This window comes from Castor canadensis, chromosome 3, assembly GCF_047511655.1.
Source record: "Castor canadensis chromosome 3, mCasCan1.hap1v2, whole genome shotgun sequence".
In the NCBI taxonomy this organism is placed as follows: Eukaryota; Metazoa; Chordata; class Mammalia; order Rodentia; family Castoridae; genus Castor; species Castor canadensis.
In genome coordinates, this window is record NC_133388.1 from 150,928,970 (window position 1) to 151,001,058 (window position 72,089).

The window sequence follows — 72,089 nt, forward strand, 5'->3', positions numbered from 1 at the left end:
ATTTTTAGTTTTTTGAGGAACCTCCATACTGTTTTCCACAGTGGTTGTACTAATTTACATTCTCACCTGTAGTATATGAAGATTCCTTTTCCCCACATCCTCACCAACACGTTTTGCTGTTTGTATTCTTGGTGGTAGCCATTCTAACAGGAGTGAAATGGAATCTTTTTTTTTTAATTTTAATGTGGTTTTGATTTGCATTTCCTTTATGGCCAGGGATGTTGAGCATTTCTTCATGTATTTTTTGGCCATTTGGACTTCTTCCTTTGAAAAAGCTCTGTTCAGTTCATTTGCCTATTTCTACATTGGGTCATTGATTTTTGAGGGGGGTTTAGTTTTTTGAGTTCCCTATACATTCTGGTTATTAATCCCTTGTCAGATGTATAGCAAAGATTTTCTCCCATTCTGTTGGCAGCCTCTTCAATTTAGACACCATTTCTTTTGCTGTGGAGAAGCTTTTTAATTTCAGGTAGTCCCATTTGTCAGTTCTTTCTTTTAGTTGCTGAGCTATTTGAATTTCATTGAAAACATCATTGCCTATGCCTATTAATTCCAATGTATTCCCGGCTGTTTTCAGCACTAGCTTCTAAATTGCAGGTTTTATATTAAGGTCCTTAGTCCACTTTGAGTTGATACTTGTACAGGTTGAAAGACATTAATCTAGTTTCAGTTTTCTGCATGTAAATATCCAGCTTTCCCAGGCTGTTGAAGAGGCTATCTTTTCTCCATCATATGATTTTTGGCACCTTCATCAAAAATCAAGTGGATGTAACTGTGTGGCTTCATATATGGGTCTTCTATTCTGTTCCACTGGTCTCTTCATGTCTGTTTTTAGCAAGTACCATGTTGTTTTTATGGCTCCGTAGTACAGTTTGAAGTTGGGTATTTTGATACCTCCCACATTGCTCTTTTTGCTGAGTATTAACTTGGCTATTCACGTTCTTTTGTACTTCCAGATGAACTTTAGAGTTGATTTTTCAATCTCTGTAATGAATGTCATTGAATTTTGATGGGAATTGCATGGAACATATATATTGCTTTTGGTAATATAGCTATTTTCACAATACTGATTCTACCAATCCATGAGCATCTTTCTATCATCTGTAATCTTCTTTGATTTCTTTCTTCAATGGTTTATTGTTTTCCTTGTAGCGGTCTTTCACATCATGTGTTAAATTTATTCTTAGGTATTTTTTGAAGCTACGTTTTACTATATTCTTTCTCAGTCTGTTCATTGTTGGGTAAATAGAAAGGCTACTGATTTACGTAAATTAATTTTGTATCTCACTACTTTATTGAAGCTGTCTGTGGTGTCTAGTTTTTCAGGTATATGATCATGTCATCTGCAAATAGGAATAGCTTGACTACTTCCTTTCCAATTTGTATATTTCTTCTTCCTGTCTTATGCTCTAGCTGGGAATTCCAAAACTATGTTGAATAAAAGTGGAGAGAGGAAACACCCTTGTCTTGTTCTGACTAGGGGAAATGGTTTCAGTTTTTCCCCATTTAGTATTATGTTGGTTCTTTGCTTGTCAGATAGAGCCTTTATTATGTTTAGTTACATAATAAAACTTCTATTCCTAGTTTCATCAGCACTTTTTTCATTAAAGGATGTTGAATTTTCTCAAAGGCTTTTCCTGCATCCACTGAGAACTTCATGTGGTCTTTGCTTTGCTTCTACTAATACTGGCAGTGTAATTTAAAAAATTTTGTTCTTGAAAATATTCTTGGGTATTCTAGATTTTGCTGTTTCTGCATGAATTTCAGAGTCTATTACCTTCTGAAAAAGAAAACCTGTTATCTTCTGCTACTCTGATTGACATTTCATTGAATTTACTGATTAATTTGGGTGAAACTGACATTTTGCAAAATGTTTTGCTTAATAAATACTAATTGCATAAATAATGGCCTTCATTTGTACACACATGCATTACACACTTTGACCATATTCTAACTATCACCTTCTCCTCTCTCTCTCTCTCACCCTTTTCTTCACCCATATTTTTAATAGTCCCTTGAAATTTCATTACTTTTCCCTAAATTCCACATATGAGAGAAATATTTGTCTTCTGAGTTTGGCTTATTTCACGTGACATGATTATTTCCAGTTCTATCTTTTTCCCAAACATAAAAAAAAATTACATACTTCTTTGTAATTGAATAAAACTCCATTTTTGTACATATACTAAGTTTTCTTTATCCATTCATCCATGGATAGGCTCCTAGACTGATTCCATAACTTGTCTTTAGTGTTGCAATAAACATAGGTGTGCATATATCTCTATTGTAAACTGACTTTAATTCTTTTGGCTGTGTAACCAGCAGTGGTATATATAAGTCATAGGGTAGTTCTATTTTTAAGTTTTTGAAGAACCTCCAAGATGATTTCTACAATGGTTACAATAACATACATTTCCACCAAGAGAGTATCAGAGTTCATTTTTCTCCACATACTATTGAACAAATTTTTCTTGCACATAACTATTCTGAATGGGGTGAAACTGAAGTTCAATGTAGTTTTGATTTGCATTTCCCTGGTGGTTAAAATTTTGAACAGTTTTTTTCATACACTTGCCAGCCATTTATGCTTCTTCATTTGAAAATTCTGTTTAGTCCATTTGCTTATTTATTGACTGGATTATTTGTTCTTTTTGTGTAATGTTTTAGTTCTTTATGTATTCTAGTTATTAATTCCTAATTGGATGAACAGCAGGCAATGATTTTTTCTCTTATTCTGTAGACTTTCTCTTCACTCTATTAATTGTTTTTGCTAAGTGGAAGTTTTTTTAATTTTATGCAAACCATTTGTGAATTCTTGCTATTATTTCCTGAGCTATTAGAGTCCTATTCAGAAAGCCATTGCCTATGTCTAGATCTTAAAGTGTTTTCCTTGTGTGTTCCTCTCACACTTTCAAAGTTGCAAATCTTAAAATGATCTATTTTGAGATGATTTTTATACAGGGTGAAAGGTAGGGATCTAGTTTTAATCTTGGTTATCCAGTTTTTCCAGCACCTCTTGTTAAAAGGCTGTTTTTCTCCAGTGTATGTTTTTGGTACTTTTGTTGAAATCAGATGACTGTAGCTATGAGGGCTTATTTCTGGGTCTTCCATTCATTGGTCAGTGTGTCCATATTTGCAGCAATGCCATGAGTGTTTTGTTACTTTGACATTATGGGATAGTTTAAATTCTGGTATTTTGATGGCTTCAGCTTTACTCTTTTTGCTCAGAACTGTTTTGGCTATTCAGAATCTTTTGTGTTTATACATGAAATTTAGGATTGATTTTTCTATTTCTATGAAGAAAGACATTAAAATTTTAAGGTGGATTGTATCAAATCTGCAGATTGCTTTCAATAATATGAACATATTAGCAATATTATTCTGATGATTCATGAACATGAGAAGTTTTTGTATCTTCTAATATATTCTTCAATTTTTTTTCCTTCACTGTTTAATAGTGTCATCGGAGATGTCTTTAACCTCTTTGCTTAGGATTTCTTCTAGACACATTTTAGCTTATTTTAGAGGGAATTGTTCTATCAACTTCATTCTCAATGAGTTTGTTATTGGTGAATCAGAAAAGCTACTGGGTATTATATGTTGATTTTGTATAATGTTGACTCTTACAATTTATACACATAATATCATTCATTTATGTCTTTAAGTTATTTCAATTGTATTTTGTGGTTTTCAGTGTAGAGGTTTTATCATTACAATGTTAGACATATTGCTAAGTATTTGATGTTATTTGGTACTTATGGTATTTTTAAAATGTGAGTTAATTTTCAAAAAAAGTCAGTAAGCACAGGATTATACTGATAATACACCTTGTTTCTTCAAATAGATTCAATAACCAGGAAGAAATCATATGCAGCAAAATCATATGTGCTCTGTGCACATCGCTCTTGAAGCAAGAATATAGCAATTGTGCACAGTGAAACCTGCATCAGGCTAATAATAATATGGCAAAAAAACATCCATCTCAGTATTGAACTTGCCTATGTAATATTTTTATACTGAAGAGAATCAAAGAATTAACTCTTTGCAAATAGTATGCTTTAATTCTTAATTTCTTCACATAGGAATATATTTTCAAAAAACTTGAAGTATAGAAATTTCATATTTTTTACTGTCATCATTCAGAATGGAACTTAATTCTTAACTGAAATTTTTACTTTGAATTTTTCAATAACACTAGTGGCAAAAGAATCTTAATTTTTTTAATTTTATTGTTTTTATGTTTACTTTCTTAATCTTAACTTTTTCTAGGAATACAAAATTGGATATTTGTAAAAACCCATATTAAAGAGCATAACTTTGTTCAAATAAATCTAAGCAAACCAATAATAAAAAGTGAACTTTCTTAACTTGTAAAACAATATCTGTACCAAACACTGCTCTTAAAAATCCTGATTCCCTGCAAAATTAACATCAAAACCTGATACCTATTATTACTACTCTTGACAACTTATGAGTCAGAATAATAATTTAAGAAAAATGTCAGAAGATAGGATTGTTAAAGAATGAATAGTTCAATCAGGATTTGCAAATAATGGAATATATACATTAAAAGTCTAAGAGAACCATCAATCACATTCTTAGAATATGTAAGAGGTTATCAAGGTTTCTGGTTATAAGATCTGCTAATTTGATTCTATAACCCAGAATCATAGAAACCACGGTAAAATATGTATGATTTACAATAACCATAAAAATAAGGTACATAATACTCATACCAAAATATATAAAATAATTAATGAGAAATGTATTGAACTATTGTAAAATATTTAAAAAATCTAAATAAATAAAACAACATGATTTTATGATTAAAAATCTACAAATACATTATAGATTTGATTTAGTCATGAACAAGGTAACAGCAGGAATTTTCAAGAGACTTGACAAATGAATTCTAAAGTAATAAAGTGGTCCAGAAAAACTAAGACATTTCTAAAGGATAAAAACTCTATGGGGGAACTTGCCCTTGGTATATTATTGTCTTATGATAAAATTGTAGTGATTAAGACAGCATGCTACTGATTCAGGAAGGAACAAATAGATCAATCTAAGAAAACTGAAAACTCAGACCAGACTACTGAACAGGTATAAACCCAGTCTTTAGAAAAGCTAGCAAGGCAAATAAGTTGAAGTACCCCACAAATAATCAGACAATTTGTTATTAAGTAGGAAAAACAAAATTGTATGATACCTTACATTCTTAAAAAATATCAGTTCTAGATGGATTAAAATGTTAAACATGAAATTCTTACTAGACATTTTAAATTCTAAATACAGAATATTTCATTTATCATGTTAAAGTAGTGAGGATTTAGAAATAACTGATGTATAATATCTACAGAGGGGAAATGCCTAAATTTTAATCCTTTATACATTTTTTAAAATTTCTTTTATTCATATGTGCATACAATGTTTGGGTCATTTCTCCACCCTTCCCCCCCATCCTCCTCCCTCTCCCCCAGCCCCCTTCCTCTACCCCCCATCCCCTTGCTTCCAAGCAGAAACTGTTTTGTCCTTATCTCTAATATTGTTGAAGAGAGAGTATAAATATTATTAAGGAGGACCAGGGGTTTTTGCTAGCTGAGATAAGGATAGCTATACAGGGAGATTCCTTGCATTGCTTCCATGTACATAAGTATTACATTCTAAGCTAATTCTTATCAAACTAACCTTTTCTCTAGTTCCTGGTCCCCTTCTCTTATTGGCCTCTGTTGCTTTAAAGATTCTGCATTAGTTCCTTTGCATTGAGGACAATTGCTATCTTGCTTTTTGCTTTTTGGGTTTCTTACCTATCCTCATATACCCTTTGTGTGCTCTCGTCTTATCATGTGATCAAAGTCCAATCCCCTTGTGTTTGCTCTTGAACTAATGTCCGCATATGAGGGAGAACATATGATTTTTGGTCTTCTGGGTCTGGCTAACCTCGCTCAGAATCATGTTCTCCAGTTCCATCCATTTACTTACGAATGCTAAGATTTCATTCTTCTTTATGGCTGCGTAAAATTCCATTGTGTATAAATTCCACATTTTCTTAATCCATTCATCAATAGTGGGGCATCTTGGCTGTTTCCATAACTTGGTTATTGTGAATAGTGCTGCAATAAACATGGGTGTGCAGGTGCTTCTGGAGTAACCTGTGTTGCATTCCTTTGGGTATATCCCCAGGACTGGTATTGCTGGATTATACAGCAGATCTATGTTTAGGTATTTAAGAAGTCTCCAAATTTTTTTCCAGAGAGGTTGTACTAGTTTACATTCCCACCAGCAGTGTATAAAGATTCCTTTATCCCCACATCCTTGCCAACACCTGTTGTTCCTGGTGTTGCTAATGATGGCTATTCTAACAGGGGTGAGGTGGAATCTTAGTGTGGTTTTGATTTGCATTTCCTTTATGGCTAAAGATGGTGAGCGTTTTTTCATGTGTTTTTTTTTTTTTGGCCATTTAAATTTCTTCTTTTGAGAAAGTTCTGTTTAGTTCACTTGCCCATTTCTTTTTTGGTTCATTAATTTTGGGAGAGTTTAGTTTTTTGAGTTCCTTGTATATTCTGGTTATCTGTCCTTTGTCTGATGTGTAGCTGGCAAATATTTTCTCCCACTCTGTGGGTGGTCTCTTCAGTTTAGAGACCATTTCTTTTGTTGAGCAGAAGCTTTTTAGTTTTATGAAGTCCCATTTGTCTATGTAGTAGTTGAGCTGCTGGGGTTCCATTGAGGAAGTCCTTTCCTATACCTATTACTTCCAAAGTATTTCCTACTCTTTCCTGTACCAACTTTAGAGTTTGGGGTCTGATATTAAGGTCCTTAATCCATTTTGAGTTAATATTATTACAGGGTAATAAATATGGATCTAGTTTCAGTTTTTTGCAGACTGCTAACCAGTTTTCCCAGCAGTTTTTGTTGAATAGGCTGCTATTTCTCCATCGTATATTTTTAGCTCCTTTGTCAAAGATAAGTTGGTTATAGTTGTGTGGCTTCATATCTGGGTCCTCTATTCTGTTCCACTGGTCTTCATGTCTGTTTTTGTGTCAGTACCATGCTGTTTTTATTGTTATTACTTTGTAATATAGTTGGAAGTCAGGTATTGTGATACCTCCTGCATTGTTCTTTTTTTTGAGTATTGCCTTGGCCATTCTTTGTCTTTTGTGTTTCCAGTGGAATTTTAGGGTATATTTTTCATTCTCTTTGATGAATGTCATTGGGATTTTGATGGGAATTGCATTAAACATGTAGATTACTTCTGGTAGTATAGCCATTTTTACTATGTTGATTCTACCAATCACTGAGCATGGGAGATCCCCAACTTCTACAGTCTTCCTTGATCTCTTTCTTCAGGGTTTTATAATTTTCCTTGTAGAGGTTGTTCACATCCTTTGTTAAGTTTACTTCTAGGTATTTAAATTTTTTTGAGGCTATTGTAAATGGAATTGTTTTCATTCATTCTTTCTCAGTTTGTTCATTATGAGTGTATAGAAAAGCTAATGATTTTTTTGTGTTGATTTTATATCCTGCTACCTTGCTATAGCTGTTGATGGTGTCTAGGAGTTTTTAGGTAGAGTATTTTGGGTCTTTACAGTATAGAATCATATCATCTGCAAATAGGGATATTTTGACAGTTTCTTTACTTATTTGTATTTTTTTTTATTCCTTCTTCTTGCCTAATTGCTCTGGCTAGGAATTCCAGTACTATGTTGAATAGCAGTGACAATAGTGGGCATCCTTTTCTCCTTCCTGATCTTAGAAGGAATGGTTTCAGTTTTTCATTATTAAGTATAATGCTGGCTGTAGGTTTGTCATATATAGCCTTTACAATGTTGAGGTACATTCCGTCTCTTCCTAGTTTTCTTATAGCTTTTATCATGAAATGGTGTTAGATCTTATCAAAGGCTTTTTCTGCATCTATTGAGATGATCAAGTGGTTTTTATGTTTGCTTCTGTTAATGTGGTTTATTACATTTATTGATTTTCGGATGTTGAACCACCCCTGCATCCCTGGGATGAAGCCTACTTGGTTGTGGTGAATAATCTTTTTGATGTGTTGTTGAATTCAGTTTGCCATTATTTTATTGAGGATTTTTGCATCAATGTTCATTAAGGAGATTGGCCTATAGTTCTCGTTTTTGGAGGTGTCTTTGTCTGGTTTTGGGATGAGTGTAATACTGGCTTCACAAAATGTGTTTTGCAGTTTTCTTTCCCTTTCTATTTCTTGGAACAGTTTAAAGAGGGTTGGTGTTAGTTCTTCTTTAAAGGTCTGATAGAATTCAGCAGAGAATCCATCAGGTCCTGGAATTTTCTTTTTTTGAGAGACTCTTTATTGCTGCTTCAATTTCATTTTGTGTTATGAATCTATTCAATTAATGTCCCCTTGGTTTAGTTTTGGATGATCATAAGTATATAGAAATCTGTCCATTTCTTCAAGATTTTCAAATTTATTAGAATATAGGTTCTCAAAGTAGTCTCTGATGATTTCCTGGACTTCCATGTTATTTGTTGTTATCTCACCTTTTGCATTTCTGATCTTACTGATTTGGGTTTTTTCTCTCCTCATTTCCATCAGGTTTGCCAGGAGTCTGTCAATCTTGCATTTTTTTTTTCAAAGACCCAATTTTTGTTGCATTAATTCTTTCTATGTTTTTTTTGTTTCTGTTCATGGATTTCAGCTCTTATTTTTATTATTTCTCTCCTTCTGTTTGTTTTGGAATTTGCTTGTTCTTGTTTTTATAGGAGTTTGAGATGCAACATTAGGTCACTGACTTGAGATCTTTCAGTCTTTTTTAATATATGCTCTCATGGCTATAAACTTTCCTCTCAGGACTGCCTTTACTGTGTTCCATAGGTTCCAGTAGGTTGTGTTTTCATTTTCATTAACTTTCAGGAAACTTTTAATTTCCTCTTTTATTTCATCAATGACCCATTGGTCATTGAGCAATGTGTTGTTCAGTTTCCAGCTGCTTGCAGGTTTTTTGTTATTATTTTTGTTGTTGAGTTCTAATTTCAATGCATTATGATCAGATAGAATGCATGGTATTATTTCTATTTTCTTATATTTGCTGAGGCTTGCTTTCTGCCCTAGGATATGGTCAGTTTTGGAGAAGGTTCCATGGGCTGCTGGGAAAAATATATATTGTGTAGAAGTTGGATGAAATGTTCTGTAGACATCAACTAGATCCATTTGCTCTATGGTATGTTTTAAATCTAGGATTTCTTTATTGATTTTTTTGTTTGGATGATCTCCGTATTGGTGATAGGGGGGTATTAAAGTCTCCCACTACCACTGTGTTGGAGTTTATGTATGTTTTTAGGTCCTTCGGGGTATTTTGGTGAAATTTGGTGCATTGACGTTGTGTGCATATAGGTTGATAATTGTTATTTCCTCTTGGTCTATTTCCCCTTTTATCAGTATAGAATGTCCTTCTTTATCTCGTTTGATCAATGTAGGTTTGAAGTCTACTTTGTCTGAAATAAATATTGCTGCTCCTGCCTGTTTTGGGGGACCATGGCTTTGTAAATCTGTTTTCCAGCCTTTCACCCTAAGCCTATGTTTATTTTTATGAATGAGATGGGTCTCCTGTAAGCAACAAATTCTTGGATCTTCTTTTTTAATCCAGTTTGTCAAATGGTCTTTTGATGGGGGAATTAAGTCCATTAACATTCAGTGTTAGTACTGATAGGTATGTGGTGATTATTAGTTGTTTAAGGGTTTGATTGTGTGTAGCTAAATTGATGTTACTTTCTACTTTCTTTTCTTTTCTTCTTTTGTGGCTTGGTACTGCCTGCCCTTTCATTGTTATGTTGACTTTCACTTTCTGTGTGCAGAATCCCTTGAAGAATCTTTTGTAGTGGTGGCTTTGTGGTCATATATTGTTTTAGTTTCTGCTTACCATGGAAGACTTTTATTTCTCCATCTATTTTGAATGATAGTTTTTCTGGGTAGAGTATCCTAGGGTTGAAGTTATTTTCATTCAGTGCCCAGAAGACCTCACCCTATGCTCTTCTTGCTTTTAATGTTTCCTTTGAGAAGTCTGCTGTGATTTCTGTTTACCTTTGTATGTTATTTGTTTTTTCTCTCTTACAGCCTTCAATATTCTTTCTGTGCTTGTTGTTTTAATGATAATACATTGTGGGGTAGTTCAATTTGGTCAAGTCTGTTTGGTGTCCTGGAGGCTTCCTGTACCTCAATGGACATAATTTTCTCTAGATTTGGGAAATTTTCTGTTATTATTTTGTTTAATATATTACAAATTCTTTTTGTTTGCACCTCTTCTCCTTCTTCAATGCCCGTGATTCTCAGGTTTGGTCTTTTGATGGAGTTGTTGAATTCTTGCATGTTCCTTTCACGGGTCTTCAGGTATCTAACTCAGCTCTTCAGTTTTTCCTTTATCATTTCATCTTCGAGTTCTGAGATTCTGTCTTCTGTCTGTTCTAGTCTGCTGGAGTGGCCTTCCATTTTGTTTTGCATTTCTGTTTTGTTCTTTTTTCTGAGGTTTTCCATATCCTGGGTCACTTCCTCTTTAATATTGTCTACTTTCATCCTTAGTTCCTTTATCTCACTATTTATGTTGGTCTTTCTTTCACTTTGGTGTATTTGTACAGTGCTTCTATAGTTTCTTTTATTTATTCTTGTGCTTTCTCAAATTCTCTACTTTTGTTGTCTTAGAATTTCTTGAGTGTCTCCTGTACATTTTGGTTGACTATCTTCCTTATCATCTATATGGAATTTTCACTGATTACTTGTAGGATTTCTTCTTTCAGAGTGTTCTTATGGGCTTCATTGGGTTCTTGGGCATAGTTTATCTTTGTTTTGTTGGAGTCTGGATCTGGGCATCTGTTTTTTCCATTTCCCTCTGGTTCCTGTACTAATTTATTATTGGGGGGGAAATGGTTTTCATTTTTTTCCTGTTTTCCCATAATTCCACTTGCTGCCATTACTGTCCCTGTACTGTGTGTAATTTAGTGTTTTCTACCTTGTAATAGTAAAAATGATGATATCTAGAACAGAAGGGTAAGAGGAGAAAGAAAGCTAAGAAGTAAAGAAAAATGAAAAAGAATACAGAGCCAAAGAAATAAACAGGGAGAGATCGTGTACTAATCAACAGTGAGCTAAACAGGCATTAGAGAGAAAAAGATATAAAGAAAAAAAAAGAAGAGAGAAAAAGAAAGAGAAAGAAAGTAAAAAATTCCCAGGTTCAAATGCAATAAAGTTTCAGTCTTAATAGTTTTGGTGTTATTCCTTCAGCATCCAGTCCTGGTGTTGGTGTTTGAGTACTAGTTCTGTTGTTGTCTCATCAAAGGAAAAAAATAATAATAAAAAGAAAAGAAAAAAAAGAAAAAGAAAAAAATTTTTTAAAATAGACTAGGTATATAAAACTATAAAAGAATAAAAATTTCAGGTCCAGAAACCACACTCTTTAGTCTTAGTAGTTGTGGTGTTGCTCTTTCAGCATCCAGTCCTTGTGTTGGTATTTAATCAGTAGCACTGTGGTTGTCTCACCAGGTGTTTGGGTCAAGAGACAGCTTTGTGAGCCTCTATCTGCTCTGTTTGAGGCTGAGGTTCACCTGCCACCTACTGTCAGCCAGCTGCTGCTGCAGGATTTATTTATTGCAGTTCACAGGAGTGAGCCATCACACTCCTGTGTGTGCACCTTAGATGTGCAAGTCTAAATAAAGTCAACTAAGTTATTTGACTCCTAAGTTTATCTCTATAGAAACTATAAAATGGCCTTGTGCAGCAACTTTTATAACAGGAAAAAATTTGGAAATGATCCAAATGTCAATCAAGACAGAAAGGATCAATAATTTTTTTATTCTTAGAGTGACATACTATATAAAAATTAAACTGAGCCAATGTTATAAGCAGCAACATATAACACATAAGTGTAGTGTTGAACAAAAATAAAGAATTTTGAAAACAACCAATATAAAATGAGTACATTTATAAACTATTTATAAATAAGTAAATCCAAAAGTACACTTTTAGGTAAACTTACAAGTGTAGTATACCTATAGAAAAACAATGTAATGATTAGGACAGGAGAGCTTGTTATTTCCAGGACAAAGAAAAAATTAAGATTTTTGAATAATTTTCTATTTATATAATTTGCTGTTAGATACACAGTGTTCACTAAAATTTAACTCTTTCAACTGTAAATATGTTATAAATAGTCATATTTTACTAATTTTCTAAACTAACAAAAAAAAAGGAATGGAAAGAAAGGAAGGAAAAAGCAAACAAGCAAAATAGCTTGTTGATGGTAAAGATCTTGTCATACTTTTAATCTTTATCCTTAGTCCTAATATTATGCCAGATAAGGTATCATTATATATTTTAAAACAGAGTGAATGAAAACAAATGAGACAGAAGTGAACTATGTATAGGAAATAGACTCGGTTAGCAAACTTGTAGGAGCTTAGTTCCTGAATTAAAGGACTGAGTGAAAGATACTTGTAATGGATTAGGGGAGGTAAAAAGTGAGGAATGTAATCAGAGATTTAATTCCAAAAAAATCTGATTACTACTAAATGACTTAACTGTGACTCTGTCTTCTCTTACTTGATAGATTGGGATAAAAATGAACTTTCTTACCTTACAGTTCATGAAAAACAAATAAGCAAGTATTTGTATTTATAAAGGTCTTAGAATGGCCAGAATAAAATATATATATATGTGTATATATATGGATATATATATATGTGCTCTGCAATATAATATGTATGCATATGTATATATACATAGTACATATATTTTCTGGAAGCTGCTAATGTTTTTGGCTGTGTTGCCAAAATCCAGGCATAAGAGTTGATGATTTGGGGGATTCTTAGAGGCAACAATTTAAATTTAGTAAATGTCAGATAGTCTGCACATGCAATCATGTATTTTCGTTTTATTTATTTTATTTTATTTTAATATGAAATAAACTGAATAGTTTTCTTTAAAAACACCCAAGAAAAATTTAATGAGTCAGACTTACCAGCAGAACATACTGTCATTCACTCTGTTTCATGTTTCTCATTCATTGAAATGTCATCATCCATTAATAAAAAAAAGTACATAGTAGTCATCATTGTAGCAGTAAAGGAATCCCCAGATCTCACATGCTGTGTGTTAAAACTTCATCACTTAGTGCTGTTTGTAAGTTGGAAGTTTACAAGTAAAAGTCCTCTTACATATCCTGTCAACCCCCAAAAAAATCTTTAAGAAAGCAATTCTCCTAATCTTTAATAATTTCAGGAAAGGCCCCTTAAATTAACAGAACATTTATCTTGGTATTTAATATTCAGAAATATTTACATCTGCTAAAGAATATGCATATAAAAAGTAGCAAACATTTATTAGGAATTTACTGTATACCAGATACTTCACTGTACTTTTTTCATGCTAATGTCACTTAATATTTAAAATAACTCTATTATTGTCCCCATTTAACAGATGCAAAGCTAAGATCACAAGCTTAGAAGATAGTGGTAGAAAAGAACTTATCTTTTTTACTTCAATGCTTATATTTCTAACAACCAACTGGGACACATAGAAGAGAAAATATTTCACCAAATCAAGTCTATCTTGCTAGAAAACTTACTAGGAAACTCGAACAAAGAGACTGGAATAGTGTTATACGTGTAGGGGTCTCAGTGATTGCTCACTGGAGTTTGGAAAGGCCGGAATGGAAACTTACCTTAATTCTAATGTTACATATACATATAGAGGTTTCCTTTCCTATTCTAAAATGTTATTGTTACATTTAAATGTATAGTTCTACTTTCAATGGCTCTCAAAATATTTACTCTGGGGCAGTATTTTTAAAAAAGAATCATTTTCACTGAAAGGAATGTCACATGAGATTCACTATTAAAATTATTTGACTTTTGAGACAAGGTCTTGCTTTGGTACTCCAGGCTGGCCTAAAACTCAAGAACCTCCTGCATCTGCACCCTAAGTGCTAGCTTTAGAGATGTGTACCATGATGCTCAGGTCACTATTTAGATAAATGTTTCCTATGCAGCATAGTATCTTTCAATTAAAGGTCTGGCTATTCCCTTGGTAACCAAGATCAAATTTTGCAGACTAACTCCAAAAGCCAAAGATATCCTAAATCCACTTTTTTGGTTAAGAGAGGTAAAGAGTGAGGAATGTAATCACACTGGTTCTTGGGATGTCTGGAAGAACATCCCTTTCCGGGTATAGGAATCATTGATTATTTTAATAGCAGAGTGGCAGATCAAGTAAAATGGGAAATTCTGAGATAAAAGTGTTGTTTCAAGACAGAGTAAAGAATTACCGCTTCATAAGACAAACTGGAAAAAGAATCAATCATATCAGATAAGTTGTTATGTTTCTAAGGATAGTGGAAGGAAACTGCACGAAGTCACAAAAGTCAGCAAATGATAGTCACTATGCATTTGCTAGAGACAGAATAAAGGATGTATTAGAGCAAAGTAACTTTCCAGAACAGTGGTTGAAACTGAGATAAGAATGTAAGGGTAGTACACACAAAAAAAGTCAAATCCCACAGAGATATGGCACAGTAGCAGAATCTCACCTAGACAGAAAGTAGATTTAAGGAACATATATTGAAGATAAAACAAAGCCTGAAAACTGTCTATACCTATCTACCTGCAGGAAAGCCACTGTAGCTGGTTGTTTTTTCTTATCATCTGATAGATACTTCCTGTGGCTGCTATCTATTCTTTCCTAAGTAAAGTAGAAAGCATTTTCATACTTCCTCAAAGACTTTGATAAGGTTTCTCAGAACTCCTCTCTGTAAACACCCTTCCCCCTTTCAGAAACATCTAAACTAGATTTCACAGATTTGACATCAAGACAAAAAATGGTGTAAGACAAATATCCAGCATCCACATACTGGTGGGAACTCACAGTGATGGAAAGTACCATCAAACACCCTGCAATGTCCTGCCCTCTTGTTGGAAGGTTGATATTACCCAGTTACTCAACAGGCCTAAGGCAAGCACACCTATGAGAAGGATCCTGTCCCAGGTGTAAATTTAGCATACTTTCTCCTTTGTTTTGTGGCATTTTATTTGCATAGTTTATCATGCGGCTTCAATTTTAAGATACTAGTTTAAAGGTAGAACTATCACTTCCAAAGTAAGTCAAAATGTTATCTGCAAGAAATGAGACATTTTATCTTGTGAAGGATTATTAATTAGGAGTCTGAATTACACTGGACTATGCCAAAGTTTTAGTAGTTCCATGTGCAAAAGGAATGGCTGCTGTAATGGGAGAGTCAGAGTAATGGCAGCAGCCCTGGGAGACAGGAGGTCTCCAAATCATGACCTGTTTTCTGCATGAAATGCTATTAAACACCAACTAGCTCTTCAGGCATCGAGCAGGTCATTAAGGAAATAATGCATGAAAAATACATATATTTCAATTTGAAACTAAAAATGTCTACACTAATATAATTAAAATTTAAGATGGAATAAAAATAAAATGAAAAGTTGAAAACATAACATTGAATTAAAGGACTATGAATAAATAACTAGAAACAATTCCATTGTCAGTAAAAGAAATAAACCTAGTAGGAGAGGTCAAAAATGAAAACATAAAATTAAGAATCAATGACATAATGCAACAACATGTATATTTTAAAGGAATAAAATTTATAAAGAAATACATTAAATTAAAAAGGAGTAATAAAATTCATAACAAAAATTAAGAGTAATATATACACAGTCATTAAGTGTAAATTTACTTATGTAAGTGTACATATTTTAATGAATAAAATAAGTAAATATTATGATAAAAATATTTAGATGTCTAGAAGATAGATTAAAAAGATAGACTGTAGAAAAGAGTAAAACCAGCAGAAGAAATCAATTAAAATAGCATATGTCATACTATAAAAAAGTATAGGAAAATGAGGTAATGTGTACATTAGCTAGCTTGATTCAATCATTCCAAAGTGTATACATGTATCAGAACATATGTCACACCCCATAAATACATACAATTATGATTTATCAATTGAAAGATTTTTAAATTGAAAATAAAGCTTGATTTGATCAGTATTTTTAAGATTAAAATAAAAAATTAATAATAAATACCTCTTTATTATAGGCTTAATATAAATTCATTTCAATAGGCAATACATGAATCTGCTATTACCTTTCATCTCATGCTTTCTTGCAACAGCATAAAGAAAAAATAATGTTACCAAAAGCATAGAATTAGTTGAGTTTGTTGTTGTTTAAAATGTATTACGACTTTTAAGGTGTATTATTCTTTCTATTCAAAGTAACCTGCTTTTTTCTGCTAAAATATGAAATTTTCAGAGATATCTAGACAGAATATGAATCCTTTATTTTAAAAATTAAATAATATAGATGAAGATAACAATACAGTGAAACAGACCTGAGATGCAGAACCACACAATGAAATACTGTTAATACGACAGAGGGTGAAGGAAAGAAGAAAATGGCAAGTTGGTTAAGTTATTAGTTTTCTAAGTTGGAAACAGCTTGAGCTGTGTGTTCCTAAGGTTTAAAAAAGCAGTGGTTATAGAACAGAAAACCTTTAACTTGTTTGCCTTTCCCTTTTAACAATCTGCAGATGCAGTGGGACTGGCAGCCTTACAGCACTTGTCAAGTCAAAGTTCTGTCCCTTCAGCTGGCCCAACCATGTGTGAAAACGTCAGCTCAGTAGCATTGTCTTATGATACACATGAGCACACACATGACACAAGAGACTCATAGGGAAGGAAAAATTACATTTAAAAAAAAGTTTGTGAATCTGTGAATAAGGACATTTTAAATAAGTTTCTTTATCTCTCTAGCTGTTTTTCTACTTAGATGGTAGGAGAATGCAATAGAAGGGAGGAGAAAGGAAAGGGGGAGGGAGCAGCTATTAATCCCATGCTTTGTCTATTTCTTAAAATATTAAATAAAGAGGGAAACCACCATGCACCATGGTATCCTGTTCTCTGAACTAGAGCCATATTCTTAATTTTACTTTCTCTGTCCGTATCCTTTAACCTGGTTCTAGCTGTCTTTTAGACAGTTTTCTTATTGAAGTTTAAACAAATGACCCTAAAATAAGTTATTACTGCAGTCTCCATCAATAATATTATGTGGAATTAGTCTCAAAGTCAAAGAATCCCAATGTTCCGTATTTTGTAGAGATAACCACTGCAGAAGAATACAGAATATTTTCCAAATCTCCTTTCCTGACCAAGCTTTTCATGCCTTTACCTCTCTTTTGTTATTAAGGGTAGATTACCTACCAATAATACGTTATTAAGAAAATCAAACAAAGAGTAGAAATGCTTTCTGCCAAAACCTTTATGATTTTGTCTGCTACCTCCTGCTGCACTTATTGATGCTCCCTGTTTTCTGCTGGTTTTCTCATTATTATCCAGGTCATCCTCTATAGGGACCGAAGGAGGAAGGAGGGGTGACCAGAGACAGGAGCATTTATAGGGGGAAAAAGTAGAGCATAATATAAGTAGGCCAAGTAACAGTGGGTGGTATGCCAGAAAGGTTATTATGAACAAAACATCAGCACTGAGACATAGTAATATTTTGCAGTCTCCTTCTTCCCCAATCAAAAAGCTACAGAATTAAATATGCAAAGTAAGTCAAATATTGTTACTCTAGTAGTTCTGTGAATTCAGACTGAAAACGAAAACTAACATGACGTTCAGCTTAAACTCCAGATCATAAATTACCCATATTTTTTTTCTAAAACCTGAAATTTGACAGCCTTTCAAATTTGACAGTGCATGTACATAATTATAACTAATCAAAGTGGAATCACATAAGAAGATTTTGTCTTAGTATGCACTATCTTATGGTGTAAAATCAGATTTCAATTTGGTGTTACTAGAGGTAATAGTCATTTTTTGTGATAATACCAATCTACCTACATAAATAAAAGAAATATCGATGTGAGCTATTGAATAGAAAAACCTGTTTGGAGATGTGCTCTCTAGCTGAACATGCAACCTCTATTAATTGAATCATTGCAACCCTGCATCTTGATCTTAAGCAATCAACTAATATTCATTTCCTCCCTAGTGTGTATTATATACTACTTAGCAGTATCAGAAATTTAAGACCTGCTGCTAGCTCCTAAACGGAATATACATGATGATCAAACAAACAGTTTTAAAACGTTTTACATATGATTAAACAACATTCAGATTCAAAGTTTGACAGCTAGTGACTGCAAAGGGGTGGGGAATGATAGCACAATTTTACTCAATTCTGTTTTTATTCTAGAATTTAACTGAGGTATCAATGCACATAAAATATATGCCTGTCATGGTTTATTTCTCCCTCATTTACAAAATACTTACCTGGGATACCAACAACATCTTAACACTCTTTTTCTATTACCTGCTTCCTCTTTTGACTCTTGCCTAGATAAATACCCCAGCCTCTCTTCTGGCTAGCTAATCCTTTTTAGGAATCAGTAGCCACACATTGTGGTCATTATACAGTCCAGTGGAGGGGGACTGAGGTAAGAAAATGAGCATTAAGTGAAGGAGACTGCAGGTATAGAAATGTACTGAGTGATTCTACTGCCAATTCCACCTTAAGCAAACAATAAATAACAGAATGCTACTGCTACTTTAATTTACTCCTCCTTTTCAACAAAAATCATTGAATTCAATTTTAAAATGTAAATCATAAATTATTTAATGCAATTAAGGTTTTGTCTAGAATTAGGAGCCATTATTTTAAGGCAAAACATGTCTGTGTACAGAATATTAGAAGAAAAGACTTTGTCAAGTACAACTGTATATATATACTACTTTAACTTAATTTACTGTATTATTATTATCTTGTTTTTGTAATCACATTACTTTGAAGGCTTTCTCTAGTATAAACTGTGATGCTACCCGATGCAATGAACAAGAACTCTGGTTCAAATATTTCTATTAGTGACACCCTCATGATGATTCTAAATTGAGGTTTAACATGTAGTCTTACTACTCTTAGCATCTCTTGGCCACTTACTAGAGATTTACCTGGTTTGAGGTAAATACTTTGGAATGAGAACATTGTGAGGTAAGGCAAGATTAAGCCTCATCCTTTGCTTGAAAGGGGCCCAAGAAATGTTACTAGTTTTTTTTTTTTTTTTTAGTGTTAGCAATTCACTTTTTATTTATTTTTTTTTTTTCATTTTTCTTTTATTATTCATATGTGCATACAAGGCTTGGTTCATTTCTCCCCCCTGCCCCCACCCCCTCCCTTACCACCCACTCCACCCCCTCCCGCTCCCCCCCCTCAATACCCAGCAGAAACTATTTTGCCCTTATCTCTAATTTTGTTGTAGAGAGAGTATAAGCAATAATAGGAAGGAACAAGGGGTTTTGCTGGTTGAGATAAGGATAGCTATACAGGGCATTGACTCACATTGATTTCCTGTGCGTGGGTGTTACCTTCTAGGTTAATTCTTTTTGATCTAACCTTTTCTCTAGTACCTGTTCCCCTTTTCCTATTGGCCTCAGTTGCTTTAAGGTATCTGCTTTAGTTTCTCTGCATTAAGGGCAACAAATGCTAGCTAGTTTTTTAGGTGTCTTACCTATCCTCATCCCTCCCTTGTGTGCTCTTGCTTTTATCATGTGCTCATAGTCCAATCCCCTTGTTGTGTTTGCCCTTGATCTAATGTCCACATATGAGGGAGAACATACGATTTTTGGTCTTTTGGGCCAGGCTAACCTCACTCAGAATGATGTTCTCCAGTTCCATCCATTTACCAGCGAATGATAACATTTCGTTCTTCTTCATGGCTGCATAAAATTCCATTGTGTATAGATACCACATTTTCTTAAACCATTCGTCTGTGCTGGGGCATCTTGGCTGTTTCCATAACTTGGCTATTGTGAATAGTGCCGCAATAAACATGGATGTGCAGGTGCCTCTGGAGTAACAGTCTTTTGGGTATATCCCCAAGAGTGGTATTGCTGGATCAAATGGTAGATCGATGTCCAGCTTTTTAAGTAGCCTCCAAATTTTTTTCCAGAGTGGTTGTACTAGTCTACATTCCCACCAACAGTGTAAGAGGGTTCCTTTTTCCCCGCATCCTCGCCAACACCTGTTGTTGGTGGTGTTGCTGATGATGGCTATTCTAACAGGGGTGAAGTGGACTCTTAGTGTGGTTTTAATTTGCATTTCCTTTATTGCTAGAGATGGTGAGCATTTTTTCATGTGTTTTCTGGCCATTTGAATTTCGTCTTTTGAGAAAGTTCTGTTTAGTTCACATGCCCATTTCTTTATTGGTTCATTAGTTTTGGGAGAATTTAGTTTTTTAAGTTCCCTGTATATTCTGGTTATCAGTCCTTTGTCTGATGTATAGTTGGCAAATATTTTCTCCCATTCTGTGGGTGTTCTCTTCAGTTTAGAGACCATTTCTTTTGATGAACAGAAGCTTTTTAGTTTTATGAGGTCGCATTTATCTATGCTATCTCTTAGTTGCTGTGCTGCTGGGGTTTCATTGAGAAAGTTCTTACCTATACCTACTAACTCCAGAGTATTTCCTACTCTTTCTTGTATCAACTTAAGAGTTTGGGGTCTGATATTAAGATCCTTGATCCATTTTGAGTTAATCTTGGTATAGGGTGATATACATGGATCTAGTTTCAGTTTTTTGCAGACTGCTAACCAGTTTTCCCAGCAGTTTTTGTTGAAGAGGCTGCTATTTCTCCATCGTATATTTTTAGCTCCTTTGTCAAAGATAAGTTGTTCATAGTTGTGTGGCTTCATATCTGGATCCTCTATTTTGTTCCACTGGTCTTCATGTCTGTTTTTGTGCCAGTACCATGCTGTTTTTATTGTTATTGCTTTGTAATATAGTTTGAAGTCAGGTATTGTGATACCTCCTGCATAGTTCTTTTGGCTGAGTATTGCCTTGGCTATTCGTGGCCTCTTGTGTTTCCATATAAATTTAACAGTAGATTTTTCAATCACTTTAATGAATGTCATTGGAATTTTGATGGGAATTGCATTAAACATGTAGATTACTTTGGGGAGTGTCAACATTTCAAACACCTTTCTATCAATGTTAACATCAAATGTGCCAATACACTTACTTAAAAATAACTTTAAATGATACTATTTTGGATACTATTTTTATGTTTCAGTATAAATCAGTACCCAGGATCTCAAGTTCCTATATAATTAAAATAATTTTCCATATCAACTAGTTACTAATTCATTTTATGGATAGAGAAGATTTATCTTTATCTTAAACAAGGCATCATAAGACATTTATTGGTTTCCAACTAATCAAAAAGATTCCCTTCTTCTCATGAAGAACATAAGTTCAAATATGCATTTTTATAAATTAGTTACCTTTTGTAATTACTTTCAGATGGTCTAGCACATATTCTTAAATGCATAGCTTTAAAGTGAATAATATTTTTTCTTTTATTATGTTCATTTTTATAATTACAATTGTAAGATTTTAAAATCATGATATAGAATACTCTTCCATAGTAAATATACTTGTAGCAAACTTAGACTACAAAGGAAGTTGCTTAAATGATTTAAAAATCTACCACAAAATAATCATACATTATGGTGAAATGTTTGAATCTTTCATGTGCCAAGATCAGGAACAAAACAAAGATTTTCCCTCTTAACTAATGAAATAAAATAAGAAAATAGAATAAAAAAGTATATAGACTGGAAAGGAATAAGTAAAACTGTCTTTGTTCAAAGATGACAGGATTCTCTATGAAGAAAATAAAAAAAAAATCAACCAAAAAAACCTCCAGAAACTATTGTGGTTATAGTAAATTTGCAGGATATAAGATTAATATAAAAAGTCAAGCACTTTCCTACATACTAGCAATGAAAAAGTAGAATTTGAAACTAAAAACACATTAACATTCTCATTAGCATACCTCCAAATTAAAAATAATAGGTATTGATCTAACAAAATATGTATAAGATCTATAAAGGAAGAATATAAAACTTATGAAAGATATCTAAGATAAGCCAAATAAATAAATAAATAAATAATCCATGTTCGCGGAGAGAAGGACACAATATTATGAAAATATCAATTTTACCTCAGCTTGATCTATACAGTCAATGTAAATCCAATCAAAATCTCAGCAAGTTATTTTGTGGATATCAACAAACTGTTGATAAGGTTTACACAGAGATGCAAGACCCAAAATAGCCAACTCAATGAAAGAGTTGAAGAGAGAACTGTGTTCTTCTCTTTTTTGACATATTAACACCATTCTTTAACACTTACCTATAAATCTACAGTAATCAAGACAGTGTGGTATTGACAAAAGAACAGTAAACACGTCAGTGGAAAAAAATGGAGAGCCCAGAAAGGGACCCACTTGTATATAGTCAACTGATTTTTGATCAACGAACAAGGCAATGCAAAGAAGAAAAGATAGTCATTCATTCTTTACAAAAATTAACTCAAATGAGTTATAGACTTAAATGTAAAATGCTAAGTTTATAACTCCTAGATGATAACTTAAGGGAAAACCTAAGGGATCTTGAATATGGTGATAATATTTTAGATATAATACCAAAAGTATAATTCAGAAAAGAAATATTAGTATGTTGGAGTTCATTAAAACTCAAAACTTGTCTAGAGAATGAAAAATACAGGTCACAGGCAGAGAAAATTCTTTGCTAAAGTCCCGTTTTATAAGGACCATTAACTATATAAAGAACTATTAAAATCAACAACAAAAGATAACAGCCAACATTAAAATGAGCAAAAGACTTGTACAGAATCCTCACTAAAGAAGATATACAGATGGTAAGTAAGAATGTAAAACAATTTTCCATATCATATGTTATCAACCAATTTCAAATTATGTGTATAGATAGGCATATACTGATTAGAATAACCAAAATCTAAAACTCTGGCAATACCAAATGTTAAGTGGGAAGCAACAGAAGCTCTCATTCATTGGTGGTGGGAATGTAGACTGGTACAGCTACTTTGGAAGACCATATGGCAGTTCCATTCAAACTAAATCTATTCTTACTATATAATCCATCAATTGCACTATTTGGTACTTACCCAAAGAAATGCAAAACTTATGCACATTGATGCTCATACCAACTTTACTCATAATTGCCAGAATTTAGGAGTAATCAAATGACTTTCATTAGCTGAATGGATAAACTGTGGTACAACAAGAAAATGGAATATTCTTTCAGTGTTTAAAAGAAATGAGTTTCCAAGCCATGAGAAGACATAAAGGAAATTTAAATGCATTACTAAGTGAAAGAAGCCAACATGAAAAGAATACATACTGTATGATTCAAACTCTATGACATCCTGGAAAAGGTGAAACAATGGAGAGAACAAAATGATTAGTGGTTGCCAGGTGATGGTGAGGGTGGGTTAAATACAATTGGTACAGAGATGTTTTAGGACAGCAAACCTATTTAGTATAGTACTATATTACTAGACACAGGACATCATGTATTTGTCCAAACTCAAAGAATATATAATACAAAGAGTGACTCCCAATATAAGTTATGGACTTTGAGTAATAATGGTATATATCCATGTTGACTGAATGATTACAATAAAGGTATAATTTTGGTGTAGAATGTTGACATAAGAGGAGGCTATATGTACACGAGAACAAAGGATACACAGGAACTTTCTGTACTTTCCAATAAATTTTGCTGTGAACCTAAAATTGCTTGAAAATAAAGTTTATTAAAAATTTGAAAGTCTTTTGTAGTTAAAAAAAAGTAGAACACAAAGAGTTTAAGTTCCCCAATAACCACATACTTATGTGACTGCAACACACAGTTTTTTAATAATAAAAAGATCTACTGAGCTGATGGAATGGATCAACTGGTAGGTCACGTTCCTAGCAAGCATCAGCTCTGAGTTCAAACCTCAGCACCACCAGAAAAATAAAAAGAATCCTGCTGTATTGCCCAAAAAATAGATACACAGGTGAATGAAGAGGCCAAATCCATGCATTTATACCAAAATCCTTTGTGGCAAAGTTGCCAAGAACACCCAATGGGATAAGGAGAATGAAATTGGAACTCTTATATTATACTATATGTAAATTTAATACAAATGTATTACAGAATTAAATAAAAGGCCAGAAAGCATAAAAATACTAGAAGAAAACATGGCAGCAAAGCTTCATGACATTGGTCTGGGCAATAACATTCTGGATATGATCCCTAAAAATATAGGCAACACAATCAAAGATAGAGAAATGAGATTAATTTCCACTAAAAAAATTGCTTGCACAGCAAGGGAAACTATCAATAGAGTGAAGATACAACCTACAAAATTGAAAAACATAATTACAAACTATATGTCTGATAATGGTTTAGCATCCATTATATATAAAAATTCAAACAGTCCAATAGCAGATGACAAATTACTTGATTTTAAGATGAACAAAGTATCTTTTTTGTTTTTTTGGTTTTTTTTATTTTATTATTCATATGTGCATACAAGGCTTGGGTCATTTCTCCCCCCTGCCCCCACCATCTCCCTTACCACCGACTCTGGCCCCTCCCTCTCCGCCCACCCCCTCAATACCCAGCAGAAACTATTTTGCCCTTATCTCTACTTTTGTTGTAGAGAGAGTATAAGCCATAATAGGAAGGGACAAGGGTTTTTGCTAGTTGAGATAAGGATAGCTATACAGGGAGTTGACTCACATTAATTTCCTGTGCATGTGTGTTACCTTCTAGGTTAATTCTTTTTGATCTCACCTTTTCTCTAGTTCCTGGTCTCCTTTTCCTATTGGCCTCAGTTCTTTTAAGGTATCTGCTTTAGTTTCTCTGCGTTAAGGGCAACAAATGCTAGCTAATTTTTTAAGTGTCTTACCTATCCTCACCCCTCCCTTGTGTGCTCTCGCTTTTATCATGTGCTCAAAGTCCAATCCCATTGTTGTGTTTGCCCTTGATCTAATGTCCACATATGAGGGAGAACATACGATTTTTGGTCTTTTGGGCCAGGCTAACCTCACTCAGAATGACATTCTCCAATTCCATCCATTTACCAGCGAATGATAACATTTCATTCTTCATGGCTGCATAAAATTCCATTGTGTATAGATACCACATTTTCTTAATCCATTCGTCAGTGGTGGGGCATCTTGGCTATTTCCATAACTTAGCTATTGTGAATAGTGCCGCAATAAACATGGGTGTGCAGGTGCCTCTGGAGTAATCTGTGTCACAGTCTTTTGGGTATATCTCCAAGAGTGGTATTGCTGGATCAAATGGTAGATCAATGTCTAGCTTTTTAAGTAGCCTACAAATTTTTTTCCAGAGTGGTTGTACTGGTTTACATTCCCACCAACAGTGTAAGAGCGTTCCTTTTTCCCTGCATCCTCGCCAACACCTGTTGTTGGTGGTGTTGCTGATGATGGCTATTCTAACAGGGGTGAGGTGGAAAATTAGTGTGGTTTTAATTTGCATTTCCTTTATGGCTAGAGATGGTGAGCATTTTTTCATGTGTTTTTTGGCCATTTGAATTTCTTCTTTTATGAAAGTTCTGTTCAGTTTACTTGCCCATTTCTTTATTGGTTCATTAGTTTTGGGAGAATTTAGTTTTTTAATGAACAAAGTATCTGACTAGATATTTGTCAAAAGACAGCATACAAATGGCCAACAGGTATCTAAACTAATAATCAATATCACTAACCACCAGGAGAAATACAAATAAAATCCACAAAAAGTTACACTTTACACATATAAGCAGTTGACAAAAGCTCGTAAAGTGTTCGCAAGGATGTATATAAAAGGGAACTCTTGAGCACTTCGGTAATTAGCACATCCCTTAATCATAGGACTATAATATATGGTGGCAATCCCATTATTGGAAATATACCCAAAACACATGAAATAAGTATGTCAAAGAGATACAATGCACTAGCACATTGATTAGGGCATTATTCATAATAGCCAAGATATGGAGTGCACTTAAATACCCACAAATGGGCAAATGATAAAGAAAATGTGGTAAATGTACACAAGTGAACAGTACTTAGCCTTTAAAAAGAAGGAAATCATATTATTTGTGAAACACAGATGAATCTGGAGGACTTTATATAAAGTGATAAAAGCCAGGCACAAAAAAATGCTGACTATTCTCAATCATATGAGACATGTGAAAAAGTTGATCTCATAAGAAGTAGTGAAAAGAATGGTGGTTACTCTGGAGGTGTTTGGGGGAGTGGGGTGAGGGAGATGTTGGTCAAAAGATACAGAATTTCAATTAGGTAGGAGAAGTAAATTCAAAGCAAAGTATCTATTTTACATCATAGAAACGATAGTTAATAAATCTCATTCTTGAAATACAAAAGAGAATGAATATAAGTTGTCACCATAAAGGCAGTAATTATGTAAAGTGATATATATGTTAGCTAGTCATAATGTATATATACTTCAAAACATCATGTTATACACAGGAAATAAATACAATTTTATCTGTGAATTAAAAAAATTTAAAACCTATCACTTGTAAAATTAAAGCAAGACAAAACAAAAATATCAATTTTAAAACAAATGCACTTTCCAACTTTCATAGACCTAATACACTTATATATACAAATGTAACTATTTCCTGATTGGTAATTGTATGTTACATAGAAAATATTTATGCATTTAACCACTCATTCAATAAATAGTTAATGACTGTCTATGTAATGGACTGACTGTGTCCCCACAAAATTCGTATCATCAAGATAATGTTATTAGAAGGTAGAATCTTTGGGTGATAATATGATATAGATGATATCAGGAGCATGGGCTCCTCATCCTTAAATGGGATTAATATCCTTTTATGAACAGAAAAAAAAAAAACACCAAATCTTCCTATCTCCATCATGTGCAGATACAGAGAGAAGGCAGCTGTCTTCGAACTGGGAAGAAGGCCCTCACTAGGGACTGAATGTACAGGCAGCTTCATTTCAGACATCATGGTTTTTAGATCTGTGAAAGTGATTATCTGTTGTTTGAAACAAGTTTGTTTTTTTTTTATCAGTACTTACATTTAAGCAAGAAAACTGAATATTGTATTAGAAAATACTTATACTTGTTTTAAAAAATAGAAATAACATACAAATATGCATGTGCAAGTGTGGAAAACATAGGAAAATAAGACAAAATCATTAATGAAGGACATGTACAACTGACATTGTAGATGTAACACCAGCCTTCCGAATTACTGATGATTTCCTGTACACAGCTTGATGCTTCTTATGGCTGCACTGGCTCATTTTGTTCACCACTGCTGTAATAGCCTCTCTCTCCTGTGCTAAATCTCCTCTCAAATTTCTACCACTAGTTACTAAACGTGACCTTTTCATAATGTCTGATATTATGTGCTAAAAGAGTTTCTTACTGCTTTCAACTAATATTTTAGGCCGGCATATTTCTAAAGGTGTTTTGCTTTTTTTAATTTACTACTTTTTGTGTATGTATGTGATTATCTGATTTCTTCTACTTGATTGTAATACTGTGAAGTAACCCAGCACAGGAATTAAATCTTATTCTTCTTTCAGTCTCTATCTTAGGATAAGGCCTTTATATATCACTTAAAACTGGCTTAATAAATCTATATTGGATTTCTTTCCTTTAAAAATGTTGGCACTCTGTTACTGAGTGATTCAAACATGAAAAACATGGCTGGAATTACATTTATGGCTACAGATTTCAGATTGTGGAAGTAACACAATCCATTGATTCTGCAAGGTTGGAGAGGGGAGAAATTATCATGGTGCAGTTACATTTTTACAATGTATGCATGAAAATGAGTTCATTACTGAGAAAAATTGAAGTAGAATCATTTGGCTTTAGGCTTCCTAGTTTAAGCAAAGACAAAGGAGAATTTTATACCTGCAAAGGGAAAATACATTTACCTCTCTCTTTTATAGGATGATGTTAAGAATTAATTCTTATTGAATATTTCTTATCAGATTGCCTTCTCCAGAACTGATATCTTTACATCCATTTTTTAAAGTAGCATTTAATACAATCCTATAAATGATAATGTTTGGAATACATTAAGGTAAGTGAGTATACAGATTACTGACAAGTCTAGGAGTCTATCAGTTTGGTTCATGACATTTTGCAAAAGCTCAGCACAGTATTCAGTTTATGTTACCTGCTGATACTTGTTGAAGAAAGAGATAAATGAGGCAGGTAATTCAAAAGTGCTCCTCAACTCTCAGATACCCAAACCCCTGCCTGACCTGACCTTGCAAAGCACCCCCAGCCTTCCTTATTAAGCTACATTCATATAATATGGAATTAACCATTAATTATTTCAGAGTGCATGATTCAAAGGCATTTAGCACATCCATGATTTTGTGTACCCATTGTTATACTATCCAGTTGCACCTCTAAACAATCCTGTAACTACTTCGTAGTCACTCTTTATTCTCCCCTACTTCCAGCCTCTGGCAACCACAAATCTACTTTCTGTCTCTGTGTCTTTATATTCTTGAAGCTTTTTTGGAAATGGAATTATATTATCTCTGGATTATCTGACTCTAGGCTTGTGAGACAGGAATGCCTGTAAAAGATAAACCTATCTCCTTTCTGCTTTTGTCTCTGAGTATGCTCTGCTTCCAACTTATTCACTAAATGCTTAATAAGTGGTACCAGGTACAGATTAAAAGTAAGGAGAGAGTCTGGTAAATCCCAGGGCACCAGACATAGTATATGCACATATATTTGTTGAGATGTCTTTTCATAATCCTTTTGTGAAGTATGTTTATTCATGCTTATGGTGAATAAGTGCTTATTAATTGCTTATAATTTTTAATCATTATTCTAAGTATTCCAAGAAAAGGTTCATTTCTTATACTCTAAGAATTTATAATTTGAAAGGAGACACTAGATTTGCCCACAGGCACATTTAACTCAAAAATTTTCACCAGAAGCACATGTTGGAGAAGTGCAGTTCAGGCAGGGAAACCAGCATTTCAGACAGCAGGATGAGCAAGAACTTGCCTGTTTGAGGAAAAGACAGTTTTATTTATTCATTTTGTGCTCAGGTGGAACTTTAATCTTCACAACAAATCCATGCCTACTTTTTTTCACCACTGTATATCTAGCACTTTCCTCAAAGTCAAGTGGGGTCCTTAGTTTACTCATTCATTCATGTGTCAGTAAGTGTATGCATCTACTTATATGCTGGGCACTGCTTTGGGCTTTCCATAACAGGGAAAGAGCTGAGTAAATGTGGTTATTACTTTCAAGGTTACAGGTTAATTATTTGATTAATTAATCAAACATTAATCATTTAAACATACAAAAATGAGTTTTATCTTTATTGATTTCACATCCTGTTACGAATATTAGTTAAGAATCACAATTTAGTCCTAAGAAATGACTAAAAGTGATTTTTTCACTTCTATAGCCCAGTTTGCTGGGCTATAACAAATCCTTTTGGATTGATCTCTGTCCCTTACATGCTTTAAGTATAGAAGTACAATTGAGAAAGTTTGTCAGTGATAGTTTTGATTATCTTAGCTTTTCATCCCTCAAGAATATATGTTGGTAAGTATTCATCTACAGACCCATCCCAAACAGCTCCCTGATCAAACATGGGCAAAGTAAAAAGCATATTAAGAACTCTAGATGATAGCAACACTCTGATATTTCCATTGTGATTGCCAATGGAATGTATGGTTGTTTATTCTTGTATAGCAAAATGTCTGTTTTAATCATGCATGATAAACATGAACAGATTTGACCCATGTGCACAGAGTGAAAAGGTGCCTTAAGCTCCAAAATTTGGATAACTATTGAAATGGCTCATTTTCTTTTTGTTTTTCCAATTTGTCTTCTATTTATATATCTTCAACCACATTTCACTTGACCAGGCTTGTAATTCCTTATACAGTTGCTTCTAGCCATTCTTTTCATAAATATTATGTTCACTTCCTCATACATCTAAAAGCAGAAACTGAATTATTTCAAGTAGGAGATAAAGACTGGGACTCTTGTTTATCAGTAGTCTTATATCATCATTGCCTACATCATCCATCCTGTGATATCCCAGGTTGTATCCCTACTTTATGAAAACACTTAGCATAGAACCTGTCACAGATTTGGTGCTGATCAATGCTTTCAAGGAAGGAAAAAAGAAAGAAAAGTGGAAGTCTGTGCCAAGACTTTGTTTATACTTCCCCTGGAAAACAGAATTAGTTTTATTTTTCTATGTTCAAGGTGGATTTTAAGATGTAGAGGATAACATTTTGGCCATGAAGTTGGTCTTTCACTTTTCCAACTGCAGGGAGCTTCACTGGCCAGTGACTCCAGCAACTGTGCTCTCAAATCTATCACGAAGTTCATTCTGAGGCTACAGTACAAGTAGGCTTCTTCCTACCAACAATGAGCATGGCCCACATATTTGTTGGGAGATGTAAGATACCTGTGATGCCAACAATTTTGACTCAAGGACTATTCATAAGGAAAAAATTGATGAATTTTCTTTGAACTAAATCATACAGAACTATTCTACCTTGCCTATCTCTGACCTTTTCTTACTTTCCATTCTCCTTTTCTTACTGCCTTTAGAGTCAAAACAACATTGTGATCTATTGGCTTTTCCAATTTTTTCTGACTCTCACTCTGTTTTTTCTCATAGGTGTTTCTACTAATTAATTTGCCACATTTTTATACTCCCACCTTGGTGTATGCTTTGTAGAGCATTTGGAATATTGCCACAGCTCTCCAGTCAGGTCATTTGCTCTAGGGTTTGTCCTACCTCCTTCAGATTTCTAACTTATGAGCCCATATAGAGAAGGTACATCTTCTTGTACATCTTCTAAAACTGAGACTTCATAACTTTGTGTACCTTACAATTGGTCACATTCGCTATGGCTTTACCAAAATGTTTTTTGAAGCAAATTTAATTTTAAACATGAGAGACTAGAAAATAGATCTTAGAACTCAATGGCTTTCCTTCCTCTTATCACCCAGAAATGGATTTCCATGAATCACATCCCCAGAACACTAAATATTGAAATTCTGTTGCTAAACTACTTTTCCTCAGGCTGCCTCTCCTCTGAGTTCTTCCTTTTTCCCCAGAAACAAATACTTTTGTAATGGTTTTGTTTTCATCACCACAGAGAGCAGGAAGTCTAAGTTACTTCCTTAGTAAGGTAGGGAAGTGAGGCGAAGCATAGTCTATTACATACAGTTTACACCAACTAAATCAAAATATGCAAAAGCACATGGACAGTGCAGAGACCTGAACTTTACATTTCTATTGCTTTCCCAGTGAAGTCACTTGCATGCTATAGGAGTTTTTCTTTTTATTTGGGTGGGATTCAATTTTCTCTTTTTCAGTGACATTGTGAAGTGGACAGAAGTTGCATGACTAAGAAGAAAGATGATAAAATCTTAATGCTTGGATTTATATTTAGTCAAAAATAAAATAAATCCATTAGACTCTAAGATTCTAAAAATAATTGGCAAGTTCAGTGTTGACTCTCTCTATGTAGGTATATTTCAGGAAAACCAAACATCTTAAAGAAAGAAAATCAGTCAATGACATTCAAATTAGACACACAGTGCTCAATACCTATAGTAGCAGAGTTTCTCTTTCTCTCTCTCTCTCTCTATCTCTCTCCCTCTCTCACAGACACACACATACACACACACACTCAGAATCCAATAGAAAGGAAATTCTGATACCCAATTTTCTACTAACTTCATTAAAGTATCTAAGAACTCTCCCCTCACCCTAAGCATTTATTCTGACTCTCATTCTTTCCTTTTATTTGCCTCATTCATTGGAACAAAGAGATCTGTGATGGCAGCCTATCATTTCTGAAAAGACATGATTTAGGAGTTTTTCATGACACATATGCTCCCTCAGGTTCCTTACTGCAGTCTGATATTAACCATTTGGGATATAAGGAAAAGTCATCAGCAAATACTTTTTTGTAAAAACACAAAATGAACAAACAACAAAAAACCCAAGTATGCCAAAGTAGTCACTCATTAAAACCCCTTTAAATGAGAAATAATTCAAAACTGAGACTGGCACTAAGATGTTGCTAAAGAGAATTGTATTCTCTCAGATGTGAGTATCACACATTGAATACTACATGGAGCTTTCCATTTTCAATTACTCAACACAGTCATCATCTTCCCCCAATCTTTGTCTTCCCTTCCATCTTTATAAAAAATTTAAAACCTAAATCCTGTTCCCTCCATGATATGTAAGTGTATTAAGCATTTAATATTGTTGCTGATCTTAACAAACATGAACAATCTTGTAGTTGAAAAAATGGCTTACTTACTGGTAATAAAAGTGTTTGAATTCCACTACTACTTCCATTCAACTCGATGTTCAGAGGGCTGATTTTCTCTAAATATTTTGCTGAACATGACTAAGAGTCCAAATAGAAGTTAAATTACTCCCCTACATTTTCCTTTTTAGTCATTTTACCCCTTAAGATATGACTATAGTATTTTGATCCATTTGAAAGACATGTGAGTGAAATAAATCTCTAACACACCTGTGCTTGACTGAGATAAAACTAAACACCACGTAGTTACTACAGTAAGCTCCTACTCAGGTTTGGATGCAGGCCAGTGTCACCATCTCCACGAAATCTTCCACAATGACCTTGGAGCACATGAGTTGCTCTTTCCTCTTGTTGTCTGTACAGTATAAAGGATTGAGCTACTTAGATGATACCTTATTCATCTCTGCACTTTTCACAGCACTCAGCCTGTATTAGGTGAGCTAACAGGGTGAAAAACACCACTAATTTGTCCAAGACTGAGACCCATGACTTTCAATGATAAAACCAGGATAGTCCCGAGAAAATTGGGACAGTTTATCACCTAGGGAAGCAATGACTGTGATGAAGACATTTTATAATCCATATTCCTCTATCTCTCAAATTTCATTCTTTTTTCTCAGTAATGGGATTTAATTCAAGGCCTGTTATTTACTAGCAAGTGCTTTGCAATGTGAGCCAAATTTCATTTATCAGTGAATATTTTTTAAGTATCAAATAATTTTTTCTAGATATTTAGTCAGTATACAAAACAAAGATGTACTCTCTTGACACTTACATTACACTGTGAAATTAAAGACGGGTATTATTGTTTCCATTTTCATGTGGAAAAATTTTAGTTAAAAGAAGGAAAATAATTTTTGAAAATTCTATTATTGGTAAGTAGTAGACTATATCTTACATGTCAAAGACTTGTTTTTCCTACTGCATTAACTTACATTCTTTTTGATATTTTAATTTACTTTACTACAAACAATATGAGATATATCTCATTTCTTATTAGCATATATAAAGGGGCTTTATTGTTATGTTTCCATATGTGGACACAACATACTTAGATCAAACACAGTTATTATTTATAAGTACAAGGCTATACATTGGATCTCTAGAACTGACTTATCTGGCATAACTGAAACTTTATGTGAATAGTGCATCACGGAATACAGAAGTTCTAATATCTCTTCAAGATCCTGGTTTCAACTTCTTTGGACACATATCACAAAGCAGGATTGGTGAATCATATGAATCCAGTTCCATTTTTAATGTTTTGAAGAACATCTTATTGTTTTCCATGTTACCTATACCATTTTGAATTCCTACCAACAGTGCACAAGGGTTTCAATTTTTCCACATTATTGCCAACTCCTATTGACTTTTGGGTTTCATAGTTATTCAAAGAGGTACAGGTGATATCTATTATGATTTAATATGCATTTTCCTGATGATTAGTGATGATGAAACCCTTCAACTCTATCTGTTGCACATCTATCTTCTTTGAAGAAATGTCTATATAAATCTTTAGAGCATTTTTAAAAATTTGAATTATTAATTGTTTTGATATTAACCTGGAAGATTTCCTTATATATTTTAGAAATTAACTCTTTCTTTGATATATGATTTGTGAATTATTTCTCCCATTCAGTGACTACTTTTTTACTTTATTGACATATATAAACACTTTAGTTTACAAAATGCATTAAAGAAATAAACATAAAATCTGAAATTCTAAACTCCAAACTCCTAGAAAATAACCTGTTTCTCTTTACAGAAGAAATACATTTTTAACCCAATGTGGAAGAATTCTTTAATGAGTCTATCTATTTATTTTTATGAAGAAAATTAAGCAATACTTTTGGTAATGTCTAAACTAAAAATGAACATTGTTATTGATGACAACTTCCAGATTCACCAGGATCTTATTATATGAGGCAGATAAACAGCAAGTGGTGTCTTTGTGAGCTTGATACAGTAATTAGTAAAGAAAGCATTAAACTTATGCTAGATCCAATATCAGCTTGCATTCTCTGGTTCTCAGTGAAATTATAGTAATCTCAAATCTGAAAATTCCAAAATGAAAAGTATACTTCTAACAAGACACAATACATCTTTCCTTTTGATTAACTTCTTATTACATGTTGTGTTAGTGATGGTAACCAATAGAAAATGGTTATCCCCACTTTAAGCAAACATGATCTAAAGCTTATACCCACTCATACTCCACATATACCCCAGAAATATGTGCATGATAGCTGATTTTACAACAAAATTTTATACGAATGGCAGAACATTCAAATGTTCTGACTTGTAATATCAATAATATTATTCAAAATCATTCCCAATGAGAAAAAGGAAACATATGGGCATGCACGTTGAAAACTGCTATAAAACTAGTCATAAAGTATACTTTTACTCCAATGTTTCAACTCCATTCTGAACTGAAAATTTCTTTAGAACAAAAGATAAGCAAAATGACTTTTCTTCAGTGTTGTTTACTACTTTTTCTCTTTAATGTTTTAGTCTTTAATTTTTTATTTTTATTTTAATGTGACAGCTTACCATGGAGTCACCTTAAATTATGAAATAAGCATAGGAAGGAATACACAACGGTTAATTTTCAATACAAAGAGGAAGAAGCCATACATGATGGCTTTATATTTAGGTTTATTATACTCATCTCTGGCCTTGTGAGGGAGCATACATTCCTGGATTGTTAACTTAAAAAGGGAAAACAACCAATGAACACCTTATTCTATCACCAAACTAAAGGTTACTGAAAATGGGTTGAGTTTAATGGAAGATAGTCATACCTCCTATCTTCCTGTGTAGTACTAACCCCAGTAATCTGGTAGCATAAATTATATCAGGTTTCACTGACTCCAAGATGAAGATGTTTTTAAAAACCATCTCTGAAATCACAATTCATTGTACTATGTATGGCAACTTACAATCTGTCCATATAGAGACACTTTGTAAAACTAAATTATTTGTCCATATATGAATCTGGTGATATTGCTGGGGCCATTCTTGGAGCTCCTTAACATTTAAGGCTCAAACCACTTGAGGGTATTTGATGATGATGATGATAATGATATATACATATATGTGTGTGCATATATATGTTGTGTATGTATGTTTGTATTTATGTATATCCAAGCAATAACTTAAATCTTTCCATTAATACTTTTCAGCAAACTCAATGAAGCACTACCACCAAAATTTGCAGAATAAGTGTCATTTTTTTGGAAAAAAATTGGGGAGACAGTACCAAACACTTTTAAGTAAATATTGTGTCACCAGTTCTCTTTAAAGCACATAGCATGAAATGTATAGAAAATAGATATGGCTTGACACTTATTAAGAAGGACTATGTGAAGAAGTTTTAGGAAATATTTATCCAAATTAGTTCTCTTTTATTTGGGGGACAAGGGTGGCAAACAGTGCTAAGTAGTTGTTAAAATCATTTTAAATTCATTTTCATTAAAGGGAAAAATGTTACTAATAGGAAAATTATATGCCAAATAACTGACAGCGATTTTTCTATTTTTCATTACCATTAAATCATAGTACATAGTGAATAATGTCTTCATAATCCAGATGATATTAGAAAAATATTCTTTCCAAATACTACACTAGACAAGGAGAAGTATAAGAGAATTGCATGCACTGTATTAAGTTTGAAAAACTGAGGAACCAACTTAATAGGGCTAAGATTGGGCAGTACAAATAAGGGAATCATTTTGTGAAGATGAAGAAGAAAAACATAATTGAGGCAATAAATTACTAGAGAAAAGAGGCAAAATTTAGGGGAAAATCTTCTTTATAATTTCAATACAATTTTAAAAAGACTCAAAGAAATGGGAAATAAAATATATGATGAGAATCTAAATGTAAGCACAGCTTTAGATGGAGATGGAAAGAGACCAAGAAGACATAGGAAAGTTTGGAGGAAACCATGAGATAATAGAAATAAAATCTGGGGAAAGGGTTTGGGAAGGTGAATATAGTTCAAATACTGTGTACACATATATGTAAATGGAAAAAATGATACATGTTGAAACTTTTCCAGAAATAGGGGGAGGGAAGATAAAGGAGAATGATGGAGGGAGGGAATTCAAGTATGATATATTTGTTATCTTGTAAGAACTTACATGGATGCCACAATGTACCCCCACTCCACACAATGATTAAAAATGAGTTTAAAAATAAATAAAATATGTCTGCAGTTACTGCAGAAAATCTAATCATTAATGGAAAAGGCAAACCAGAGAAATTATTCCAAATTCAAAAAATTAGAAGGTCTTTTCCTAACTCTCTCCAGTGACACATTTTGGCAACATGCCATCTCAGAATTTAATGCTGCCTCTGCTTCAACTAGTAATGAATTCTACTGACTTTTTCTCTGTGGTGGATAATATTTCAGAGAACCAATATCTAGTCAGATCAACAAAAACTATCCCCAAAATACAAACAGTGATTCTGGAAACCTTGATGCAGAGGAAGTAGGACTTAAGAATGGAAAAGCAGACTGAGGCTGGGAGTCAGAGTCTGGGCCCATGCACTGAGCATAAACCAAGTAACTCTACATCCAGACTTCTGTTACCTGAAGCAATTATGTCACTCTTTTTGCTTTAGCCAGCTAAGACTTTTATTTTCTCATTCAGGTTCCATTTCTGTAGAAACCAAAACAATGCATGAAAGCAAGTTGACTTATGTTAACCAGGCTTCAGAAAGTGATCAGAAATAACCAAAACGCAAAGTCCCTTAGCAATATAATGAAGTAATAATGAACAAAAAAATATATATGCATATATGTAAAAAAATAAACCATTGAAATACATTTGGAACCCATATACTTGACTTTGAAGTAATTCCTACATTATAATGTGCATAAAATATACTTTTTAAGATGTTAAGTAATTCCCTAATAAATATTATCAAACACTGAGATGTGAAAAGTGATGGCTTTAAAAAAATTAAATGTGCTAATACTCTCAGTTAACAGAGAGGCAAAGATACTCTATAATTAATGCCTTTCATAATTAACAAAATGGTTATGTGGGAGGCACTATATAATGTAGAAGGAAGAAAGGAACTTCAGAACAATTCTGAGTTCTGAGCCTCTTTCTGTCACTTATTCTTTGCTCTAAGAAAATGTCCAGATGGAATGTGTGAGGACATTGGTTTCTGTTTTCTCTCTTTAGCACCAGGATTTTAATTTCAAATCTGTAATGTTTTCATGACCTCAAATGAGAGGAAATGAATGATCATCAGATATTCTCTGGGACTTCTCAAAAGCATAAATTTTAGGAACCTATAGTACAAAGATAAACAGTGGGAGTTAAGACTACTGACTGAAAAGGGGGAAAAACAAAGGAGGCATGAGCAGGGAAAATTGAAAATATCCACATTACATTATTGCTTAGAGTGAAAACAAATAGATAATATCCAAAGAATTAAGTATTAAGAATTATTTGAAATTATATACAAAGATAATTTAAACCTTCCTAAATAAATAAAAAATTGTGAGACACTATAAACAAAGTATTAAACAAAATTTCCATTCTGAAAGAAAGAAAAACAGGAATCATGATCAATTGAGATAGAAGTGCAAAAATGATGAACCTCACTTTATTTTTTCAGTCCATAGGATCTGGTGATGAAAAAGCAAAGGAGGAAGACAGAATTCCTGAGTAACATGGTGAGCATGATTGAGGATAAAGAAATAGATTTGGAGATGTGTATAAACATACATAGATATATTAGAATATATTTATGAATGGAAATTAACTGGATATATAAACATTACTTATGTTTATATGGCAGAGTGTGTAGGTGCTTGTTAAGTACCTATGGAAAATTAGTCACAAATTAAGCCAAAAATATCTTTTAAATATTATAAAATATAAATTATTTTTTAGAAGTTTCTCTAATAAGAAAAGTTCAGGATTTAAAGATACACTGAAAACTATAAATTCTACAGACTCTTACATCTGGGCAAGAGAAATCTAAATGTTTTGAGTGTCCTTTTAGCATCTTGTGGATAATAGAGGAAATATAATCCATATAAGTAATTTTTTTAGAAAAAAATATTCTAGATTAATTAGACATAATAAAGTAAAGATCAGAGAACAATTCACAACTTTATCAGTAAACAAGGAAGAAAAAAACTATTAACATTGTAAGCATACAATTCAAAATATTAGTACAGTGAAATAAACCAGATTAAAAAAACAAATACTACATAACCCCCTTATTTATGGAAATAAATAACCAAGCACTCAGAGAAGCAGAGGGCAGAATGTTACCTCATGAAAAAGGGCAAGTGGGAGGTGATGGGTACAAAAAATTAGATTTATAAGATGAATAACTTCTGGGGATATACTATCCAATATAGTGTCTGTAACTAACAATACTATGTTGTGTCCTTAGAATTCTCCAAGAGGGTAGATTTTATGTTGTATTTTTACCAAAATTAATAATAACAATAATAATAATAAAAGAGTACAGGTGGATTTTTTTCAGATGTGATGGATAAATTTTTGGCCTTGATGATATTAACATTTTAACAGGAATATGCATTACTAAGACATCAAAATGTGTTATTAAGTATTAACTTTGTATAACATTTTATGTGTCTATAACAATTAATGAAATGGCTTAAAATGAGTAGAAACCTCTGAAACAAGTAGAAAACACAAACAGTAAACATTTTATGACATTAAGAAACAATTTGGGACTGGGAATGGCTGTTCACTCTTGTAATCCCTGTTACTTGGGAGGCAGAGATTCAGAATTCAAGGACAGCCCAGGCAAAGGTAACTGAGATCCAATCCTATACCTGGGATCCTAACTACATAGGATATGTAGGTAGGAAGATCATGGTCAAAAGTTGGTCCTGGGCAAAAAGCATGAGACCCTAATTGAAAAATAAGCTAAGTGCATGGTTCAAATGGTAGAGCACCTGTCTAGCAAACATAATGTCCCAAGTTCAAACCTCAGTACTGCCATTAAAAAAAAAAAGAAAATATCTTTAAAGAATGATGGTGAGGGTGAATTTAACTAAGATGTATTGTAAGCACTATTGTAAATGTCACAAAGTACCCCAGTACAACAGTAATATGATAATAAAAAAGAAAATATGTTTTCTAATTGTATTAGAGTGGCACTGAGATTTTGTTTGAAAAGCAGAAGTGTGTAGAGAAAATGTGAAATACTTCCTGGGACCTCCTTCAAAATAATGAGAGAGGGTGAATATAGTGGAAGTGCTACATACTAATATATGCAAATGAAACAATATGATTTGTTGAAACTATTCTAAGAAGAGGGTTGAGATAAAGGAGAAAGTTGGAGGGGGTGAATTTAACAAAGATATATTGATACTACAATATTATGCTAATAAAAATTTAAAGTTTCTTTAAAATGAGAGAAGTAGGACAATATAGATAAGAAAAAAACTGTAGCATTGATAATTTTTGGAGTTGAGTGAGAGGTTCATGGCATTTGTTTTATCTTTCTATTTTAGCATATATTTAGAATCTTGCATAATAAAAAGTTTTAATTAAAAAATAAAGAAAATTGGGAGGAAATTTTAATAAAATTTGTCGAGTTCAAAAACATAAAAACAAAAATATAGCTACTAATAAAAATATAGTGGATAAAAAAGATGCCAGTATTACATTAGATCCCCAAGACTGTTTTTCTCTCAGAGGTAAGTTCTAAATTTGGTATTAATGCCACATTGCAAGGAATGGAAATAGCACATCAACCTAGATAATAACACAGCCAGTCATAGCAATGTAATTGAGCAAAAGAGAAGATAGCATGTGATTAAAATCCCCAATTAGTCACTCAACACCATAGAAGCACAGCACATCATAGAAGAATGAGGAGAACAAGGGCAGAAATTCTACCCCACAAAATACCAAGATTCAATAGTGGATTTAGTGGGAAAGGTAGAAAATCAACACCCAGTTCCTAACCCCAAAAGAACAATAATAAATATCACCAATAAGCTTGATGACACCTAAGAAAAAAATCTCTCAAAGAGGAAATTATAAAAGAGATCACTGAAAATTCATGAAGAAGTTACAAGACACAGTTAACCAGACAGTAAAAGATGCACTCAAGAAATATCAACACACCACAAATAAGAAACTTGAGAAGACATAGAAACAACTAAAGGAAATCAGAGTGGACTTTGGCAAACTCCAAAGTCAAACAAAGGAGACTATAAAAAAAAAGAGATACATGACATAAAGAAGACAACAAAAGATATGAAAGAGAATATAATAAAGATATGGAATACCTCAGAAAAAAAACAAAAGGAAACCTTGGAAATAAAATGTTACTTAAATCAAATAAAAAATACAGGGGAAAGCCACTCCAGCAGACTAGAACAAGTGGAAGATAGAATCTCAGGACTTGAAGATAAAATAGGTATTGAAGAAAAATAAGAACTCCTAGACAGAAGACTCAAAAGCTGGAAAGGAATATGCAAGAACTCAGCAACGCCATCAAAAAACCAAACCTGTGATTCATTGGCATAGAAAAAGTGCAAGTCAAAGGTATTTGTAATATATTAAACAAAATAATAGCAGAAATTTTCCCAAATCTTGAGAAAGGGTTGTCCATCCAGGTACAGGAAGCCTTCAGGACACCAAAAGGGCCTGACCAAAATAGAATCTCTCTATGGCATATTATTATCAAAACAACTAACACACAGAACTGAGAAAGAATTTTAAAGCTTGTAAGAGGGAAAAAACAAATAACATATAAAGGTAAACCCATCAAAATAACAGCAGACTTCTCAACTGAAACAGTAAAAGCAAGAAGGGCAAGCAATAAAGTATTTTGAGCACAGAAAGAAAACAATTTCAGCCCTAGGATACTCTACTCAGCAAAACTATTATTCAAAAATGATGAAGAAATAAAAGTCTTCCATGATAAACAGAAAGTAAACCAATAGATGACCACCAAGCCACCACTACAGAAGATTCTGAAAGGAACTGTACAGACAGAAGACAAAAACAAAATGACCATGAAAGAATGGGAAGTACTAAACCTCATGAGAACAGACAAGTACTTAGAGAATAGCATTGAATAGGCTACACACACTCAAATATGTAAACAAAAACATCTAAATGACAAGAATCACCACATACCTTCAATACTAACACTGAATGTTAATGGACTCAACTCCATCAAAAGACACCATTTGGCAAAGTGGATTAAAAACAAAGTCTCAACAATCTTTTGTTTACAAGAGACCCACCTTATTGACAGAAACAAATACCGGCATAGAGTGAAAGGCTGGAAGATGATTTACCAAGCTAATGACCCCCCAAAACAGGCTTGAATAGCAATACTTATATCAGATAAAGTGGATTTCAAATGTAAATTACTCAAAAGAAATAAATAAGGTCACTTCATACTAATAAAAGAGCCATACCTCAGGAGGAAATAACAATTATCAACTTATATGCACCCAATTTCAGTGCACCCAACTTCATTAAACATATACTAAAGGACTTAAAACCACACAAAGACCCCAACACAGTGGTAGTGGGTGACTTTAATATCCCTCTGTTAACAAAAGATAGGTCCTCCAGACAAAAAAATCAACAATGAAATCCTAGAAATAAATGACACCATAGATCTAATGGAAATGACAGATGTCTACTGAGATGTCCTGCAACAGCACAATACACATTCTTCTCAGCAGGCCATGGAACATTCTCCAAAATAGACCACATCATAGGGCACAAAGTGAGTCTCAACAAATATAAGAAAACTGAAATAACCCCCTGCATACTTTCTGATCACATGCAATAAAAATAGAACTCAACAACAAAAGCAGCAGCAGAAAACATTCAAACAATTGCAGGCTGAACAACACATTGCTCAGTGATCAGTGGTCCATAGAAAAAACAAGGGAGGAAATAAAATTTCCTGGAATTTAATGAAAATGAAAACATATCCTATCAGAACCTATGAGATACAGCAAAGTCAGTCTTAAGAGGAAAGTTCATAGCCATGAGTGCGTCTATTAAAAATAGAAAGAGCTCAAGTAAATGACCTAATGCTGCATTTCAAACTCCTAGAAAAACAAGAACAAGTTAAACTCAGACTAGTAGGAGAGAAATAATTTTTTTAAAAAGGATGAAATTAATGAAACAGAGATCAAAAAAAAAACATAAAAAGAAACAATAAAAGAAAAAGGTTTTTTTGAAAAAAAAAAAAAAAAGAATGACAACCTCCTGGCAAATCTGAGTAAAATGAGGAGTGAAAACACTGAAAAGACCCAAATTCACAAAATTAGAAATGAACAAGGGGAGATAACAGCAAACACCAAGAAAATCCAGGGCATCATCAAGGACACCTTTGAGGACATATATTCGAATAAATTGGAAAATGTAGAAGAAATAGACAAACTTCTAGATACTTATGACCATCCAAAACTGAACAAAGAGGATATTAACCATCTAAACAGATCTATAACATAAGAAAATTGAAGCATCAATAAAGATCCTTCCCCAAAAGAAAAGTCCAGGACCTGATGGATTCTCTGCTGAATTCTACTAGATCTTTAAAGAAGAACTAATAGCAATACTCCTTAAACTAGTCCATGAAATAGAAAGGGATGGAACACTGCCTAACTCATTCTATGAAGTCAGTATATGCTCATTCCAAAACCAGACAAGGAAACATCCAAAAAAGAGAACTATAGCCAAACTCCTAAATAAATATTAATGCAAAAATGTTCAATAAAATAATGGCTAACTAAATCCAACAACATATATCAGAAAGATCATTCAACATGACTAAGTTGGCTTCATCCCAAGGATGCAGGGATGGTTCAACATGCGCAAATCACTAACTATAATGCAATATATTAGCAGAAGAAAAGACAAAAACCACTTGATCATCTCAATAGACACAGAAAAAGCCATTGACAAGATCCAACACCACTTCATGATAAAAGCTCTAAGACAACTAGGAATAGAAGGAATGTACTTCAACATTGTAAAGGCTACATATGACAAACCTATAGCCAACATCATACTTAATGGGGAAAACTGAAACCATTTCCCCTAAAGTGAGGAATGAGACACGGGTCCCCACTCTCTCCACTCCTATTCAAGATAGTACTGGAATTCCTAGTCAGAGCAATTAGGCAAGAAGAAGAAATAAAGTTACACAAATAGGTAAAGAAGAAGTCAAACTATCCCTATTTGCAGATGACAAGATTTTATACCTAAAAGATCCAGTTAGAGATGAGTCAACATGGGTTGTAACATATGTATACATGAAAGCAATGCTAGGAATATTTCTGTATAGCTATCCTTAACTCAACTAGCAAAAATGCTTTGTCTTCTTTATTATGCTTATGCCTTTTCTTCAACAAAATTAGAGATAAGGGCAGAACAAGTTCTGTTTGGAAGTGAGGGGGGAGGGGGATGAGAGTGGATGAAGGGGACAGGGGGTAGAAATGGCTCAAAAAATGTATGCATGTGTGAATAAATGAATAATTAAAAAAAAGAAAAAAAATCCAAAAAACTCCTAGACATCATAAACAGCTTCACCAAAGTAGCAGGATACAAAATAAACTTACAAAAATCAGTAGCCTTTCTATACACCAACAAAGAACAGATTAAGAAAGAATATAGGAAAATAATTCCATTTACAATAGCCTCAAAAAAAATCAAATACCTAGGGATAAACATAACAAAGGATGTAAATGACCTCTACAAGGAAAACTACAAGCCTCTGAAGAAAGAATCAAAGATTAGAGAAGAGGGAAAGAGCTCCCATTTGGCAGAATCAACATAGTAAAAATGGCTATATTACCAAAAGCAATCTGCATGTTCAATACAATTCTCATCAAAATCCCAATGACATTCATCACAGAGATTGAAAAGTCAACTCTAAAGTTCATTTAGAAACACAAAAGACAGGGAATATTCAAGGCAATACTGATCAAAAAGAGCAATCCTGAAGTTATCACAACACCCAACTTCAAACTATATTACAGCGTCATAGAAATAAAAACAGCATGGTACTCACACAAAAACAGATCTGAAGATCAGTGGAACAGAATACAGGACCTGAATGTGAATCCACACAGCTACGCCCATGTAATTTTTGACAAAGTTGCCAAAAACATACAATGGAGAAAAGACAACCCCTTCAACAAATCTTGCTGGGAAAACTGGATATCTGCCTGCAGAAAACTGAAACTAGATCCCTGTTTGTCGCCCTGTACAAGTATCAACTCAAACTGGATTAAGAACTTTAATATCAGACCTGAAACCTTGAAGCTAGTACAGGAAGAAGCAGGGAATGCACTGGAACCAATAGGTATAGGCAAGGACTTCCTCAGTAGAACTCAAGTGGCTCATTAATAAAAGAAAGGATGTAAAATGGGACTACATGAAATTATAAAGCTGCACAACAAAAGAAATGGTCTCTAAACTGAAGAGGACATCCACAGAATAGGAGAAAATCTTTGTTAGTTATACATTAAATCGATAAGCAGAATATGCAGGGAGATCAGAAAACTAAAGTCCTCAAATATCAATGAACCAATAAAGAAGTGGGCAATTGAACTAAATAGAACTTTTCAAAGGAAGAAGTCTAAACTGCTACAAAACACATGAAAAAAATGCTCATCATTCCTAGCCACAAAAGAAATGCAAATCAAAACCACACAAAGATTCCACCTTGCTCCTGTTAAGAGTAGATATTGTCAAGAACACCATCAAAAACAAATGTACACAAGGATGTGGGGAAAAAGGAATTCTCATACACTGCTGGTGGGAATGTAACCACTATGGAAAACAATATGGAGGCTTGTTAAAAAACTAAAAATAGATCTGAAATATGATCCAGCAAAACAGCAGCATTTCAAAAGAAAATTTCTCTATAACCCAAGAAGGATTGCCATGGAATATGGTATCAACTCAAGTTATGTCTAATTAGGTTTGGCCCATATAATAATAATGGCTTCTGTTGGGGGAAGGAAGGAAATCTAGAACACAGAATAAAAGTGTTATGCCTTATTCAACCTCAGTCACATAGAAAGCACACTAGATCTCAATACAGATCACACTAGAAGCAGCACAGAAGGCAGGATAGATAGGTTGAATGTATCCTGGTTGGAAGACTAGCACTTCCTACTAAATTTAGTGTCTATAATTTAATTATCTTTACATCAAAGGGAGGAAAATTCTGTCATTTATCAACTAATATACCATTTAGTTTAGAGGAGAAATAAGTATTCTGACAAAATGATGTTAGACTACATGAAAAAAGCAAAATATATTTGCAGCGTAGTTGAAAAAATTTTCAACCACATAATGTGTTTACTACCTTTCTTTTTGTATTACTTTGTATGCATACCTCCTAATACTGGTCTTGTTTTTAATTTTACTATAGTAATTTGCTCTCCTTCCACATTTTTCTCAAGAAGTACAAAGCTTTTACAGAATAGGAAATTTTTGATTCATCCATTTAATCATCTATTTATAAATTCAAAAATACTTATTTAAGATTTGCTATATGAAAGGTCTAAAAATATGAAGACTAAAAACTTTCATATGTATCTAAACTTGATGTTATTGGAATGACTAAATTCATTTTTCTAAAGACGTTTTACTAGGATAAAGTTTCTTAAATAAACTAAAATACTAGTAAGATATAAATTGGAAAATGGCATATTTCAGTAATATTTACAAGGATAACAAATCAGTTTTTAAGCCTGTGGAACCAAGTCAGTAAATAACTCATCCTCAATTTTCACATCTTTATGGAAATTACCATTGTGCATATAGATTTTCTCAAGTAGCTCAAAATGACAGTTTCTTATCTAATGTGTCATGTATATATATTAAAATATTAATATCCACATTTTGGCCTTACTTATTTTTGCTTAAGGGCCCACTCTTATGTGGCACCACACATTTTCAGTTAAATGTGTTCAGCTATAAAAAAATAAGAAAATAAATTCTAAAAAATGTTAAATAACATAAAAGTGATTCAAAAATTCTGTGGCATACCAATCTCTCTCTTTCTCATTTGATTAACATATTTTTGAGCTCACTCACACCTCTGCTTTTACTTTTATTTCAATTATTACATCTTCTATTATATTTTGCCATTTGTTGCTAAATGAAGCTAGATGTGGGGACATGCATGCTAACAATTTATTCATTAAATCTATTGTAGTCAAGCTGAATGAAAGGTTTTATTATACATCTTTTTAATTTAAAGATAGAATTTAGTGAAAATCAATATTAGAGGATGCATAATTGTTAATTCTTCTTAAAATAATAGACTTATTCATTAAGACAGCCTTTCCCCAATTGTTAGCATTTAAATCATTGCCATTGTCTCATTATTTAGCAAGGAACAAACTATACCTAGTTCTGATGCTTTGGGAAATTGTATAATGGGATCCTAACATAATCCTGAGCTGTTATTAATTTAGATATGCATATAAAATATCTTAGCAATAAACTGATTACAGGAATGATGGCTACACAAAGAGAAAAATGTAATTAATATGCTGGTGCTTAGCAAAAATTGTGATAACTAGCAAGCTCTCTTAATAGGGTCAGAATGGGAAATGTACCAAAAGAGCACAAATTGAAAGATAACAGGCAACTTTAAATCACTCAAATTAAAACATATCACAATATAGCTAAAATTAAACACAGTACTCTATATTCATTATCGATGAAATATGAGAGTTTTCATTCATGCTTTAGTAAGCAAGATTTCTGGGCATAAAAATTCAAAAAAACAAAATGAAGTAGGCTGAATTATTTTCAAGAGTTTCCCCCTATCTTATGAACATAGCTTCTCAGGTTTTTAATTTTGCTGTCTTAGCTACTGAAATACATTTTAGAAAAAGGTAGCCAGAGAGATGACAATGCTGACTAAAAGTCAACATTTACTTCTCTTTTCTATGATTTTTAATAGTCAGTGGTGACAGCTAAATGCAGTATGAAGCTACTTCTAGACTCAGAGTTTCAGTGAGTTTTATACAATAATCTATAAGAAGCCTTTGTCATTATGCCTGTTCCTGCCCACAGAATCAACCTAAAACTCCTTCCTTGTTTATTACTGGTCTGGGAAGAATGTCCACATGGTAATAGAATATTCTCTCTTTCTGTCTCTCTCTGTCTCTCTCTCCCCGCAAACACACACATACGTGTGAAAATATATACATACATACATATATATATGTATATATATATAATATGCATATGCAGTTTTAAATGCTCCATATAAATAACCTGCTGGGAGAGAAAAGTCAAGAAAACATAGGGACAATAAACCAATAATTTGACTGGAATTCTTATTAAACCTGAGTTTAATGACTTTACTAAGTCAAGGAAGCAAATAAACAATGCCATCACTAATGACTTGCAGTCTCAAGTCTCATCTAGCTTCTCCATAGATAATATTCAAAGTACCCTGTGGATTCTGCCTTCTTTGACCTCTGTACCAACACTAATTTCTATACCTAAATGTTATTTTATAGTCTGTAATCCATTGCTTGGTAAAAATAAACATGCTACTGTTTCAGAAAATTAGAAGTAAGATGTAAAATATAAAGAATCAGTCACTGCAATTATTATAAACAACCATGAATTTCCTTATGGCTCTATTGTATAAAATCCATCACCAATAATTTCTTTCCTAATTTTTAAAAAACCTACTCTTCACAGGGCATTGAACAAAATTATAAACTATGTCAAGACCATAAATTAAAAAGCAGAATTGATGAGAGGCTGCAATGCACACTGAACAGATCATCTCTGAAGCATATCTGAAAATTATGGCATAAGACCTGATTTGGAACTCCTCAATTATTCTCTTCATGGGTCAATTTAAAAAGTCATCTTCACATAAATAATTTTATAATGAAAAATGTTTTGAAAATAAGCCTGAAAGAGAATACCAAAAATAAGTATAATTTAAAATTCTATAAAAATAGAATGATAAGAGTTTTGTATAATCATTTAATGCAGTGTGTCTCATTCTGCTTAGGAATACAAGAGAAAAATACAGACACTTATATATGCTTAATTTATGGATCCAACCATATTTTAGAGGGTGGGCACCAGGAACCACTCCTGCAGAATACCTCATCCAGCTCACTTTCACTGGGCAAAGTTATGGGCAACATGACCAAAGTCACTCCAAGAGTGCGCTCCTTTTCACCATCAGACCTCCTGAACCTAATACATTCTTTCTATTTGTTCTATAATATCATATCTAAGTTCTTATTAGTTCTTATTTGACCTGAAAAATTGTTCTTTTTAATGATCTCTGGCCCATAGTTCTATCCAATTCCAAGTTACCCTTCTCAAATAAATCCTTATCATCTACTGAATAATCCCCATTAGTAAATATTGTTGATCCATCCTTTAATAATTTATAGTGCCTGATCCATAATTACATTATATAAACTTGATACAACATAGAAAAAACCAAAGCAATCACTAAGCCAAATCAAGCTTGCCATCTATCAGCTCTATAATTTTAGAGAAAGGATTTGGCCACTCTGCCAACTTCTAGAGAAAGGACTATGAGATTGCTTTCTACTAAAAAATCATAAAAATTACACAGCATTTAAAAAAGTATTGTAATGATCTAAACACTATCTCTAGTATGATACTTACCATTAAAAAAAGTCTCAATCAACTATGGCTATGAGGTTTATCATCTCAGTTTCAGCCACATCCTTTCCTAAGCCAATATTTACAATGTTTGGGAGCATATTCAAATCACTTTCTTACTGAAGAACTGATTCTGAACTAAAAAACTGATTCTGAAGGGTAATTACAGTGATGCCCACTGAAAACCCACATGCCTAATAATCCTTAGCCTCATTCATAACTCTCAGTAGTTGTCAAGGAGATAGGTCTTGCCTTGCAAACCACCTTTTTGAGGAAGACCTTTACAAATTAACCATTGCCATTCCTTCCCCCTTGTGATTTATCCTCCAACCCAGGTGAACTTGTGGAATTTAGCCCCAATCCTTGACATGTTGACTATAGCCTGATTTACACATTACTGAACCCTTGAACTGAGATAGTAGACTATGTACTGGTAAAGGTTTAAGAACCAGATCTTTGGGAAGAAGCGTTACAAGAGTGGGGACAGGGACTGATTTATAATGGTTGCCAATTTGCATAGTATACTTTGTCTGACATGACTTTGTTGGACATAAAGTTGAAAACAGATACACATAATCCACTTTCACAAGCAGTTTTATCATTGAACATACTTTTGACATAATAAGCATTGAAACCCTTACCTACAAATGCTACTCCATCCAGAAAGAACCCTCTGACAGAAGTGCCAGATTATTTCTGAGTTTCTGTACAATGTTAAAAGATTTATTAGATATGTGACCTCCAGTTGAGGTATCAGTTCTCTTTTTCAATGCTTTTCCTCTCACCTCTGTTGCTTCCCAATCTGCCTCCTATCAAAGTGCAGCATGCACTCTATTCCACCACACTTTTGCTATTAATGGCAATCATAGAATGGGAGCAATGCAGTAACTTCTCATTCCAGCAATAATTTATATACTGATGCCACAGACAAAGATGAAGAAGCTCCCTTTGGATAATTAATTGCCAATGATACTTAAAGAATAAAACAAATTGAAACCAAGCACTGGATGGAGTGATTCAAGCCTATAATCCTAGCTACTTGGGAGGCAGAGATCAGGAAGATCATAGTCTAAATCCACCCCAGGGAAAAAGTTAATGAGGCCCCCATCTCAATCAATGACAAGACTGTCATCACCAGCTATGTGGGTAGCACAGATAAAAGGATCACAGTTCAGACTAGGTCTAACATAAAGCAAGACACTATCTCAAAATAACCATCACAAAAAAGGCTAGTGGAATAGTTCCAATGGTAAAGTACCTGAATAGCAAGCATGAGGACCTGAAAAAAATTATTATTCCCACACTGCAGACACTGTTCTGAATTATTATTTTAGCTTTTTTTGCTTATTCTTAAATATGTTGAGAAAAATATGTCTGGGTTTATTTCTGAACCCTGTATTCCATTTCATTGTTATACACTTTTATGCCAGGTTCATACTGTTTTAATTGCTAGAGTTTTAATATATGTTGAAATCAGGAATTGTGATCTCTCCAGCTTTGTTCTTTCACAGTACCACTTTAGCTATTGTGAATTTTTGTGGTTCCATATGAATATTACTATTGTTTTACCTATTTCTATTAAAAAAGCTTCACTCTATCCATCAATTTGGGTAAAATATAAATTGTAGCAGTTGTTATTCTTCCAGTTCAAAAGATGGAATGTCTTTTCTTTTATTTCTGTATTAAGTTCACCAGTGCTTTACAACCCATTATCAAGCAGATGATTATGAACATTCTCCTCTTTTGTCAGTTGCCTTTCACTTTGTCGAATGCATGAAATATGTATGGGAAATTTTCATTCTAATATCATGGTAAAGCAAAGATGTTTTTTAAAAATTAAAAATCAAGACACAGTCCAAGATGGTAGCTAGAGGGAGGAAGCAGAAATCATAGCTCCTATAGTGAAATCTTGGAGAGATGCTGGAGACACACCTTGCAGGCAAAACCACCAAAAAGAGGCAAAACTTTGACCACTCCACACCTCCAGTCTGTGCAGAGCATCTCCACTTCACGTTAAACAGAGAAACCAGGAGGTCCCCCAGGCCTCCAGTCACCTGCACCCAGATGGCTTGGGAAGACGTGGACAAGGTGAGCTTAGCGGTACCGCAGTACTCCCACAGACAACCCTGGGCCACAGCAGCATAGCTCCCTGGACAGACCGACCTTCACCTGGGTAAAAAAGAGAAACTGAGTAATAAGCAATAAGAACAATAAAGACACGTGGGAAAAAGCGTGAGGCACACTGAGCACCGAAGAGTGGGGGAAGGGAAATCCTTCCAGGGACTTTAAATAAACAAGCCAGAAGGAGCAGAGGCGCACGCCCAGCAACCAGGAGCAGGAAAGCTAGTGAGAGTGGTAGAGGGAGGAAAACTCCACAGGAGAGAGGGGAAAACCCACTTCCCATGTGAGCTGTAAACAAACATGGTGGCTGGCAGGAGCAGCAGTACCACCCAGTAATCATGAGCTGGAAAGCTTGTAAAAGTGGCAGTGGGAGGAAAACTCCACAGGAGAGGGGGGAAGACCCACCTCCCACATGAACTGTAAATAAACACACAGGCCTGACAACACGGGTGCAGTATCACTTCCCCCAGTGTGCTTGGAAAGGGGAAAGCCTGTAGCAGAGGCTCACACACAGGAGAACTCTGAGCAAACAAAGCCTGCAGGGCCAGGTGAGTGCTAAGCTCACCCATGAGATCTGCATAAATAATGCCTTCAGCAACAGCAGGCTGACAGCAGCAGCAGGAAAGCCACAGCTGCAGATACCATTCTCAGAACTGTCTCCAGACTCTTTTGTTTTGTTTTTTTTTTCTCTCTCCCTACTTTTGATGAGAAAACAACCGAACTATACCTCCATGCTGAAAAACTTACTGAAATTGTATTGCATTTGAACTTGGGACACTTTGTGGGTTTTTTTGTTTTTTATTATTTTTTTTTGGTGCAGTTTTGTTCTACTTTATGCATCCCCTTTGATGAGACAACTACAGAACAACATCTGAGGCACCATCTCCAGGAGACTGAGACAGACACCAAAATTATTAAGACTGAAACTTCATTGCATTTGAACTTGGAGGTTTTTTTTTTTCTATTTTTCATTTTGTTTTATTTTATTTTTATATATATTACTTTTATTTATTTATTTTTATTTTTACTCTTATCTTTAATCTTTTTATCTTTTATATTCAATCCTCTTCCTGTCTCTCTAAGGCCTGTTCAGCTTACTGTTGATTAGTACACTAACACTCCTTGTTTATACCTTTGAAACTTTGATTCCTTGTTTTGCTTTTTCCTATATTTCAGTTTGTTTTTCCCTTTTCTTTAACTTCTTGCTTTCCATCTCCTCTCACCCTTCTATTCTACATATTACCATTGTTATTATGGCAAGCTAGAAAATACTTAATTGCATACAGTACAGGGACAGAAACAACACCAAGGACAATGAAGGGAGACAGAAAAAAAAGGGAAACCAGTTTCCCCACAGCAAAAAATTAGTACAGGAACCAGAGGAAAATGAAGAAAACAGATACTCAGATACAGACTCCAACAAAATGAAGATAAACTATGCCAAAGAAGCCAATGAAGCCCACAAGAATAATTTAAAAGAAGACATACTACAAGTACTCAATGAGAATTTTATAGAGATGATACTGGATAGGGTCAACCAAAATGTACAGGAGACACTCAAGAAATTCCAAGACAACAAAAATAGAGAATTTGAGAAAGCAAAAGAAGAAATAAAGGAAACCATAGATGCACTGTATAAACACCAAAGTGAAACAGAGAACACAATGAATAAACAGATAAATGAACTCAGGACAAAAATAGACAACATTAAAGAGGAAACCACCCAGGATATGGAAAACCTCAGAAAAAAGAATGAAACAGAACTGCAAAATAAAACAGAAGGCCAATCCAGCAGAATAGAACAAACAGAAGACAGAATCTCAGAACTTGAAGATGAAATGGTAATTAAAGGAAAAACCAAAGAACTGTTAATTAAACAACTCAAGACCTGTGAAAAGAAAATGCCGACTCCATCAAAAGACCAAACTTCAGAATCATGGGCATTGAAGAAGGAGAAGAGGTGCAAGCAAAGGGAATGCGTAATATATTCAACAAAATAATAATGGAAAATTTCCCAAATCTAGAGAAAGATATTCCCATACATATGCAAGAGGCCTCCAGGACACCAAACAGACCAGATCAAAATAGAACTACCCCACAAAATATCATCATTAAAACAACAAGCTCAGAAACTAGGGAAAGAATATTGAAGGTTGTAAGAGAGAAAAAGCAAGTAACATACAAAGGTAAACCCATCAAAATCACAGCAGACTTCTCAACAGAACATTAAAAGCAAGAAGAACATGGGGTGAGATCTTCTGGGCACTAAATGAAAATAACTTCAACCAAAGGATACTTTACCCGGCAAAACTATCATTCAAAATAGATGGAGCAATAAAAGTCTTCCATGATGAGCAGAAACTAAAACAGTATGTGACCACAAAGCCACCACTACAAAAGATTCTTCAAGGGATTCTGCACACAGAAAGTGAAACCCAACTTAACCATGAAAAGACAGGCAGCACCAAACCACAGGAAAAGAAAAAGCAAGAAAGTAGAGAGTAACCTCAACTTAGGTACACACAATCAAACCTTCAAACAACTAAGACAACTAAATGACAGGGATCACCACATACTTATCAATACTAACACTTAATGTTAACGGATTTAATTCACCCATCAAAAGGCACCACTTGATGAAATGGATTAAAAAGGAAGATCCAAGAATTTGTTGCTTACAGGAGACCGATCTCACTGACAGAAATAAGCATAGGCTTAGGATGAAAGGCTGGAAGAAGATTTACCAAGCGAATGGCCCCCGAAAACAGGCAGGAGTAGCAATACTTATCTCTGACAAAGTAGACTTCAAACCTACATTGATCAAATGAGATAAAGAAGGACATTCCATACTAATAAAAGGGGAAATAGACCAAAAGGAAATAATAATCATTAACCTGTATGCACCCAATGTCAATGTACCCAATTTCATCAAACATACCCTGAAAACCTAAAAGCATATATTAACGCCAACACAATGGTTGTGGGAGATTTTAACACTCCATTATCATCAGTAGATAGGTCATCCAATCAAAAAATAAATAAAGATATCCAAGATCTTAAATATACAATAGATCAAATGGACCTACTTGATGTCTACAGAACATTTCATCCAACTTCTACACAATATACATTCTTCTCAGCAGCCCATGGAACCTTCTCCAAAATAGATCATATCCTGGGGCACAAAGCAAGCCTCAGCAAATATAAGAAAATAGAAATTATACCATGCATACTATCTGATCACAATTCAATAAAAGTAGAACTCAACAACAAAAGTAAAGATAAAAAACATGCAAACAGCTGGCAACTAAATAACTCATTACTAAATGAAGAATGGATCATCGATACAATAAAAGAGGAAATTAAAAAGTTCCTGGAAGTCAATGAAAATGAAAACACATCCTACGAGAACCTACAAGACACAGCAAAGGCAGTCCTGAGAGGAAAGTTCATAGCCATGAGTGCATATATTAAAAAGACTGAAAGATCCCAAATCAATGACCTAATGATACATCTCAAACTCCTAGAAAACAAAAACAAACAAGTCCCAAAAGAAATAGAAGGAGAGAAATAATAAAAATAAGAGCTGAAATCAACAAAATAGAAATGAAAACAACCATACAAAGAATTAATGAAACAAAAAGTTGGTTCTTTGAAAAAATAAACAAGATCGATAGACCCCTGGCAAACCTGACTAAAATGAGGAGAGAAAAAAACTCAAATTAGTAGAATCAGGAATGCAAAAGAGAGATAACAACAAACACCATGGTAGTCCAGGAAATCATCAGAGACTATTTTGAGAACCTATATTCAAATAAATTTGAAAATCTTAAAGAAATGGACAGATTTCTAGATATATATGATTATCCAAAACTGAACCAAGAGGAAATTAATCACCTGAATAGACCTATAACACAAAATGAAATTGAAGCAGCAATCAAGAGTCTCCCCCCAAAAAAAAAGTCCAAGACCTGATGAATTCTCTGCTGAATTCTATCAGTCCTTTAAAGAAGAACTCATACCAATCCACCTTAAACTTTTCCACAAAATATAAAGGGAAGGAAAAGCTAGTATTACACTTATTCCAAAAGCAGGCAAAGACACCTCCAAATACGAGAACTATAGGCCAATCTCCTTAATGAACATTGATGCAAAAATCCTCAACAAAATAATGGCAAACCAAATTCAACAACACATCAAAAAGATTATTCACCACGACCAAGTAGGCTTCATCCCAGGGATGCAGGTGTGGTTCAACATACGAAAATCAATAAACGTAATAAACCACATTAACAGAAGTAAAGACAAAAACCACTTGATCATCTGAATAGATGCAGAAAAAGCCTTTGATAAGATCCAACACCATTTCATGATAAAAGCTCTAAGAAAACTAGGAATAGAAGGAAAGTACCTGAACATTATAAAAGCTATATATGACAAACCTACAGCCAGCATTATACTAAATGGAGAAAAACTGAAACCATTCCCTTTAAAATTGGGAACCAGACAAGGATACCCACTATCTCCACTCCTATTCAACATAGTACTGGAATTCCTAGCCAGAGCAATTAGGCAAGAAGAAAGAATAAAAAGAATACAAACAGGTAAAGAAACTGTCAAAATATCCCTATTTGTAGACGACATGATCCTATACCTTAAAGACCCAAAAAACTCTACTCAGAAGCTTCTAGACATCATCAATACTACAGCAAGGTAGCAGGATATAAAATCAAATATAGAAAAATCATTAGCATTTCTATACACTAACAATGAGCAAATGGAAAAAGAATGTATGAAAACAATCCCATTTACAATAGCCTCAAAAAAAAATCAAATACCTGTGTGTAAACTTAACAAAAGATGTGAATGACCTCTACAAGGAAAAGTATAAACTTCTGAAGAAAGAGATTGAAGAAGACTATAGAAAGTGGAGAGATCTCCCATGCTCATGGATTGGTAGAATCAACATAGTAAAAATGTCTATACTCCCAAAAGTAATCTACATGTTTAATGCAATTCCCATCAAAATTCCAATGACATTCATTAAAGAGATTGAAAAATCCACTGTGAAATTTATATGGAAACACAAGAGGCCACGAATAGCCAAGGCAATACTCTGTAAAAAGAACAATGCTGGAGGTATCACAATACCTGACTTCAAGCTACATTACAAAGCAATAACAATAAAAACAGCATGGTACTGGCACAGAAACAGACATGAAGACCAGTGGAACAGAATAGAGGACCCAGGTATGAAGCCACACAACTATAATCAACTTGTCTTTGACAAAGGAGCTAAAAATATATTATGGAGAAATAGCAGCCTCTTCAAGAAAAACTGCTGGGAAAACTGGTTAGCCGTCTGCAAAAAACTGAAACTAGATCCATGTATATCACCCTATACCAATATTAACTCAAAGTGGATCAAGGATCTTAATATCAGACCACACACTCTAAAGTTGATACAGGAAAGAGTAGGAAATACTCTGGAGTTAGTAGGTATAGGTAAGAACTTTCTCAACGAAACCCCAGCAGCACAGCAACTAAGAGATAGCATAGATAAATGGGACCTCATAAAACTAAAAAGCTTCTGTTCATCAAAAGAAATGGTCTCTAAACTGAAGAGAACACCCACAGAGTGGAAGAAAATATTTGCCAGCTACACATCAGACAAAGGACTGATAACCAGAATGTATAGGGAACTTAAAAACTAAATTCTCCTAAAACTAATGAACCAATAAAGAAATGGGCAACTGAACTAAACAGAACTTTCTCAAAAGAAGAAATTCAAATGGCCAAAAACACATGAAAAAATGCTCACCATCTCTAGCAATAAAGGAAATGCAAATTAAAACCACACTAAGATTCCACCTCACCCCTGTTAGAATAGCCATCATTAGCAACACCAGGAACAACAGGTGTTGGTGAGGATGCGGAGAAAAAGGAACCCTCTTACACTGTTGGTGGGAATGTAAACTAGTACAACCACTCTGGAAAAAAATTTTGAGGCTACTTAAAAAGCTAGACATTGATCTACCATTTGATCCAGCAATACCACTCTTGGGGATATACCCAAAAGACTGTGTCACAGGTTACTCCAGAGGCACCTGCACACCCATGTTTATTGCAGCACTATTCACAATAGCCAAGTTATGGAAACAGCCAAGATGACCCACCACTGAAGAATGGATTAAGAAAATGTGGTATCTATACACAATGGAATTTTATGCAGTCATGAAGAAGAACAAAATGTTATCATGGGTGGTATGGGTGGTAAGGGGGGCTGGGGGCAGGAGGGAGAAATGACCCAAGTCTTGTATGCACATATGAATAATAAAACAATAGTAAAAATTAAAAATCAAATATGCCCTATTTGAATGGCTAATCTCTCACAAAAGGACATTGGATAAAAACATTCTATTCAAGATAGTGGCTTCATTCTAATGTTTTAACTTTTCTTTTCATGATATAATTTTATCTATGTTAATCTGAGGAGCTAAATATAACACATGGCTACATGTTTCTAATACTTCACAATTTGTTATCTATGGGTGTACTGACTTGTGGCAATGGTGTTATAACAAAGCTATATTGGGTGAGATAGGAGAAGCATAGATTGTTTACTAACTATGAGACATACTCAATATGTTTCTTACAAAATTATTTTGAATCACAAAGGATATGCTACCTGTAGGTAGTTCTCAAAGAATTCTAAAATGTCAGATAAAAGCATAGTACTATCTTACACATTTTTATATTATACCTTTCATCTAATAAGTGCTGAGTTAGGGTTTGTGGAATCTCAGTAAATAGAAAAAAAAGATTTATTTTTAAACTCTTCAAGATTAATCTGGAAAATTAAACATTGACAGATTATATTTCTTGATAATAAATATCTCCTTGAGAAAACCATAACACCTGCAGAGAAAGAGGTTCATATTAGTGGAGGAGATAGACTTCACCTTAGGTAACTGCAAGGTGGCCTCACAGTTTTTGCTGATCTGAAATCTTCTCAACAGCTAGATTTCAATAATGAAGGAACAGGAGCCAGTGTTACTTCCAATTCAATAGTGGCTTTTTTAATTGTATTCCAATTCAGTTGTGCCACAAGACATATGTAATTATAATAGTGCTAAGATAGTTAAAGTCAACATCACTGGACTTATAGCAATCTGCTTCATTACTTATTAGCAGGGAGGACAAAAATAGTTTACGGATTTAATGAAGAACTATATAGATATATGTATATGTATATATATATTAAAGTTAAAAATATATAAAAATGAAATCTTTGAAAATACAGTGAAACCCTCAAAGTACAATGAGAATTTAAGAAGACAATTTTAGGACTGAAATTTGATGTTTAAACTACAAAAGACAATTATAAACTTTTCAAGCCATTACTTTACCAGAAAAAGACATTGTTAAATTTTCCATGTCATAAGTTTCTATAGAGATAAAACATTGATTTATAAACTTCAGAATAATTCTTTAAGTCCCAACTCCAACACCCTTCCACACTAGACCTGTCTCGTAATTTAAGAAACCATGAGGCATCCAAGTGGAACTCTGTTTATGCATGACAGCACCACTTGATTGTCCCTATAGCTATCTTCTCATATTCCTTGACGCTTCTCTTACCTGTTAGATGTAATTTCCAAACAGTTGCTTTGGACCTCATTCTTGTCTGCATTCTCCAGATTCTCACTTCCTCTTGTTTGTCATTTTTATGTCTCCTTATGCTCTGTTTCCTCTTGAAACATTGACTATTATTTATTTTTTTATTTCCAAACAAATTGCCAAATTATTTTCCTTTTTCTGTGTTCTTATCATTCTCTCCAGTTTTGGAAGGATTTGACTGTATTGTCCCTTTACATTTGCTCTCCTGATCCTGTTCTTTCTGTGAATGTGCCCAAGCATCTCACCATTTTGTGAATACTCAATTGTGTTGTTTCAGACCTTATATATAGGTAGATTCCAACAAAAGTTAGTCCTACAACCCCAAGTTTTCATTCTTTAATTTAGGCACATATCAACTGTATTTGTTTATGACTAAAATCTCTTACTAAATGAGCTTGCATTAAACCTGTTTCATTTCTACTCACTTCAACCAGGTGGCTCCTATAATCATGAATCTGGATTGTCCTGTTAAATCACACTTTGAATTTATATTCTGCTTAAAAAAATAAGATTTCAACAAACCTGTACTAGGATGAGGGGTGAAATAGAGCTGATATGAAACAAGTATTTGGAATATCTGCAGAAAATGCACAGCATAGTAACATAGCTGGTTACTTTTCTCTATCTTATTGTTCCAATCCAGAGAAAGGTAGGCTGTCTACAGTCCTGAATTTAAGACAATATGGCAAATCTGGTTCATTTTTCACAATATCCAAGAAGTCTAATCAATAGAAGTGTTATGACATACTGCTAAGCAACCTCAGCCCCTGGTAAAGGGCATAAGATGCTATGTAGAAGTTCATAGGCACACCCACCTGCCTTCCTTTCTAATCAACTTAAAGCAATAGGACATCTTTCAAGTGACTCTACTAACTGAAGAGTAGACAGAGTTCTGTAACCTGGGCAAATAGATGAGTTTGATACTTGAATTTGATTAATAGCCCACCATCTAATTTTCACAGAGGCTCCCAGCATGGAGGAAAAGGCTAACTATCATTATGCTTCACTGGTTTCTAAATCTAGACTACCTGGACAAAAAGGGAGTGTCTTCATTCATTTTCTGATGCTATAACTGAAGGTCAAAGATTAAATAATTTATAGAGAGTACAAGTTTATTCATCTCACTGTTCTGGAGGTCCAAGTTCAAGGGACCACATTTGGTGAGGGCCTTATTGCTGGTGGATTATCTGTAGAATCCTGAGATGATGCATGACATCACATAGCAAAAGAAGCACATGCAAGAAATAAACCCAAACTGTATTATTTCAGATTCACTCTTCAGAAAATCCATTAATCCATCAATTATTGACTGGATTAATTCATTCATGATGGTATCTTCATGACTTCTTCACCTCCTTAATGTCCTACATACTCCAGCCTCTTAATACTTCACAATAGAGATTAAATTACAACATGAGTTTTGGTGGAAACATTTAAACCATAGCATGAAGGAACTCTTCTTTAGCTTTCCTGTACTGGTTAGCTTCTCATGAGTATGGTTAATCTCAAACTGAGTCCACAAATAGTCATAGGAAGGAACTTGGTTAGCTTATACAATCTATTTTATGAATGAATTCCTTTATAAAGGACAGAGTCCATTACTTTAATAAAGCAGTCACCTGACCTATTTAAGGACTTCTAGTGTTAAAACACTCTATCACCCAAGGGTAATTCACTTTATTCTTAGAAATTTGGTTTTTCTCATCAATATCTGACACATTGCCTATTTAATGTTAACTTAAACACTAGTTCTTTATCATAGCCTTAATTTTTTACATTGGTTCTTAATCCTGAATGCATAATAGAATCAGCATGGGCACTCAAAATAATAGCTGCTTGAGCTGCATTATTACAGATTCTGTTTACATTGGTCTAGGAGATTTTGGTAACTTTTCAAAGCTCTGTGGATGATTTTAAGAAGCAGCGATCATCTTGTAATTCATTGATTTGGTACCTGTATAATCCAAACCATATAGTTATATATAAAAAAACAAAATTCCTTGATCTTGTACTTTCTAACATTCAGAACTCTTCAAAATGAATGTCTATTGTTTATAAGCTACCCTATTTATGATATTTTGTTTATAGAAGCCCCAAGTGACTAAAGAAATACTAAAAATATAGATGACATTTATTCATCTTAGAAAGTCATCTTACAAAACTCATATTTGGATGAAATAAAAAATGTAATGTATTTGATAAAAGTAAATTTTAAAAAATCATATGGAAACATGAAGATAAAAAATGGAGAAAGAAAAAGGTAAATAAGGTTTTTTTTTATTAAGTTTTAATGAATAAGTGTTTGCTATTTGCTAGTATAGCAATTCTGACAGAAAGGTTAAAGGCTATGGTTTGGAGTTCAAAACAACTCCATCTCTAAGGATATATCAATATTTTGATATTTTTAGAGCAGATTTTAAGTCATAAAGGGACAAGAGAAGAAGCTAAGAAAACAAAATTGAGACCATGTGAGAACTTGTATGTGCCATGTACACAGATTTGTATGCCATGTACACAAATTTGAATTTCATTCTATAAGTAATAGGGAAATATTAAAGAGCTTTTTATTCTAGAGGTGAATCAACTTGGGTTGTAACACATTTGTACATGGAAGCAATGCTAGGAATCCCTCTGTATAGCTACCCTTAACTAGCAGAAACTCATCGTCTCTATGCTTATGTCTTCTCTTCAACAAAATTAGAGATAAAGATAGAACAGGTTCTGACTAGAAGTGAGGGAGGTTGGGGGGAACAGGTGGGGGCGGGAGGCAGGGGGAAGAAATTACCCAAACAATGTATACACATGTGACTAAATTATTTAAAAAACAAAGAATAAATTTGTCACATAAGATGAAGTTCGTGTGAGGTGGAGATACAGAATGTGATGCTATGCAAAAGAGTTAGAAGACCTTAGCTAGCAATTCCAGGAAAAATAATTGGATTGTCAAGGAAGACTTAAAGAAGAAAAGGTAACTATGAAGGGGAAATAAACTATTTGGAGGAAAGTAAGTAGGATTCAGCATAAAGAGATGTAAAAGAAGGGGAAAAATGACTGGATCACTGATTTAGAAAACTTGCAAAGATTTTTCCAGGCAATATATTTACACAAGACATCAGAAAGAAATGAAGTACAAATTCCCATATAAGAAAGAATATTGAAAATTAAACTAAATGAATCAAAAAAGATATATTATTTAACAGATAAAGATTATGACTAATAGTAATAGGTAAATATCAAAACATCAGAGTCCATTTGAAATAGAGAATATAATTGAAGGCAAGAGAATCTGAGATTATTGCTCTACGTTCTATGAACATAAATATTGCTTAATATTGGTACATGCATATTTGGGGAAAAAGAGTAGGCATGAAGTAAACAAGTTACAGTTGCATATACTTATTTTCATAGTTTTATTTTTGGTTTCTCAGGTATCTAACCACAGAGAAAACTGGGCTACAAGCTAGCTTCTTCTAGGATATTTGTTCCCTGCTATCTTACCATCACCCCAAATTCTAGATGCCCCAGGCTGAACACATTGTCTTTCTTCAGAAATGAGCTCTCCTACTACACTTGGTCCTTTTGATGATATTACACTAGCCATGTGGCTAGTACAATGAAAGTAAAAATTACTCAGCTATGTCATTAAGTCATTTTTGCTGGAATAAAATACTTTTAAGCATGTTCCTGCCTCCTTTAGCCACATCAATACCACCTAACACGAGAACTTACTAACACATTCTCAGATGTTTCATTCAAGATCTATCACATTCCTTCTTGACTTACTTTTTCTCTATTCACAATTTTCTGAGCTTTAAATTGACAGAAAAAAAATCTTTTCATTACTTTCCTTTTCCCCTACTCTTTCCTTATCCATGAATTTTCTGTGCTTCCTAAAACAATTTAATTTTTTCACATTAGGATTATAGGTCCTCTACAATCTATTCATTTCTATTTTCACCTAACTAGTTCAGCAATACTTTTCAAAATATACCCTAAACTCTTACCAGGATAGGAATCTGATAAAATTTAATCCTTTATGAAAACATCATATTAGCATATATTTCACAATTAAAATATAATCTATAAAGTCATCCAAAAATGCCATTACTGAATGACGTGGATTCCCTAGAGAATTTTCTATCAGTTTCCAAGGTTGCAAGAGGCCATTCTTAAAAAATGAAGAGTGGAAGAAATGAATTAATGTCCCCAGAATCTCAATGTATGTAATATGGGCCAGACCTGTGGCATTAAATTGAAGATAAAGTTTCAGACACTATAAAGTACTACAGGACAATATAAAAGGCAAGCAGAAACTGACATAATGTTGATCTCATTAAGAAGCTCTATGTTATTTAATAACTGTCAAAAAACATAATCTCATCAACAAAATCCACGCACAGGGTAAGAGCCAGAGAACTATGGCATCATTCAACTATAAAATCCTCAGTAATTCATAAATATGGAGAACAATAGCTTTCTATCATCACATTCCTGCAGAAGCATCAATTTTGCCAAATGTCCATGGATTATACTACCTTTGTGAAACTCTAGAAAATTAGCAGAGAATTATAAGGCAACAGTGGAGAAAAAAATCTGAGAATATATACATTACAGAGAGTGAGAATAGCAGTTTGGTTTACTCATTCTGCACATTTCCAAAGGCAGAATAGTTAGGTGTCGAGAGACACCCCATTCAGAGGGTGTTCTTTTACAGGGGAAACTGAAAACATGGAAGAGTGAGCTCCCAGCATCCCCAGCCATATGGGATGCTTCTCAGGAACCACACTTCTTTCTTGACTCACCCAAATACTGAGTGAGTAGCAGGGTCTGGGAGCAGGAAAGAGAGGCTTTGTAGACTAATTACTCAATAGACTCAATCTGAAAACCTGCTTGAGATGTCTTACTTGTTGACCCTATTCAAATGTGTCACCAGTACTGCAAAACTTCAGAGGCATCATGTGTCCTTTGTGAATCACCGTTTGGACCCCTTTGTACAATGAATGCAATCATCTCACACAGACAGCTGGGTTGACTCTGTGGGATTGTGAGAAAGCAAACAAACTTGATCTACTCAAGGTCCCACTCTAGGGGAAAACAAACAGAAGGCTCTCTGCATCCATTCTGCCTTTGGAAGACAGAATTCACATATTTAGGAATTCACCCACAAAAGGTAATAAGAGGTATAGACAAGGCAGATCCATAGAAAATATCAAAGAAAGCCTCAGAATCCATGCCAAGGCTGCTTGATTAAAGTGTTTCTCTCCTGAAGTTAATCAGTAAAACAAGAGAAGATGACTGCTCTTCTATGAGAAGACAAAATTGACATACATCAAAGAACATGAAAAATCATGTAAAAATATGGAACATGAAAATCCACAAAAGAATATGAAAACAACACTCCAGTATTCTAAAGAAATGGAGGCTCATTGAATTGCCTAGTACAGCATTCAAATACTTAAAAATGAAATCAGCAAACAACAAGAGAACCCAGACAGATGGTTTAGTGTTTTCAGAAAAACCAAAAAAAGTTTAATAAAAAGATAGAAATCATGAAACACAACCAAACAGGAATTCTGGAGCTTAAGAATCCAATGAACAAAAGAAAAATGTAACAAAGAGCATCAATGGAGACTTGACCATACTGGAGAAAGAATCTATAAATTCAAAAGTGATTTCAGAGATTAAATAAGAAAATAATTTAAAAGAAATAGAAGAACGCCCACAGGGTTTATGAGAAACCACAAAGGGATCTAACATTCCATTATATCAATCTGAAAAGAAAAAAGGAAAGTGCAGAAAGTTTATTTAGTAAAATAATAATGGGAAACTTCTCAAATATGGAAAGAGATATAAAAATCCAGACACATGAAACTCAAAACCCTGCAAACCATTTAAACACAAAGGAGACTTTACGAATACAAGCTATAATCAAATTGTCAAAAAGCAAAGCAAAGAAAGGATTCTGAAAGCAGCAAAAGAGAAGTTTATCACATATAATGGAACTGCCATAGGGTTACCACTGGATTTATCATCAGAAAATTTGAAGTCTAGGAGAGTGTATGGCAATATACCAAAAGTACAAAAAAAATTGCTATGCCCACCTAGAATACATACACAAAAAACAATAATGGTAAGTCTTTACCTATTTATAAGTAAGTTAACTGTGATGTAAGTTACATTCTCCCAAAAAAAGACATTTCAGGGTCGAATGAATAAGTAAATAAGACCCAACTATATACTGCTTATGACAGACACACTTAAGCATTAATGACGGACATAGATGGAAAATAAAGGATGTAAAACAGATACTCCATAATAATGAAACCTAAAAGAAAACATGGGTAGTCATATTTAACAATAGACAAAATAGACTTTAAGTAAAAAATTATCTAAAACTGTCAAAAGAGAAAAGATAATCATTATACAATAACAAAAGGTATTAATTCTTAAAAGATATAGCAATTATAAATATATAAGCACCCAGGTCAGAAGCATCTAAACATATAAAAATAATATTAATAGAATAAAGGGAAGAACATACAATAACATAACACTGGAATACTTCAATATTCAGCTGTCAACAAATAAATTATCTAGAGAGAAGTCAATTGGAAACATTGAATTTGAACTGCATTTTAAACAAAATAGACCTAATAGACATATAGAGAACATTTAATGTAGTAGCAACAGAATACATGTCCTTCTTAAACATGCTCAGAACATTTTTTTATTGTTTTATTATTCATAAGTGCATACAACGCTTGGGTCAATTCTCCCCCCTGCCCCCACCCTCTCCCTTACCACCCACTCAGCTCCCTCCCTCACCCCCCCACCCCCTCAATATCCATAAGAAACTATTTTGCCCTTATCTCTAATTTTGTTGAAGAGTGTAAGCTATAATAGGAAGGAACAAGTGATTTTGCTAGTTAAGATAAGGATAGCTACACAGGGAGTTGACGCCCATTAGTTTCCTGTGCGTGTGTGCTACCTTCTAGGTTAATTCTTTTGGATCTAACTTTTTCTCTAGTTCCTGGTCCCCTTTTCCTATTGGCCTCAGTTGGTTTTAAGGTATCTCCTTTAGTTTCTCTGCGTTAAGGGCAACAAATGCTAGCTAATTTTTTAAGTGTCTTACCTATCCTCACCCCTCCCTTGTGTGCTCTAGTTTTTATCATGTGCTCAAAGTCCAATCCCCTTGTTGTGTTTGCCCTTAATCTAATGTCCACATATGAGGGAGAACATATGATTTTTGGTCTTTTGGGCCAGACTAACCTCACTCAGAATGATGTTCTCCAATTCCATCCATTTACCAGTGAATGATAACATTTCGTTTTTCTTCATGGCTGCTTAAAATTCCATTGTGTATAGATACCACATTTTCTTAATCCATTCGTCGGTGGTGGGGCATCTTGGCTGTTTCCATTAATGTATCCTTAAGAACATTCTTAAAGATAGATTATATGGTATGCCATAAAAGAAGTCTTAACATATTTTAAAACTGAAAATCCTGTCAAGTAACTTTTGTAACTATAACATGGTTATGATTTTTCAATATGACACAATATGGACAAGTAACAAAACCAAAAACAAAGAGGTGGGAAAATAAGCTACACTGTTTTTACTAGAAAGGAAAAGCAATCAGCTAGGCATGGTGGAACATACCTTTAACCCTAGCTACTTGGGAGGAGATCTGGAAGATCATGATTCAAGACCAGTTTAGGCAAAAAAAATTCATGAAATCTCATTTCGGTGATGGAATATGCCTATTTTCACAGCTACATGGAAGATAAATATAAGATTTCAGTTCATGCCAGCCAGGGCATAAATGTGAGACTCTATTTGAAAAATTACTACAGCAAAAATGAGGGTGACTCAAGTGCTACGGTTTCTGCCAACAAGTGCAAGGCCCTGAGTTCAAACTCTAGTACCACACAAAAGAGAGAGAGAGAGAGAAGAAAAGAAACAAAGAAAGAAAGAAAATGAGGGACAGAGGGAGGAAGGAAGGAAGGAAGGAAGGGAGAGAAGAGAAAAGGAAAATGAAAAAAATCCATAAAGTTAAAAGGCAACCTACAGAGTAAAAGAAAATATTTTCAGTCAACATATGTGACAAAGGATTTAATAAGTACAACAAACCCAAATAACCAATAACTCCTTAAAAATGGCCAAGCCACTGAGCATTAATTTCTCCAAAGACAACATTCAAGAGGCCACCAGGTATTCAGAAATGAGTTGAATATCACTTGTTCAGGGAAATGCAAAAAAAAGCCAAAATGAGTTATTAACTCATATCCTTTAGGATAGGTTTTAGCAAATATTTAAGACATAAAAAGTGTTAGGGAGGGTGTAGAGAAGAAGGAACCCTTGTATTATATTGATGAGAAGACAAATTAGTATAACCATTATTGGAAACAGTATGACTATTTAAATAAATTGAAAACAGAAATACCTTATGATCCAGTTAAGCCTCCTTATTGAAATTTTTCCAGCAAATAAAATGACTACCTCAAGGAGACACCTGCATTCCTATGTCCATTGCAGGATTATTTGCAATAGTCAAAGTATTGGAAATAATCTAGCAGTTCATCAACAAATAAATAAATGTATATATATATATACATAATGGGATATTATTCTAATTCAGCAAGGAAGCAGATACTGCATTTGTGACATGCAAGAACCTGAAGAACATTATGCTAAGTGAAATAAGTTAAATGTTGGAAGACAAATATTGCATGAGAATCAAAAAAAATTCAACTAATAAAAGCAAAGAGTAGAAAAGAGGCTACCTGGGGTCAGGGGGTGAGGAAAATAGGGAGATGCTGGTCAAGGATCCAGAGTTTCAGTTATGAGTAAATTCTGGATATTTAATGTACAATGTGATGACTATAGTTATGGATAATAATTTATATACTTTCATTGGCTAAGAGAGTAGAGCTGCAGTATTTTTACCATACAAAAGATAACTATGTGATATGATGAATAAGTTAAATAACTCTAGTGTCACTGATTATCATTTCAGTATATGCATAAATATACATTTACACACATATCTTACATTAAAATCATCAAATACATAATCTTATTTGGAATTAATATCTCCCAATAAAATTTCAAAACAAATTGTCAAATCTTATTTTTGGTGATGCTGCATTTTACTGTTTTTAGTAAAATAAAACACATGTTTATCATACAGTAAAGTGTCATTTACAAAAATTTGAAAGCCAGTGCTTTAGCTTATTGAATCGTTACAAAAGCCCTATAATGAAGGTACTATCCAAATTTTGTAGATGAGGAAATATGAATTTTTAAATATCAACTCAGTTTTCTCTGTACTAGAGAAGTAAAGAAATTGACATTCAAATTCAGGTAAAATGACTCCAATGTCTGTTTTATGCCATATTCTTCCATATTTTACAACTGTATTCTGAACACAAATTTTAAGTGGTGTGATACATGCAAAGGTCAAAAGGTCAAATTATTCTAGGCAGAAATTTTTGCTGATGAATTGTCTTTATAGACCCAACAGAAATTGTGTCAATAAGTCAGACTACATTTAAGGAATACTTAGTAAAAGAAAATTTGATATCATGAAACAAGTATATTTCTCTTTTCATGTTTATGTGCTTGTCCACGGAGGTTCTCAACAAAATTCCAAAATAATTCAAATTAGAAAAATGAGGACTACGTGGCCTCTAAGTATATCTATTTTGCTACCAACAATCTATCGATTATTAGAAGTCACATTAATCTATGCTTGTTTTTAAGCAAGTTTTGGATACGTGAAACTTAGGGTGAATTTTAAACCAGGTTTAGTATTAATCAAGATCCACATTAAGGGCAGAGAAGCCATGGGGGTGGGGTAGCATTCACATATTGAAAATAATCTTCACACATGGCATATATACCTCTTTTAAAATTTAAAAAATGACTGGCCCTTCAAGATGGAGTTGTCTTTAAATTTTCTGCAATATAGTCTGGAAGATAAAATTCTTTCTGAAAGGAAAAAGTGATATATCTAGGAGTAACATTGCAACCCTCCACATCTTCTGTTTCCAGGGTGGTAATTTTATGAAAACCACTTTCAGAGTAGACACCAATAGGATGACTGTGTATAGGTGAATCACACTATCGTCAAAGGAATAGTATATAATGGTACTTGTGGTTTACATGAGTGCAGAATTCTTTAAGGAGAATCTCATCACATTAGTAGAAAAAGATGTGAGATACACATATCTCTGTATGTAAGTGATGACTGAATGGGAGGGGGAGGAATGGCATAGCTTTTAAGACAGTACAGATTGTTAAATAATGAGACTTCTGTGATAGCCTGAACCTGGTTCATGTTCATAAAATTTTTTACTTTTTGATGTCTGAATAACCACGGTAGACACATACTGGCCAATTCTTCTTTGCTCTTGTCGTGCAACACCACCTCCCAGTCTCTGTGAAGTTAGGTGGGGGTCATATCATTATGTTCTAGCAAATAAAACATTCTTTGAAATGCCAGTTCTGGCTTCTAAATCTTCTTGCTAAATCCTCATGTGGTTTTTCTTGAAGACAAAGAGGAAATGCTATACTAAGAGTAGGAAAAACCCAGGAGCCCTAAAATAGAGCCTTCCCGCATACTTGCACATAACTGTACTTAAGTGAGAAAATAGACCTTTATTATGTTAAATCCCTTGGATCTGAAGTGTACAGCAGTTACCATGTCCTATTTTGAGTACTAAAGTTCAGTTTTAAAAACAAATATTTTATATGTCATAGTTGAATTCACCCCCTCCATTGCTCTCCTGTATCTCCCCTCCCCCTATTCCTGGAATAGTTTCAACAGGTACCATTTTTGCATTTATATACTTGTGCACACATTTTTTGCACCATATTCACCATCCTACCCACTTTCATCACCACCTCCCCCCTCCCACTGGTGCCAACCTCCCTTCAACCCCCTTAGGCAGGACCTGTTCTATCCTCCTGGTCTCCAATTTTGTAGGAAAAAAAAAAGAAAAATATGACATTTTTGCTTGTTTGAAATAAAGATGGCTACACAGTGAGTTTACTTATGATATTTCCATGCATATATGCATTATATAAGAAAAAATTCCACAGTGCATCACATGCAATAAAAGCAAATATTTTAAATCTTAAAAAAACAAATAACTTCTGGACATATGCAATATTAATTAACCAATATTATGTGATGGGTAGTCTGCATAAATAGCATTTACCTTATTTCTATTTGCCTTAAAGTATAATGAAGGCAAATTGCAGGAGTTATTTTTTGCTGTCATCATATCATACCAAAACTACAGAGAGAATGGATCAAGTAGAGTGAAGAGTTTCTGCTTATTTGTAACTATTTTTTCTCCCTCAGTCCTCCCCAAACACTAACTTCAGACTTTCAATTGACTTGCTCCTCTCTGCATCTCTCACAGTTCCCTGAATCTGACAAGTATTCCTGCATAACCTTGAGAATGAATGGCTGAGGTGGCAAGGATGAACATCTCCAGCTAACTTATGTGTTCTGTTTTCACACGAGGAAATAATACATTTCATCAGACAGAATACTATATGCAATGATTATCTGTTTTGTCTTAATTACTGAAGCTGAGAATGGTGCTGTGTTTCTTGTGGCTGCTCTCTGTTCAGGACATAAGAGGATGAAGTAAAAAATCGTGAACCACCTTAGCATTTTTTCCAAAAATTCATCAATAAAAGAACATGCAAATGAGCATAAAAACAACTTCCTTTCCTTCTTAACAAAGACCAACAATTACTCTCTTTTTTGGCAAAAAAAAAAAACTAGGTACAGTAAAAATTTAAGTTTGTCCTAGTCTGAATCAATTGAGCAGAGCACAAATTAACATCAGCTGCAGAACCATCTATCTCTTCACAGATTAGATGCAAAATATTATCTCCTACAGGAGTGGGTTGCTGAGTATGGAGTACAAAGCACAGCAAGAAGGAAAAAAAAACAGTTGTTATGGGAAAAGTAAGGAAAAATATACATACAATAGATTTCTATGTGTAGGACTTGTTATAGTGTACATAGGAACAATATTATTTTTCTGTTACCATACAGTTCTTCTATGAAGAACAGCAAGCTCTCTGCAAGAATACTTTAACATTATTTTCTTTAACTATCTCTACAGTATTACTAAAACAAGCTGCATAGATCGAGAAGAAGACACTTGGAAATTACTGGATGCAGTAGTTTATGATACATTCATGTATCATATATACATATCATTCATGTATCATTCATGTATCATAAATTGGAAGTAAGTAATTCATGATACTTTCTTTGTATTTTTAATGGAACAGAAATCATCACAGGACAGTGTCTGGAGAAATAACTCAGGCATTAAAGAGGTTAGGAGACTTAAGAATCGTCGAAATCCTAAGTAATTACTGTCAGTGGCCTGTCTTCTAATTTCATAGAAAAGAGTTAAAAGTTGCTTTGAACATCTGCCTCGCTGTAAGCCAATTTTCAACTCTTCTTAGGTATAAAGAAAATTGGCATAAATATTTTAAAATGTGGTGTAGCCCATGGTAAAGTTAATATATTTATAATCAAGACCAAAGACTTAATTGAAGTATGCACATCTCTTCTCTTCACATCCTATGAGCGATGACATCAAAGGAGGGTACAGAGCATAAAGGCTAACAGTTTAATTGCAAACAAGTTTCATCTTGTAGCCCTGCAATTCTACTTGATGGGTACTGGGTGAATACCACTTACAGAAGGATTTTGAGAACTTCTCTGGGTTCGGAAGTGGTGAGGATTAATCAAGGATTCACAACCAAGAGAAATGTGTGCAGAAGACAAGCCATGCTTTATACTTGGCATCTCTGGGCTGATGGAAGTCAACACGCTGAGCATATGATCATTTTGATTGTGGTGGGTTAGTATGTAGTCCTGGGTGAAACCATACTAGCACATTTGTTTTCATTGCCACACGAAGCCATGGAGTCAAAGGTAGTTTCTTGTGGCTGGTTCACAGCTGGACACAAGTCTGTGGTAATTCATTATGCTTGATAAGATCATGCTGACCATTCCCCACCTTATCTCTGAGTGCCCATGGACATAGTCAATATGAAATAATACATACTTATTTATATTAACACATTTGAAATATAATGTGGTTTTTTTCAATGTAGCATTTCTGTTACTACTATGTTAGGTTAAGCATCATATAAGCCAGAACATTTTGAAAATAAAAAAGAACAAAAATTACCAGTTACATAGGACAGGAGGTATAATCTAGAAATTTCTTGGGAGTTTAGACTGTTTGTCTTAATAGGTAGAGTAACAATTTATAAGTTAATACAATAGCTC